Below are 60790 nucleotides of genomic sequence, written 5' to 3' on the forward strand. Positions count from 1 at the left end.
GGGGCCTATGGAGGAGGGTGCAGCGGGATTATCGCCAGGCATGGGAGAGGACCCGCCCCAGGGGGAATCTTCCCTCCCCGCCAGCAGATGATACCATGAAGGGCTGGGTTCTAGTAAGGGGTAAGCAGGGCAAGCGGAAGGCTCAAGCTCTGCTCTTCCCATCTGAAGCATAGGATGCAGAGGCCCCCCCGAAAGACCAGCCTGGTGTAGTTATGTGGCGCTAATGTGACGCCTGCAAGGAAGGTGGATAAGGGAGCACGGGACTTCCCAATCCCCCAAGTTACACTGCATAGGCTCCTCAGTGCTGGGACACTGTGCTGCTATGTGTCCCCACTCGCCACATGCATAACATCTATAATTACTTTTAATCACTCCCCTATCATGGGGGTTAGGGTTTTAGTCCCAGGGTTCCCCACACTTAGGCCAATCCCTTCCTTCTGGGGTCCCCACTGGTTTTTGCCCCCCACCCTTCTTCCACCTCAGACTCCCCAGGGGTTTGGCTGCCCAACCTTCCTTGGGTAGTCGGGTCAATTCCCTGGATGTCATACATCTTTCTACCAGCGTTATCATCTCACCATAGGTGGGTGGATCATTCTGGCCTACCCATTTGCGGAGACCTGGTGGCATCCTCGCATGTAATGGTTCATGACCAGGGTCTCCAAAATCTCCTCCAAGTTGCACGCCTCAGGCTGTAACTACTTCTAAGCGAGGTGTCTGAGGTCAAATAGCTGGGCCCTCAGGGGTTTGTTCTCCTGGTATTTCCACTCATTGAACCTCTGGGCCCGCACTGCTGCTGTCACCCCGATCATGCTAAGATCTCTGGGTGGTGAGGATCTTCAGCTGGTCCATTACCTCTTGCAAGAGGGCACGATCTTGAGTCACCTGGACCCATTAATAATTGATTGGTTTCCTGCTGTAGCCACACAGACTCCTGTTGTGCCATTGCCTGAACCCGGGTGGCCTCCTGCTGGGCTGCCATGGCTTATACCAGAGCTCTTACCACCTCCTCTATTGTGGTACAAAGCAAACAAACAAAACAAAAATCCAAAACCCCAGTTCACTTTTTTTTTTTAACCTCTTTCTTCTGCCACGCTATGAATGATGATCCCATGCCTTACACCAGTTGTGACAAAGCTCTGTCCTTGTCTCCATGGGTCCCATGTTTCCTGGCAGAATTCACTAGTTTCAGAGGCTCACTGTGACCCTCTATGTAACCCTTCTCTCTCTAGATGCAAGGGTCACAGCCTACAGAGCCATATTCATCATAAGCCAACAAGGGAGGTGAGGAGAAGCTACCCCCCCTTACATGGTCTCTTATCTCCCAGTCTCAGTGATTAATTGGGGGGCAAAGGGGGGAGCCCAGGCCCCCGCCCTACTCCGGACTCCAGCCCAGGAACCCTAATAGTATCAGCTATGGTAGCTGACTTTTTAGAAACAGGACATGTACAATTCCCTGGGCCACTTCTCCACAGCAGCCCCCACTTCTCCCTTACCTCAGGGCCTCCTTCCTTGTGCCTGATATGGTTTGTGCTGCTCAGTCTCTCCAACAGAATGGCTTCCTCCTACAGCTCCTGACACACACACCCACCTGACTAACTGGGAGGCTTTTAACTAGTTTCAGCCAGCCCCTGATTGGCTTCAGGTGTCCTAATCAACCTAGTTGTCCTTCCTGCCTTCTGGAAAGATGTTAATTGGCCCCAGGTATCTTAATTGACCTGGAGTAGCTGCCATTTGCTTATCCTGGTAACAGGGATTTGTTTAGCCTGTGGCTAATATGTCTCCCATTACTTTACTATAGCCATCTGGCTTTGCCTCATCACACTATGAATATGTGACATTCCCCTCTGGTCTTATCCAGACCGGTGATCTGCTAGGTCACTCGAATCCTTGACTCTGGGAGCCAGCCTTACCCTGCTCTGCTGTGAGAACCCCCACTCCTGGGCTGTTCTCACACAGCCCCTGGTATGTAAGCTGCTCCTTGGATTGTGCAACCGAATGACACTAGCCGATATCTCCAGTCCCAGACATAACCCTAGGAACCTCAGTCTTGCAGTGTCCAGTTATGCCTGCTGGACACTGCAAGCTTATATGAGTTCATCAATTTAACAAAGAAATTGATATGTATCAGGCTTGTTATCCTAAGGGGAATCTCTGACAGGCTTTAAACCAAACGCACTACTTCAGGTAGAATAAACAGATTTATTAACTACAAAGATAGATATTAAGTGATTATATGTCAAAGCATAACAAGTCGGATTTGGTCAAATGAAATAAAAGCAAAACACGTTCTAAGCTGAGTTTAACACTTCCAATGCCCTTACAACCTTAGATGCTTCTCACCACAGGCTGGCTGGTTGCCCTTCACCCAGGCTTTCCCCTTTGATCAGTGCTTCAGTCGCTTGGTGGTAATGAAGACGTCTATGCAGTGTGCAGCGGCAGTCAAAAAAGCAAACGGGATGTTAGGAGTCATTAAAAAAGGGACAGAGAATAAGATGGAGAATATCTTATTGCCCTTATATAAATCCCTGGTACGCCCACATCTTGAATACTGTGTACAGTTGTGGTCCCCTCATCTCAAAAAAGATATACTGGCATTAGAAAAGGTTCAGAAAAGGGCAACTAAAATAATTAGGGGTTTGGAACAGGTCCCATATGAGGAGAGATTAAACAGGCTAGGACTTTTCAGCTTGGAAAAGAGGAGACTAAGGGGGGATGTGATAGAGGTATATAAAATCACGAGTGGTGTGGAGAAAGTGAATAAGGAAAAGTTATTTACTTGTTCCCATAATATAAGAACTAGGGGCCACCAAATGAAATTAATGGGCAGCAGTTTTAAAACAAATAAAAGGAAGTTCCTCCTCACTCAGCACACAGTCAACCTGTGGAACTCCTCGCCTGAGGAGGTTGTGAAGGCTAGGACTATAACAGGGTTTAAAGGAGAACTGGATAAATTCATGGAGGTTAAGTCCATTAACGATATACATGAAATTGCAACTTATAACATTACTATAACAACACTATAACAACAATGCTCAGTGCATCATGAGCCTTCCAAAGACACCCGACATGACAAACTTTGCATTAGATACCACACAATCATATTATAAGGATGAACATGAGGGTGCTGGATGTTCCCCCAAGGTACAGAACGTCACTGTATACTACCGTGGTAAGTTAACCTAAGTTACACTACTCCAGTTACGTAAGTTGATGTAGCTTAGGTCGACTTACTGCAGCATCTACACTGCACTGTGTTGATGGGAGACGCTCTCCCACTGACTTCCCTTATGCTTCTCGGGGATCTGGAGTACCAAAGTCCACCGGAGAGCATGCTCTCCCATCAATTTAGCAGGTCTTCACTACACCCACTAAATAGACACCTCTTGCATTGATTGCAGAAGCCCCCTGATCTACTGGTAAGTGTTGAAGTGGCCTCAGTCTTGCAAACACTCCTAAATGTGCTTAACTTTAACAGCTGAGTAGCTGCAGTGCCCTCCTGGGGATACTCTTTATTGAAGCAGTTGCAAAATGCAGGCTTAGGGGCTTAATGTTTGCCTGCCCAGCTTCAAATTAGATATTATTGCTTCACTTTCTCATCCCCCCACCATCCCCAATAAAATGTTCTTATTACAGATTTCCCTTTAATAATTGTGCTCACCTGGTCCAGTGCTAATAAAATCAGCTCACCCTTCTGCTCCAGAAGGCTTTTTGCAGAAGGAAGGGAGTAACTACTGCCAGCTGAGGGGAAAATGAGGCTGTGCACTTGGGCTGTGGTGTCCATCAGAGTGCATCTGTGTGCAATAAACTGCTTCTGTGTTTTTTCACTGATCTCTATTACTGGTCTAGTAATAAGGGGAGAGACAGAATCCCTCTTAGGAGTAGTATGTTCTGAGGCAGTCTGCTGCTATACTGTGGATTGGTGCTGTTTGGTCTTTCCCTTGGTTCTTCAGGCATGAAGCACTAGACACAGCTCAGGGTTGGGATTGCTGTATTCTGGGCAGGGGCATCAGTCCTAGAGAACTTCCATTTTTCCCCACCTCCTGCCCCAGTGGGGACAAGGTTCCCTGCCACCAGGACCATGCTGCTGCTGCTGCTATCCTCCAAGGCAAGCAGCCTTGCCCCAGATCTCTCTCTCTCTCCTCAGTGCTTGGGGTACAGAAACTACTGCTCCAGTTTAACACATACACCCAGTACACCAAGAGCAGAGCTAGAAGCAGAGATGCTCACACCTTCCCCCTACATCTAAAATGAGTTCTCCTGGGAACAAGGAGATGCCTCTTTCCTGTGGGGAGCTGCTCAGATACCACAGCCCCTTGAGCCCAGTAACACCCAGGAGGGAGCTGTGGCCTGTTGTGCCCTTACCCAGCTGTAGGGATCGAGTGGAGATACATGCAATTAGGGGTGACAAAGGAGCGCACCTCGGTCAATAGGACCCAGATGCTGAAGCACGTGCAGGTGGGTGGCGGGCAAGCCCCGCCTGGGGCCCCAGCCCCCACCCTGCACAAAACGCTCCTCCTGCTTGACACCGCCCTTTACGCGGGCACTCGCAACGGACGCCCTGCCTGGCTGGCCTCCAGCACAAGCGCTGGCTCGGCCCCATCCACACGCCCCGCGTCTCACCTGCAACTTACGCCAGGTAAGTAACGCCCTAGGAGCCCAAGCTTCCCCAGCGCACCCCAAGCCGCACCTCCAGGCCGCGCCCGGCCCACCCCGGCTCGGGAATCCCCGCAGAGTGCAGCCGGCCGGGCCAGAGCGCAGGGCGGAACCTGCGGGAAAGGAGCGCGGTGGCGGAAGGAGTTCGGGGCCGGACCGCCCCGCCCGAGATCGACAGGTGAGGAGCAGAGCCGGCCTCGGGGTGTCTGTGTGCAGGGCTGGGGGGAGGGACGCCCGTCTCCGTCTGCAGAGCTGAGGGTGCTGTCCCGGTGCCGAGCTCCGTCCCCCCCCCCCCCCCCCGGGGTGTGTGTCTGTCTGTCTGTAGAGCTGAGGGTGCTGTCCCGGTACCGATCTCCCCCCCCCCCCCCCCCGGGTGTGTCTGTCTCTCTGCCTGCCTGCCTGTAGAGCTGAGGGGGCTGTCCCGGTACCGAGCTCCCCCCCCCCCCCCGCGGGTGTCTGTCTGCAGAGCTGAGGGGGATGTCCCGGTGCCGAGCTGCCCCCCCCCTCCCGGTGTGTGTGTGTGTGTGTCTGTCTGTAGAGCTGAGGAGGCTGTCCCGGTGCCGACCTCCGTTCCCCCCAGGGTGTGTGTGTGTGTCTGTCTGCAGAGCTGAAGGGGGCTGTCTCGGTGCTGAGTTCCCCACCCGCCCACCCCCGGCGTGTCTGCCTGCCTGCCTGCCTGCAGAGCTGAGGGGGCTGTCTCGGTGCTGAGACACCCCTCCCCCCCCCGGGGGTGTATGCGGAGCTGGGGAGAGGGGCTGTCCTGGTGCTCATGGGGTTGAGGCTGGCAGGGAGTAGGTTATAGCTTTGACAGCCATCACCAACCTGACAGTGTTACTGGTTCATCTCTTGCATCATTAAACAGACCAAGGGTGTACCCAGTTGGGCCAACTGGGCTGTGGGCTGTTGACCCTTTACTGTGTAGCACTTTGCACACTTGAGCAATACTCAATTGTAGCCCCATTGCAGTGGGGGGTTGTGTGCTTTCAGTAAGGATTCCTTGGCTGTGGAACTCTAGTCTCTTCCCCCTGCTCCACAGAGCCCTGATTTTTTTTATCAGAACAAAATTTATCTACGACCTGGACTTTCCCTGAGTAGGTTGAATGGGGCATGAATATTTGGGGAGGAGAAGTAGGGTACTGAATTTGTGGAGGGCTGGGTGGTTGTTTTGTGGATATGGTTCCAGTGGGATCTGTTAATAAAGAAACATAAAAGCTCTTAGAGTTTGGTAGGAGACATTATTGCACTAGACATAATTCAATCATGATGATGGGTTGGGTCAACAGCCACTGGCAGTATATTTTATTCTGTTGGGCCTTGACCCTCAGTTGTGAGCATAGGGTTGCCAGGTGTCCGGTTTTCGACCGGAACATCCGGTCAAAAAGGGACACTGGCAGCTCCAGCTGCTAAAAGTCTGGTTGGCCATATTAGGCGTGCAGCCGATCATTAAAAGACAAAAACAGTCACTTTGCATTCTGTGCAAACCAGTCAACTGACACTGCCGCCTCCCGTAATGACATAAGTGATTGGTTGCTGAAGAAGCTGGAGTCTGTCAGAGATGGAGCACCAATTGAAAGTAGCCACCTTAGTTTTGATCCCATTCTTTCCTCCCGCCCTTAGAAATTCCCCATAATAGGGCGCTTTCTGAAACGAGCAGCTAGGTAGAATGGTTTTACTCCTTTCCCACTCCTGAAATGTTACTTTTGAAGTATGCCAAGGGCTGCTTCCATCACTGCTTTCTGCTGCCTCTGGATTTCTTCATTCCTCCTTATGATATAAAGGAAGCAAAAGCTCACTTACTGTCTTGTGCTTCTAGGTAACAGGAGCGATGTAGGAGGATTCCAGAGCTGAACATCAGCAAGGCCAACTTTCCTAATGGAAGAGGTAAAAATTCAGTGTGCTCTTCTCTGTCTTCTGCACTCAAGTTAATTGATACAATTAAAACTGCCACCTGCCCTGATCTTTCAAGGCATCTTCCTGCTGCCCTGTGCAGAGGTTGCCATGCGTTGTTTCCCCTCCTTAAAGCTCCCCCCAATTCTCCACATATCAACAGGCTGACCATATGTCCATCTGTTAATACTTGTAAAGGCTTTTTTTAAGCTTTCATATTTTTGTAATGATAAATGCAATGGAACATACTGTTCAGAGTACAGCACTTTGCTAACAGTATTACATTGAGGTAGAAAAGTTTGTATTGATCCCCAACTTCATGCGATTGCAAAATGAAACCCTAATTTAAAACATTTCAGAAAATTAAAAAGGGACCAATATAATTTCTAACTTGTCTTTAAACTTGTCATCTTTAAACATACACAAACTATTTTCATTTTAATTTTACCTATGGTATATTCTTGAGGAATATAAGAAGTCTTGGCAGACAATCAGTCCTAAGGTCTACCACTTTTATAGTAATAATGAAAAAGAATCCAGGCCAAAGTTTTTAAAACTGACTAGTGATTTTGGGAGCCCAACTTGAGACACCTTAAAGAAGCCTGATTTTCTAAAAATGATGAGCACCTGCCCTCTTGAATTCAGGCCCCGTTGAAGTATTAGTATTATTAGTCAGTTTTGAAAATCTTGGCCTTAATCTTTTGGGTTTAGTGAGTCCTCTGTTTATTCAATGTAATTTAATTATGTATGTTCAAATGTATTTAAATTATCTGTTTGATTTTGTTTGACATACTTTGCTCTTTACATTGTAACATAGATACAAGTTATTTAATGCAACCAAGAGAGATTGGGTGGGGATGGGGTATAAGTTATATACAAGGGAAATAGGTTTCAGAGTAGCAGCCATGTTAGTCTGTATCCGCAAAAAGAAAAGGAGGACTTGTGGCACCTTAGAGACTAACAAATTTATTTGAGCATAAGCTTTCGTGAGCTACAGTTCACTTCATCGGAGTGAGCTGTAGCTCGTGAAAGCTTATGCTCAAATAAATTTGTTAGTCTCTAAGGTGCCACAAGTCCTCCTTTTCTTTTTACAAGGGAGATAATTTCTTGACCAAGAGATCTGTTAGACTGGAGACTGTTTTGCAAAGAGGATTGGTGGGAACCCATCACTTAGGACCTTTAAATTAAACAGGGCATCGAACTAGAAAAATCCTATAAGGAAAATCCTGATGGCATAGAAATGGACAGGATGACAGACAGTGAACACATCTTTTCTGTCACTAATTTCTATGATACAGGGGCCTCATTCAATAGGCTTTTAACAATTTAACCATAAAACCACCACCACCCTCACTCTGAGCCTGGATTAATACCGGGCCCATTGTACTTTTATTCTTCATTGCTTTGCAGCATATGCAACATTCATAGAATTTAAGGCCAGAAGGGACCATTGTGATCATCTTATCATAGCTCAAGCCAGGGAATTTTAGAACAACCTTTTTTGGTGTCAGATGCAAGGGTGTGGGGTTGGTTTATGTACACGTCCATACATTGAAAATAAACATTGTCCCATCTGTGCACTTCCCAATATCCCAGGCTCCCCAAGGGACATTCCAAGATGAGCTGGAGTGGTGTATTTTGCAGCTGGAAACAGGCCTCCTTCATCTCAACCCAACCCCAAAACAAGGTATGCTGCCTCCCCCAAGATTTCTGGCTAAAATCAAAACTCTATGCTGGTTCAGTTCACCCAGAAGCCTTTCTAATTTCTCTGTCTGTTGAATTATAATTGGAATTCATTCTAAATGTGAAATGTAATTAAACATTTTGGCCTTATTTTACGTCTGTTCTACTTTGAACTCCATCTGCCTATCCGCCCTTACTCCTGTGACCTGGACTGTCTCCTTCCTTATGTATTGTTTCTTCTCTCCTCATTTTCCTTTTAGCCCCTTTGCCTCATTCCTCCCTTCCCCTTAGTTGTACCCTTCCACTTACATATTCTTCAGCTACTTCAGGCTTCCTACACTGCTTTGCAGCTCAGACAGTGGTTTTATCCCCCTCGGTGCGTTGATCTATCACATTCTGTATCTGTTACTTATCTGTGGTATAATCCCACAATCTCAAGTGATTGCTGCTGCATAGTATCAATAGAGATACCCGTTAAATGCTTGTAACTTTATTTTTTTTAAGCATTGTCCCTGGAAAAAGATGAAATCACGTAAAAGAGAAACATTGAAATACTGGCTTCAGGTGTATTCCGGAACGTTTCAAGATTTCATACCTGTTGATCCACCAGGCCCTGTATCATGCCTCTCTCAGTGACCACTGCTTAGTGGTTCAAAGGAAAGTGAAACTTCCCTTGTAAGGCATTTGGCTGTCTTTGTTGTGGTGTACATGAGGATACAAAATTCTTTCCTGAACACTGCAGCCATTGGTTTATGCAGAAGCATGAGATTTGATCATTTATATATTAAAGCATTGCTTCATATGCTATTGGTCATACAAGTCTAGTATCCTGTAATCCAGCGGTTCTCAAACTGTGGTTTGGGACCGCAAAGTGGGTCACAACCCCCTTTGAACGGGGTTGCCAGGGCTGGCTTAGACTTGCTGGGGCCCGGAGCTTCAGCCCTGGGCAGCAGGACTCAGGTTGCAGGCACCCAGCCTGAGGCTGAAGCCCTTGAGCTTCAGCTTTGGCCCCCCACCCGGGGCAGTGGGGCTTGGGCAGGCTCAGGCTTTGGTTCCTCTCCTGAGATTGTGAAGTAATTTTTGTTGTCAGAAGAGGGGCGCCATGCAGTGAAGTTTGAGAACGCCTGCTGTAGTCGATGCCCACATACTATGGGGACAGGTACAATAGAAAGGTATATGCAATAATAATAAGCACATAAGAGTGCTCGCCGGAAAAGCATTACATGGTATTGCATCCATTTGTAAAAATCCTGAAAATAGCTACCTCTGAACCACTGATAAGGGACTAATTCTGTATGTGGTATAAATACCCAGTGTCCTAACCAGTAGCCATTCCAGTCCTCATGCAGTCAAAGAATAGCGATTAGGACACGTCTGTAAGTACTGCTGCTTTGAGACTTTTCTCCTATCTGAGTACCTGGCCGAGGGAAAAATCACCATCGTTTCCCTCCCTGACTATGATTCGTAGGACTCACTGTGATCCCGTTTCTTGTCTTTGTGTCGGTCGGTTTCTTGAGTGCAGCAGAGGAGACACGGCACATCCTCAAAATCCTGCGCTCCCACAAGGCTGCCTTTGTGAAGAAGCGGCAGGTGATGAACCGCGTGTTTGGGGATTACCGACTGAAGATGGCTGAGGAGCGGAAGAGGACGGAGAAAGCAGGTGAGGCTGGGGCCATCCCTAAAGTCTACAGAACCATTTGGTTCCCTCTGATGTGGTGTCCAGGTGTTAGCAAATGGCCTTTCTTGAGGCTTCTCGTCCAGTCATTCCCATGAGGAATAAACCTCCTTTCCCCCGTCCTGTTCTTTAAGGGGCCAGCCAGATGCCATTAAAGTGGAAGGGCCTTTAAACACATGTAATCCCAGGACTGAAGGGGGTTTTGAGGGTGAAGTAAAGGCTGTATCTGTTTGAACTTCATGGCATCACCATGGTGTGGGGTCCAGTGTTAAGGAGAAGTTCATAGTTTTGGAAGCCCTATTAGTGACAGCTAGAGTAAGGCCTAACATGGCACTGAGCAGGATGAAATAGCAGAAGATGGGACTCCTCCAAGAATCCATTGTGGATCTGTGTGTGAGATTGGTGAGGGTGGTGGTGCACAAGGCCTGAATAAATAGGACCGAGTCCCCCATTCCCGCTGCATGTCAGGCAGTCCCATATGGAAATGGAGAGACAGCTAGTTCTGCTGCACTGGGTATTGTGATACAGCATGGCCAGAGGGCAGCAGGAGAGTGTGTATTTTTTTTTGAAGCAGAAAAGAATTTTATTTGTGTAACACTTACAAGGAATCACCAAAAAGGATAAAGCAAAACTATGCAACAAAACAAAAGCAAACACAAGGTATAACACAGCAGCCTTCAGAAGGGAGAAGTGTTCGGGCTAGCCTGGGCCTAGAGTGGGGGGGCTTCCTCGACACTCATGGTCTTCCACCCCCTCGAGTTACCTAATGCCATGCCCAGTGTCACCAATTATTCCTCTCCTGAGAGTGCCCGACAAGATGGGCACGGCTGCGGGGTGGGCGGTTTGGGGGTGAGGGGGACGTACACCACGTGTGATAGGACCCCTCCTAGGTGACAGTGATGATGGTATCCACAGCGGCAACGGCTGGGGCTGGGGTCTCTCGCTCTTCCCCTCAATCAAAGGGTCAGACGGAGGGAACCAGACGGGGTCACCGAGCAGAGAACCTCGGACAGCGCCCACCGCTCCTCGAAGGCGTCAGGGGAGTCGGTGGACGCCGCCCAAAGGAACTCCGCCCAGATACGTGAATGTACTGAGGATCGGAAAACGGCCCTACAATCGCAGGACGATTCATTAGCCAACCTCCTCTCTCTGGTTTTATAAATGGCTGTTTTAGCTAGGGCTAGGAGGAGGTTAACCAGGAGATCTCGCGATTTTATGGGGCCATGGATGGGGAGGGTGTAGATAAAAAGATGAGGGGAAAAGTGTAGCCAAAAGCATAATAAAATATTCGTGAGGAGCCGAAAAAGGGGCTGCAATCTGGCACACTCTAAATATACGTGCGCCAGGGTTTCCCTCACGTTGCAAAAAGGGCAAGTATCCGGGATGGGGGTGAACCATGTCAAAAACACGCCCATGCTCACAGCTCCGTGAAGGAGCCGCCAACTAATGTCCTCGACAGGCCTCGGGACCAAGGTGGAATACAGGCTGGCCCACCAGGGTTGCTCACCCTCCAAAGGTGGCAGAAGGTCCCACCACTTTGTATCAGGGCAGGACACCAGGGTGTGGGCATGAAGGGTGTGAAGCATGAGTGTGTATAGATATTTCCGTGGCGCGATTTGGAAGCTGACCGGCTGCAGTTCATGCAGCCGGCTCGCAGTGAAAGGGTGAGGGGTTTGTTGGGATCTACGGGGTGGGGGCCCAATTGAAAGGTCTGGCGGGCCTGGGGTAGAGGGTGGGCAGGGTGCGCCCTCGCGCAGGGCTCAGTTAGGATAAGCCCAAGCAGCGGGCATCAAGGTGGCCTTCATCTCCTGAAGTACGCGCTGGGGGGTACGAGGTCTGGAGAGCCCCATGCGCCGAGCGAGCGTCACGGGATCCAGCCAGTCTCCCCGGTCGTAGTCCAGGAGGTCTCCGACTCTCGTGACTTCCGCCAGGACCAAACTCTGGCGCACCGAGCGGGACTCCGCCGCCTGCACACAGAGCTGGGGGTTGTGTAGCAGGGGCTCCGCGAGGAGATCTGCTCCCACAGTGGCCGCCATGGACTTGGTCGTTGAAAACAGTTTCCAGGTCCGGAGGAAGTCCTGGTAGAAGACCGGCAGCCCGGAGAGGTCTCGCGGAAAACCTCTCGGACAAAGATAAAAAAGCTGCTGATCGTATCGGAGCCCTTGGAAGCGGTGCAGGAAGGCGTGCGCCAATATGCTCCACGTCAAACTACCTGCACTATAAAGGAGCCTCTGCAGGGCCTGGAGGTGGAAGACACGGACCTGAGTGTGCAGACACTTCAGGCCCTGCCCTCCTTCCTTCAGGGGTAGATGAAGAACCCCAACAGGGGCCCAGTGCATTCCTGACCAAAAGAACTCTAGAATCGATGTCCGGAGGTTGGTCAGGAAACCCGGGGCCGGGACCAGGGTGTTGAGCCAGTACCAGAGCGTGGACAGGACCAGTTGGTTAAGCACCAGTGCTCTCCCTCGGAGGGAGAGTCATCTGAGTAGTCTCGTCCATTTCCGGAGCCGCTCTATCACCCCGCCTTCTAAATTTTGCCAGTTCTCTGGCGGAGAAGGGTGCATGGCAGAAAGGTAAACGCCTAGGTAGAGCAGTGGACCCACGCTCTATCGGATGGTCTGAAGCGCGGTTGGGAGGGAGCTCACCCGCCGCCAGTCCCCCACCGCCAAGCCAGAGCTCTTGACCCAGTTGACTCGGGTGGAGGAGGCTGCCGAATAGATGGCCTGGCAAGCCTCCACCCGCGCCAAGTCCCCCGGGTCCTGGACCACGAGGAGCACGTCATCGGCGTACGCCAACAGGACCAGCCGCAGCTCTGGCTCCCGCAGCACCAACCCCGTCAACCTCCTGAGGAGGAGACAGAAGAAGGGCTTGGTCGCCAGAGCGTACAGCTGGCCCAAGAGGGGGCACCCCTGCCGTACTCCTCGCCCGAAGCTGATCCGGGGAGAAAAGGCTTGTGTAGAAGTCACGGGCCCTCCCACACATCTCCACCGGATCCGTGAGGGGGGCGCCATCTTCTGCTAGAAGGCAGGTGACGTGTTTCTTGGCCCCCCTCATTTTCTCCAGGGCATAGAAGAAACGGGAGCCACAGTCCATCTCCCGAAGGAGGTGGATGCGGGATCGAACAAAGGCATCGAGGGCCCGGAGCTCCTCCTGCTTCTCCCGGCACGCTCTGCAGAGGAACGGCTCCTCGGGGCTGGCGGCCAGACGCCTCTCCATCTCTAAGACCTCCCGTTCCAACTGCTCTATTGCTGCATTTCTCCGTCGGCTGGTGCCCCAGGTGTAGTCACGGCAGAAGAGCTTGGCGTGCACCTTCCCTAGATCCCACCATCGCCGCGCCGAGGGAAAGGCACACCGCTGCTCTCGCCAGGCCAGCCAAAACTCCCAGAAGGACGTCACGAAGCCCTCATCCTCCAACAGGCTGTTGTTAAAGTGCCAATAGGCCGGCCCCGGCCTCTCTGCACGGAGGGAGGCTGTTATGGTGGCTAGATGATGGTTGGAAAATGGGGCCGGCCGAATGTTGGAGGAGTGGGCCTGTGAAAGATGGAAACGGGATAAATAAATACGGTCCAACCGAGAGTGGTGTGACCAATGGGCCTCCACCCGGACAAAGGTGAACATGGAAGTGTCATCTGGGTGGTGGTCACGCCAGACGTCTGCTAGGGAGTGATGTTCGACTATTTCTCGGAGAATGTTCGCAGCGGCCGGGCTCAGCTCGGCCCCTGAGCGGCCCTGTTCCTCGAGGGTGGTGTTAAAGTCCCCTCACAGGACTAAGCACTCGTGAGAATCTAGGGTGCTGAGGAAGTCGGACACCCGCTGATAGAATTGCGGCCGCTTCGGGCTCGTTGTCGGGGCATAGATGTTAACGAGGTTGACCATGAGTCCCTCCATACGGACTCGGAGATGCAGCAGGTGGCCCGGCACGGCCTCAGTGACCCCTAGCACCTCAGGCCGTAAGTTGGGGGAGAACAGGGTCGCCACTCCAGCTTGTCGAATCGTGAAGTGGCTGAAGTAGACCCCGTCCCCCCACTCCAGCCGCCAGCTGTCCTCGGCGGTCGGATCCGTATGGGTCTCCTGCAGGAAAACCACAGAGTACCCCCCTTCCCGAAGGTAAGAGAGCACCTGGGACCTGCGGAGAGCCATCCTACAGCCCCTGGTGTTCAAGGTTGCAATAATGAGGGGTGTCATGCGGAGGGCTGGGGGGGTGGGCGTTCCCTGTTGGCGGGGGTGTTCGCAGCCCCCAGCGGGTCGCGCAACAATCCGTGACCCATCCCATAAGTGAGTAAATCGTCACGGAAGCTGCGGGCCCGCCCGTAGGCCACGGCACCGTGCCTTCCTTTCCCTTTACCCTTCTTTATAAGGGCCCTTGTGGCCTGGAGGATTTGATCAAAGTCCCCCCGTAGCTGGAGAGCTAGCTGTACCCTGTTGCGGGAGCCACAGATGTCTTCTAAAAACTGTCGCAACGCTTTTCGCAGCTCATGGGGGGGTGGGGTTGCGATTTCCGGGTTATTCCCTGGTGGGGCTCTTGGTGCAGCCTCGTGGTCCGCTGAGGCGGGCAGGCAGGGTGCAGACCACCGACGGGGCGTCTGACAGGCTAAAGTTATTAGGTCCATCTCAAGCCTTGGGGTAGAAGAGGATGGCGGAGGGAAAATTGCAGCTCCTAATGGGTCGCAGCAGGAAAATTCAAAGGCTGCCCCTTGGGGGGGATCCGCAAAAAACGGGAAGGAAATAACCCCAGGGGTGGCAATAGCATTGCAGGAGGAGGTGGATTGGGCAGGGGCAGGGGTGGGGGCGGGGGCAGAGGCGAGGCTCTGAGCTTCGGGAGGCAAGCAGCTGAGAGGTGGTGCCTTCCGAACAGATTCGAGGGTTAAGGGGGTGGGGAGGGGGCTCCCAGTGATGCTGGGCGCAGGCTCTATGGTGGATTTGGCAGCCATGGCCTCAGGTGGTGGACCACCTTCTGCAGGGTGCTCGCCCAGAAAGGCAGTTAGAGGGAGGGAGCATGGGGAAAGGGGGACTGGGGTAAGGTTGCCCAAATCGAGGCCAGCCGGCAGTACGTCATTCTCTCCCTGGGTGACCGGGGTCAAACCTAGGGCCTCGATCTCCTCATGGAGGAGAGGTCGTCTTCTGCCACCCCGGGGGGCTCCCCTCTGGCGCCCGCTACGACAGTCGCTTCAGGGTTCGCGGGGGGTTCAGGTGATATTCGGGCAGAAGGGGCTTCCTCAAGGGTCTCGGAGGGCAGGGTCTCCCGTGGAGGGGAGATTCTACCTTCCAGTGCTATTTTGTCTTCCCCTCCCGACACCAGCGGATGGATCTCGCTCGTGGGCATAGCGGAAGGCTCAGTGTCAGTGCCTCCCTTCCTGGTCTTCCGGGGGGCCTCCGCATCGGATGGGTGCAGCAGAGCTCGAGCCTTCTGCTTGCCTCGCTTTCCCTGGACTAGGGTCCAGCCCTCCATAGCATCGTCTGGGGGCTGGTTAGCAGGGGTCATGTCGGGGGGCAGAGGCGATGGTTCAGGGGCTTGGGGGGGTAACGGTGAGGCAGCATGGGGGGGGGCGTTTCTCCTTGGGGCAGGCCCTCTCCTATGCCCAGTAATATCTTTGCTGCACCCTCCTCCATAGGCTCTGCTGGATTGTTAACAGCAAGGGCAGGGCTTCCTCGCTCGTCTGGGCATTGTAGGGGAGGTGTCTCTTGGGCCCGGGCAGGAGCAGCGGTGGATCGAGCAGGAGGAGAGGTGGTTTCAGATGTCGGGCGGCCAGGGACGTCGGCAACGACGGGGCCGATGTCCTGCCGGGTCTCAGGTGCCCCTCCCCGCCGGGCCAAGGGGAAGTCTCTTCGGACATGCCCCGCTGGTCGGCAGAGGTAGCACCGGGCCTCTCATGTGGAATAGTAGACCCGATAGTGGGCTCCCTGGTAGGGGACTAGGAAGGACCCCTCGAGCACCTCTCCGTCACACGCCGCCAGCGGCAGTAAAAGCTGCACTTGCCGGCGGAACGAAAGGATGTGACGGAGGGTGGGGTCCTTGCAGCCCAACGGGAGAGGGCTGATGATGGAAACAGGTTTCCCCAGGGTGGAGAGAGCGGGTAACAGGGCGGCATTGGGTAGAAAAGGAGGGACGGAGGTCAGGACTAGGCGGACGCCCAGGTCTTCTAGCGGCTCCAGGGGGACAAATACCCCCCCCCACCGCCAGGCCCTTCTCCACCGCCTCCTGGGCAGCAGCCTCCAATGCTAAGAAAAAGACAACCTTCCTGTACATTTTGGAGGCCGCCACAATGGCCGTGGGTCCTACCACCCTCGCCAACGCCTGCACGTATGTCTCCACGTGGGGCGAGGGATGCACCAAGAGGCAACGGACGCCAGGCTTCCTGGTCATGGTGGGAAAGGGGCCTTGGCCGCTATTGATGGTAGCAGAGGTGGTGGGTGGGCAAGATGACGAGGCGGCAGGCGGGGGGGGGGGGGGGCTGCCACCGCCCGGGCATACGCCCTGGGGGCCGGGGGAGGGACGCTCACAGAGCTGGTGGAGGGAACAGCGGGGAGGGACGCCATGGTCGATGACGAGGCCATAGCGGTGGGGGCAGCCTCTGCTATGGCGGGCTTGGTGGTTGTGGTGGGGCCCTTCCCCTTCTTCGCACTCTGGCCTTTCCAGCTAACCGGGGGGGCTTTCCTAGAATCTGGGGGGGCGGTGGGCTTAGCAGCGGCAATAGTCGCCCCGGTGCCTCCGGCTGCCGATGCCCCAGTGGGGGCGATGGCAGGTGTTTTGGCAGCAGTGGTCGGGGGGGAGGCTTGGGGGTTGGGCAGGGGGGTAGGTGGGGGAGGGGCAACTGAGGTTGTTAGAGGGGTCTCACCCCTCTCATTCCCCGCCATCGTGAGTAGGGAGAGATGGGGAGACACCAGAAGGAGGAGGGGGGAGGGGGAAGCAGATTAACCACTTCTCCCTGTTGGGCTGCAGGCAGGGGGTGGCCAAATGGGTCAGACTGGACAGGGGAAGGAAACAGGAGTTGGGGTCAGGTAGTAGGGGCAAACTGTGGGGTGGGCAGTCCGGGGGTGGGAACGCGGACCCACGCGCGTTTATCCAAAGAGTCTCGTTTGGTCGGCTGTTGTGTCTGGTCCGGATGATGGAATTCAAAGCAAGCAGTTGAGGCTAGAGGCAGATGGCAGGGTGCCAGCAGGGACGGACGGCGGGGAGGGCCGTGACAGTTGTAGTAGTGGTGGGGGGGGGGCACCGATGGATCGGGGGGCAGCTCCGTGCCACACCCCCTGTGCCCCTACAAATGCAGTTAAGACACAGTCAAACTCCCCCCACACGAGAGTACAGTTCAAAAGTTACTCAGTCTTACGGCCCCCTCCACAATGACTTGTAGCTTCCCTGGGCGATGTCTCTGTCAGCTGTCTTCTCTCCCGGTCTTTGTGGAGCATTCCAAAAATACCAAGCAAAGATAAGAAGACGAGTAATCGCGGGTCCACAAACGAACAGCAAAACGGTTGGGTCTGGGGGTGTCCATTCCCCTCCTCCGGGGAGCTGGTCGGCAGTCCTCCCCCCCTCCTCCGGGGGTTGCAGCTGAAGCAATAGCAGCGTGGGGGGGCTGGCAGGCAAGCTGGCAGCTGACCAGCACTCGAACGGCAGCAAAAAAAAAAAAAAAAAAAACGAAGAAAAAGCGTCTGGCCCGGTCGCGGGGGGTGGGAACTAAAGCAGGAGCAAAAAGCAAGGAAAGCCCAGGCCAGAGGGCAGCAAGAGAGGGCTAGAAGGGAGCCTTCTTCCCTGGAGAGGGAAGAAAGTTTGCTATAAATTAATTAAAGCACCTGAAGCTAATTAAAGCACCTGAAGCCAGTCACATGATAAAAACTCCCTGCTTCAATCAGACAAGAGGAGGAGTTGAAGCAGAGTGGATTGGCAATGGAGCAGAGAGCAGTTTGGAGGGAAGCAGAGGAGAGTTTGGAGAAGTGTTGCGGTGGGCTAAGAAGACCAAGACGCTAGGTAAAGGGACACCTGGTTTGTGCAGAGGGAGGGCAGGAAGCCCCACAAGCTGAAGGGCAGGAGAGGGAAGTAGCCCAGGGGAACGAACTGCTAGTTCTAGTGGTTTACCGCTATCTCTAGGGCCCCTGGGCTGGGACCTGGAGTAGAGGGCGGGCCCGGGTCCCTCCATCTCCACTCCCCTCCTCTAGGACACTAGTGGGGCAATTAATACCCCGGTTCAGGGGGTAAGAAATGGTGCCCCTATGGCCCACCCCCCCAAGAAGAGAAAGCGCAAGACCCATCATAGTAGTGCCGGCAAAAAACGTGGTGTGAGAAGTAGGATCTATGCGCTGGGGACTTAAACCAGGGTTAGCCATCCCTAAGGTCAAGGCCCTAATACAAGCCACCGCAGCCCAGCAGGAGGCTACCCGGGTCCAAGCAACCGCCCAACAGGAGGCGACTCGGATGCAGCAGGAGACTAATCGTCTGTTGATGAGTCAGGCTGCCCAGGACCGAGCCCTGCTGCAAGAGCTGGTGAACCAGATGAAGGCCCTTATGGAGCTGAACCACAACTGTGACGGGACCCGGATCGTACGGGCCCGCCACTGCCTACAGAAAATGACACGGGAGGATGATGTGGAGACATACCTCCTGGCTTTTGAAAGAGCAGCCCAGTGCCCCAACAGGGAAGAGTCTATGCAATATAATGTTGAGGATCATGGGGAGCAATGTGGCCTAATCGGCCTGGTAGGGGTCGCAATGACCTCGCATGGGTATACAAGATCAGTAAAAATGAACGGTATTGAGACCATAGCATTAATAGATTCCGGGAGTGTTGTCATGCTGGTCTCAGGGAAGTTGGTGGGGCAAGACCAACTAACCTGGGCCAAAAACACAGGGGTAACGTTCGTTCATGGCACCGTAAATTTCTACCCCACAATCCTGGTACGGATTGAGATCCAGGGGAATACTGCAGGGGTGGTCCCCAGGCTCCCCTACCCTGTCTTAATTGGTAGGGACTTCCCTGGGTTTGAGAGCTTACTCCCCCCAATAGAGCCAGGGGAGGGTAGCAATCCCCAGTTTGAGACGGAGGCACCTACAGCTAGCCTCACCCCAATGTTTGCCGAATTTGTCCCAGAGTTATTCTCATCCCCCGGAAAACCCCAAAAGTCTAGGCGGGAAAGGAGGGCAGATAAAAGATTGGGGACCAGGATTCTAGCAGAGAACCAGAAAACCTCCCTTGTTGGTAGGCGAACCTGTTCAGGAGGCCAGGAGATAATTCAGGCCAGTGAGGACTTGGAGGCGGTTCCTAGCCCAAGTAGAGGCAACCCAGGGGGCGAAGTAGAAACAGGCCCCCTGGAATTAGGTCAGATTGGTACCGCACATGAGAATTTTGGGCAGGACCAAGCCAATGACCCGCTATATGCAAATGTGAGGGAGGAGGTAATGGAAGTAAATGGCGTACCTGTGGAAGGAAAGGCCCAAGGCCGTATTATGTGCTCAAACGCGATCTGTTGTACGGGATAGCACAAATACGAGGGGAAGAAGTAGAACAACTTAGTCGCATGGAAACCCACAAGGATAGTACTAGAGTTAGATCACAGTCATCTATTTGGGGGACATCTAGGAGTAGACAAGACACTGGATAGAGTCCTAAGAAGGTTTTATTGGCCAGGATTACATGCAGAGGTCCAGCGCTATTGTACCTCTTACCCTGAATGCCAGTTGCATAGCCCCCAACCTCACTTGCGGGCCCCATTAGTACCTTTGCCTATTATTGAAGTCCCTTTCGAGAGGATAGCCATGGACATAGTGGGCCCACTGGAAAGATCGGCATGGGGCCACCGAAACATACTAGTCATCCTTGACTACGCCACACGGTATCCAGAAGCCATTCCTTTAAGAAACCCCACATCCAACGCAATAGCAAAAGAACTACTCCAGGTTTTTGCCAGAGTGGGCATCCCTAAGGAGATCCTGACAGACCAAGGACATACTACAACTGTCGGGCGAAATTACGGAGATTTCAGTTGGGGGAACGGGTGATGGTGCTAGTGCCGACAGCAGAAAGCAAACTCCTCGCCAGCTGGCATGGACCATATGAGATAGTGGAAGCCATTGGGGAGGTGGACTATAAGGTCAGACAACCAGACTGCCGAAGGCCAGAGCAAATCTACCACATCAACTTACTGAAGCCCTGGCGTGACCGAGAGATGTGCCTGGTCATTTGGGGAGCTCCATCCCAGACAGACGACCCACAGGGGCAGGTGAAGATATCTCCTGAGTTAACCCCAGAACGACGAACAGAGGTCATTGATATGATCCAACAGAACCGGGATGTGTTGTATACACAGCCAGCCCGTACGACATTGGTCCAACATCATATTATCCCCAGGCCCGGAGTGAGGGTGATGATAAGACTGAACTGGATACTGGAACCTAAAAGGGAAGAAATTAGGACAGAAGTGAAGAAGATGCTGGAACTCAGGGTTATTGAAGAATCCCACAGTGAGTTGTCCAGCCCTATCGTCCTAGTTCCCAAGCCTGACGGCACCCTGAGGTTTTGCAATGACTTCCGGAAGTTGAATGAAGTATCCCAATTCGATGCCTATCCGATACCACGCATTGATGAGCTAGTTGATCAGTTAGGCAAGGCCCAGTACCTAACCACTCTGGACCTGACCAAAAGATATTGGCAAATTCCCCTGGCCGAGAATGCCAGGGAAAAGACTGCCTTCTCTACACCCGATGGCCTGTTCCAATACACTGTCCTCCTTTTCGGACTCCATGGGGCCCCTGCAACATTCCAATGACTTATGGACAAATTGCTGCGACCCCATGCCAAGTATGCCTGTCTAGATGACTTAGTCATCCATAGCTCTGACTGGGAAATGCACCTAGGAAAAGTAGAAGCGGTGCTAGACGCCCTGCGGAAGGCCGGCCTCACTGCCAACCCTCTCAAGCGCGTGGTAGGACTAGCTGAGGCCAAATACCTTGGGTATGTAGTAGGGAGAGGTTTGGTGAAACCCCAGTGGAATAAAGTGGAGGCAATACAAGGTTGGCCTCGACCAGTCCGCAAAAAGCAGGTCAGAGCATTTCTAGGGGTAGTAGGATACTATCCGAGATTCATCCCTCATTTTGCCACAAGAGCATTGACGGATTTCATAAAGGCTCGGGGCCCCGAGATAGTAAAGTGGACTGGTGCAGGAGAAGGAGCATTTGCAGATTTTAAGGACAGCCCTTTGCTGCCATGCAGTACTCATAGCCCCAGACTTCGAGAAGGAATTCATCCTACAAACAGGTGCCTCGGAAGTAGGGCTAGGAGTCGTCCTTTCGCAGATGGTAGGGGAAGAGGAACACCCAATCTTGTATCTCAGCCGGAAACTCCTCCCCAGGGAACAAAAGTATGCCGTCGTTGAAAAGGGAATGTCTGGCGGTAAAATGGGCTATGGAGACTCTCCGCTACTACCTACTGGGGCGGTGGTTTACCCTCGTAACAGACCATGCCCCACTCCAGTGGATGCACAGAAACAAGGAGAAGAACGCAAGAGTGACTAGGTTGTTCCTATCCCTGCAGCCCTTCCATTTCCGGGTACAGTATAGGGTCAGAAGCCAATACGGCAATACTGATGGCCTTTCGTGACAGCACTGCCTCTCGTCTGAAGTAGCCCAACCCCATGGTTGAGCAAAGGGGGGGGGGGGGGGGAATATGTGATACAGCATGGCCAGAGGGCAGCAGGAGAGTGTTAGAAGGGAGCCTTATTCCCTGTAGAGGGAAGAAAGTTTGCTATAAATTAATTAAAGCACCTGAAGCCAGTCACATGATAAAAACTCCGTGCTTCAGTCAGACAAGAGGAGGAGTTGAAGCAGAGTGGATTGGTGTTGGAGCAGAGAGCAGTTTGGAGGGAAGCAGAGGAGAGTTTGGAGAAGTGCTGCGGTGGGCTAAGAAGACCAAGACGCTAGGTAAAGGGACACCTGATTTGTGCAGAGGGAGGGCAGGAAGCCCCACGAGCTGAAGGGCGGGAGAGGAAAGTAGCCCAGGGGAAGGAACTGCTAGTTCTAGTGGTTTACCGCTATCCCTAAGGCCCCTGGGCTGGGACCCGGAGTAGGGGGTGGGCCCGGGTCCCTCCCTTTCCACTCCCCTCCTCTAGGACGCTAGTGGGGCAGTTAATACCCCAGTTCAGGGGCAAGAAACAGTGCCCTGAACCCCCCCCCCACACCCCCAAGAAGAGAGAGCGGGAGACCCATCGTAGTAGTGCCAGCAGTTTGCCACAGTATTTTGCCCACAATCCCTTGCTGGTACCAAAATACAATAGCATTCTGCATACACATGGGTTGGGTGTCCCTTATAGAAGTGAATTATTCTAATGTGGCACCAACTTGGTAAGAAATCAGAGAAGTAATAGAAACACAAATCTTCCTCTTCTCTCTAGCCATGAAACCTGGGAAAGCGCAAATACAGCAAGGGAAGGCGCAGGCTTCAGGGAGCATGGTGTATAGGAAGCGATCTGGACAGACCTCCGAGTCAACAACAAACTGGTTCACACCATCTGATAATAGCTTCCAATTCAGCTTTGCACTTCCTGAGATGGATCCACAAGCAACCAATGGAACTTTGGAAGAGGCCCAGGGGGTAGGTGGCTCTGAACAGAGGCCCATCAGTGTAAGTTCACTCAAATCTTCTAGTTCTGGGGGAGTGTTGAACTTTTCCACCACTGGACAAGAGCCCAAGTTTGCTTTCAATTTTGTCATCCCAGATAAAGATGGCCCCATGATGCCGTCTGTTGTTACAGGCCAAAGAGCGGAGAGTGTAGCAGAAAATGTGACATCAGATGGCTTAGCATCTGCAGGCCCAATGAAGCATTCAACCCTGTTGGAGGCTAATATGCCTGAGGTTGTGGGCTGTGTGGGTGGAGGATTAGGGAGAGAGGCTCTCATTTTTGAGACCCCAAAACCAGAGATTGCTTCTGTAGATGAGGTGAAGGCAGGGAAGACAGCAGCAGCTGGAGCACCCAAGAAGAAGAAGAAGAAAAAGAAACCATCAAATAGTAAGAAGGAGATGGCGGAAGCTGAGGTCAGCAAGAAGGTGAAGGTGGGAGCCAGTGGGTGTGAAGACACAGATTTGTCCCTCCAGGACAAGACCATGCAGGTATGTGAATTAATTTCTGGCTAATAAACATAACCTCACTGTTAAGGCTCCATAGTTTCGTTGGAAGGGAAAGTTAATGTATGTGTGGGGTTTCTAAATCTGTGTGGTGGCACAGGCTGGAAACAGATAGCCATTTATTGCTGCTTATCCCATTAGGGTTTCACTGTGACCAGAAACCTAACAAGTGGGGGTGGACTAGGTGGCTCAAGTTGATGTTACTTTGTCCTTCCCTAGAACCGTGTCTGAGAGTCTGCAAGCACTTTGCAGACATGTAATGATTTAGACCTTGTAGCATCTCTGGCTGGTAGGTATTATCCTCATTGTGCAAATGGTGAAATTGAGATACAGAGAGGTTAGCTGACTTGGCCAAGATCAAGACTGTCACAGAGCCAGGAACAGAGCCCAGAAGACCTCCTGTGTCCCAGTCCTTGTCTCTAGATTTATAATGGCACGGAAAGAGGTTGAAGGCACCAACTGCTCTGAGTCCTGTATTAAGAGATCATTAAAGTACACCTTACCATCTGCTAATGCTGCACTGAAGTCTATAGTTTCTGTTATGTTTTTCTTTAAAATGTCAGTGAATTTAGGTCTCATGAATGGTCCCAGATCAGCAAGGCTGGAATGTGAAGGCTGCAACACAGGAAACAGCTGTGAGAGCTTCCTCCACCACCCAACTGCTGTGCCTCAACCCTGACCTTGAGAGCCCCCCTCCAAGAGTGTGTGTGTGAGGTGGGAGGGTTCAGTCTCTGGCCATTCTGTTACTGGCCTCTCTGTTGAGACAGACAACTGCAGTGGTTTGTGCGATGTGGACAGCTGTCCATTAGGAACTGGACTGAGACCCACAGACACACCTCAGAAGATGAATCTCAGCAACTACTGCCCTAGACCAGACCAGCCTGAGGTGAAAAGCCCCACAGCCCTTTACCTGTGTCCTGAGGTATCCATCCCTCAGGTGGGCACTGTATATAAGGCACCAGTGGGTAGCTTTCCTAGGTAACCGTGAATTAAATCCAGTCTGTTGGGTATGCTGGATAACACTTAGGCTATGTCTACAGTACAAAATTAGGTCGAATTTATAGAACTCGGTTTTGTAGAAAGCGTTTTTATACAGTCGAACGTATGTGTCCCCACACAAATGCTCTTAGTGCATTTAGTCAGCGGAGTGCGTCCACAGTACCTAGGCAACCGTCGACTTCTGGAGCATTGTACTGTGGGTAGCTATCCCACAGTTCCCACAGTCTCTGCCGCCCATTTGAATTCTGGGTAGAAATCCCAATGCCTGATGGGGCAAAAACATTGTCGCAGGTGGTTCTGGGTACATATTGTCAAGGCCCCCCTTTCCTCCCTCCTTCCATGAAAGCAAGGGCAGACAATCATTTTGCGCCTTTTTTCCTGGGTTACCCATGCAGACGCCATACCACGGCAAGCATGGAACCCACTCAGCTCACCGTCACTGTATGTCTCCTGGGTGCTGGCAGACACGGTACTGCACTGCTACACAGCAGCAGCTCATTGCCTTTTGGCAGCAGGCAGTGCAGTATGACTGGTAGCCATCGTCACTGTACTCCAGGGTGCTCTTTTAGCCGACCTCGGTGAGGTTGGTCGGGGCACCTGGGCAAACATGGGAGTGACTCAGCCAGGTCATTTCCCTTTTAAGTTTCGTCTCATGGAGATTCAGTCCTGCCGGCAGTCCTACTGCACCGTCTTCTAATGAGCACCCAGGAGATGATGATGGCCAGCAGTCGTACTGCACCGTCTGCTGCCAGCAAGATCTATAAAGATAGATGAAATGGATCAAAACAAGAAATAGACCAGATTTGTTTTGTATTCATTTTCTCCTCTCTTCCTCCCTCCCTCCGTGAAATCAACAGCCTGCTAAACCCAGGGTTTTGAGTTCTATCCTTGAGGGGGCCATTCTGTTTCTCCTTGATGCAAAGCCACTCCCTTTGTTGATTTTAATTCCCTGTAAGCCAACCCTGTAAGCCATGTTGTCAGTCGCCCCTCCGTCTGTCAGAGCAACGGCAGACAATCATTTTGCGCCTTTTTTCAGTGCATACGCCATAGCACTGGGAACATGGAGCCCGCTCAGATCACTGCGGCATTTATGAGCACTATAAACACCGCATGCGTTATCCAGCAGGATATGCAGAACCATAACCTGCAAGAAAAGCGAAACCAGGCGAGGAGGAGGCGACTGCAGCGCGGTGATGAGAGTGATGAGGACATGGACATAGACTTTTCACAAAGTACGGGCCCCTGCAATGTGCACATCATAGTGACAATTGGGCAGGTTCATGGCGTGGAACGCCAATTCTGGGCCCGGGAAACAAGCACAGATAGGTAGGACCGCATAGTGTTGCAGGTCTGGGACGATTCCCAGTGGCTGCGAAACTTTCGCGTGCATAAGGCCACTTTCATGGAACTTTGTGACTTGCTTACCCCTGCCCTGAAGCGCAAGAATACCAAGATGAGAGCAGCCCTCACAGTTCACAAGCAAGTCGCGATAGCCCTGTGGAAGCTTGCAACGCCAGACAGCTACCGGTCAGTCGGGAATCAATTTGGAGTGGGCAAATCTACTGTGGGGGCTGCTGTGGTGCAAGTAGCCAACGCTATCACTGAGCTGCTGCTATCAAGGGTAGTGAGTCTGGGAAATGTGCAGGTCATAGTGGATGGCTTTGCTGCAATGGGATTCCCTAACTGTGGTGGGGCCATAGACGGAACCCATATCCCTATCTTGGCACCGGAGCAGCAAGTACATAAACCGAAAGGGGTACTTTTCAATGGTGCTGCAAGCACTGGTGGATCACAAGGGACGTTTCACCAACATCAGTGTGGGATGGCCAGAAAAGGTACATGACGCTCGCATCTTCAGGAACTCTGGTCTGTTTGAACAGCTGCAGCAAGGGACTTACTTTCCAGACCAGAAAATAACCGTTGGGGATGTTGAAATGCCTATAGTTATCCTTGGGGACCCAGCCTACCCCTTAATGCCATGGCTCATGAAGCCGTACACAGGCACCTTGGACAGTAGTCAGGATCTGTTCAACTATATGCTGAGCAAGTGCAGAATGGTGGTAGAATGTGCATTTGGACATTTAAAAGCACCCTGGCACAGTTTACTGACTCGGTTAGACTTCAGCGAAACCAATATTCCCATTGTTATTACTGCTTGCTGTGTGCGCCACAATATCTGTAAGAATAAGGGGGAGACGTTTATGGCGGTATGGGAGGTTGAGGCAAATCGCCTGGCTGCTGGTTACGCGCAGCCAGACACCAGGGCGGTTAGAAGAGTACAGGAGGGCGCAGTGCACATCAGAGAAGCTTTGAAAACCAGTTTCAGGAATGGCCAGGCTACGGTGTGAAAGTTCTCTTTTTTTCTCCTTGATGGAACCCCCCCCCCCCCCCCCGGATTCACTCTACTTTCCTGTAAGCTAAGCACCCTCTCCTCCCCCCTTCGATCACCGCTTGCAGATGCAATAAAGTCATTGTTGCTTCACATTCATGCATTCTTTATTTATTCATCACACAAATAGGGGGATAACTGCCAAGGTAGCCCGGGGGGGGGGGGGGGTGGAGGAGGGAAGCACCGGGTGGGGTGGTGGAGGAGTGAAGGACAAGGCCACATAGCACTTTAAAGCTTTTATTGAATGCCAGCCTTCTGTTGCTTGGGCAATCCTCTGGGGTGGAGTGGCTGGAGCCCCCCCCCCCGCGTTCTTAGGCGTCTGTGTGAGGAGGCTGTGGAACTTGGGGAGGAGGGCGGTTGGTTACACAGGGGCTGTAGTGGCAGTCTGTGCTCCTGCTGCCTTTCCTGCAGCTCAACCATACACTGGAGCATGAGTTTGATCCTCCAGCAGCCTGAGCATTGACTCCTGCCTTCTTTCAGCAAGCTGACGCCACCTACCATCTTCAGCCCACCACCTCTCCTCGCGGTCATATTGTGTTTTCCTGCACTCTGGGATTGTCTGCCTCCATGTATTTTGCTGTGCTCTGTCAGTGTGGGAGGACAGCATGCGGTCAGAGAACATTTAATCACGAGTGGTTTTTTGTTTTTTGTTTTTTTTGCCTTCTAATCTTCACTAGCCTCTGGGAAGGAGAAACATATGCAGCTGGTGGAGGGGGAAAAAAATGGGGAGAGTGGTAGTTAAAAAGACACATTTTATAGAACACTCTTTCACGGTAAACCTTGCTGTTAACATTACATAGCACATGTGCTTTCATTACAAGGTCGCATTTTGCCTCTTATTGAGGGTATGCTGGTTTGGTGTGAGAGATCACTCACACAGGGCTGGGCAGCAGAATTCGGCTTGCAGGCAACCATAGTAAGCCACAGTCTTTTGGCTTCTTTAACCTTCATAACATGGGAATGGTTTCAAACACCAGCGCCCTCATTTCCCATACGAAGTAGCCTTTGGGTTGCCCATTAAAAATGGGTTGGCAATTTAAAAGGAGGGGCTGTGGTTTTCAAGTTCACGTGCAGCAGAAACCCAACTAAACCCCCCCTTCCCCCCCCCCCCACACACACACCCAATTCTGTGGGATGATGGCTTCACTCCCTCCCCCCACCGCATGGCTAACAGCGGGGAAGATTTCTGTGCAGCCACAGGCAAACAGCCCAGCAGGAATGGGCACCTCTGAATGTCCCCTTACTAAAACCACCCTGTTTCAACCAGGTGACCATGAATGATATCACTCTCCTGAGGGTAACACAGAGAGATAAAGAACGGATGTTGTTTGAAGGCCAGCAAACACCAGGGCCATATGCTGCCATGCTTTGTTCTGCAATGATTCCCGACTACGTGCTACTGGCCTGGTGTGGTAAAGTGTCCTACCATGGAGGACGGAATAAGGCTACCCTCCCCAGAAACCTTTTGCAAAGGCTTTGGGAGTACATCCAGGAAAGCTTTATGGAGATGACCCTGGAGGATTTCCGCTCCATCCCCAGACACCTTAACAGACTTTTCCAGTAGCTGTACTGGCCGTGAATGCCAGGGCAAATTAATCATTAAACACGCTTGCTTTTAAACCATGTATAATATTTACAAAGGTGTACTCACTAGAGGTCCCTTCTCCATCTTCAGGGTCCGGGAGCCCGCCTTGGGTGGGTTTCAGGGGGTACTGGGTCCAGGGTGATAAACAGATCCTGGCTGTTGGGGAAACCAGTTTCTCCGCTTCCTTGCTGTGAGCTATCTACAGCCTCCTCCTCCTCATCATCATCATCTTCCTCACCCCCAAAACCTGCTTCCAGATTGCCTCCCACTCCTTGGGATGGAGTCAAAGCACAGGGTTGGGGTAGTGGTGGCTGCACCCCCTAGAATGGCATGCAGCTCATCATAGAAGCGGCATGTCTGGGGCTCTGAACCGGAGCAGCCGTTTGCCTCTCTGTTTTTTTGGTAGGCTTGCCTGAGCTCCTTAATTTTCACGTGGCACTGCTGCAGGTCCCTGTTATAGCCTCTGTCCTTCATGCCATTGGAGATTTTTTCAAATATTTTGGCATTTCTTCTTTTCGAACGGAGTTCTGCCAGCACGGATTCATCTCCCTGTACAGCAATCAGATCCCGTACCTCCCTTTCGGTCCATGCTGGAGCTCTTCGGCGATTCTGGGACTGCATGGTCTCCTGTGATGATGAGCTCTGCATGGTGACCTATGCAGGTGAGCTCGCCTCGCTGGCCAAACAGGAAATGAAATTCAAAAGTTCGCAGGCCTTTTCCTGTATACCTGGCCAGTGCATCTGAGTTGAGAGCGCTGTCCAGAGCGGTCACAACTGAGCACTCTGGGATAGCTCCCAGAGGCCAATACCGTCGAATTGCATCCACAGTACCCCAAATTTGACCCGGCCAGGCCGATTTCAGCGCTAATCCCCTCATCGGGGGTGGAGTAAAGAAATAGATTTTAAGAGCCCTTTAAGTCGAAAAAAAGGGCTTCGATGTGTGTGACGGGTGCAGGGTTAAATCGATTTAACGCTGCTAAATTCGACCTAAACTTGTAGTGTAGACCAGGCCTTAGTGCTTGGATAGCTCCTTCCGTTTTCACAGACATTAACTAGCTAACACTTGCACATCCCTGGGAGGGCAGGGGAATAGGAGACAGGACACTAGATTCTCTTCTGGGTTTGTAACTCACTCACTGTGCAACTTTGGGAAGGTCACTTCACCTCTCTCTTCCTTAGTTTTCCCCACTGGAAAATGACTTATTTTATGTTTGTATAACTTCTGTCAGACCAAAGGCTCCCATAGTGCTGAACAAACATAGGCAAGCACACCTTCCACATACAGGTGTTGGGAGGCTTCAGTACTGTTTGTGCAAAGGCTTGAGATCATCAGGTGGAAGGTGCTGGACATAAAGTGGCTTCAGGAATATGAAGTGAAGCCAGCTGTGAGGGTGTGAAAACATGAACATTCAACTCCTAAATCTGTAGATCCTTGATTTTCCTTGCTGACTAACAGGTGCAGTTTTAGTTTTGGGGCAATTTCGTTTCCTCCCCTCTCTGTGTTCTGTTTTATGTAGCAGTCAGTTAAACAGCTGTGGAAGGAAGTGGACTGGTGTGTGGAACAGCTGGAACTTGGCCTGAAGACACAAAAATCCACTCCAAAACAGGGTGAGTAAGCCAGAGAGTGTCTTATTGGAAGGGAAGGGAGGCAGAAGCAGTGGGTGCAGGGAAAGAGCAAAGGGAGAGATTTATATTCTGTGTGCGCATGTCTCTCCTTTCCAATGATTCAGCTGAAGAAGCTCTCCATGCCATCAAGACACTCCGCAGTGACAAGGCTGTGCTGGCAAAAAAGTGTCAGGTCATGCGAGCCATGTTTGGAGATTACAAGAAGAAGATGGAGGAGGAGAGACAGAAACAGCTGAAGATCATGCAGGCAGGTATGAGAGGCAGACCTACATAAGGGTCCAGGATGGGAAACCATGCCTGAAAAAAGGGAGCAGGAATACTAATCCCTCCATTGTCCATGTAGCCCTAGAGAATGGAATTCTGGTGCATGAGAAGCTTAATGGTTTTTCTTTCTGTCTTTCTCTTCCACTCTGTAAGCTGCAAAGTCTGCTCAGGTCGTGGAGGTGAGGGAGAATGCCCGCAGAAAGAGCAGCCAGGTCTTCAGGAAGCGTTCAGAGGCGTCCAGGAAAAGCCCAAGTTCTGCAGGATCCCCTTTTCATCCTCCCAGCCATCCTGAGTCACCACAGGTGTCTGGCACAAACTTGTTCATGTTCCCAACTTCCCAAGAGGAATTCCGCTTTAACTTTTTTTAGGAAAGTCCCTTGAACATTTATTGTTTTTGTTTCATGGCTGAAAATGTGGCCAAAACCTGTATAATCTTAGGGGGTGGAAGGATGCTGAGCAGGGAAAAAGGATCATGTTGTGGGAAGCATGCATAGGTTCATAGTGAAAAGAGACTAAGTGCCTTAGATCAAGTGTATGTAACAGCTCTACCTATAATGCATACAACTCCACAGACTCAGTCTGTGGGCTGGCTCCTTTCCTCATACACACCTTTAGGAGGTGCCTTTGCAAATGATCAGTATGGAATGAGTTGGACTTTGCGTTTCTTTTATCTTCATGGCAATTCCATGGGATAATCTTTTTGTAAAGGGGAGATTCCCTCCCCCCCCCCCTTTTTTAAATAGCACAAACCAGTTATGATGGGAAGAAGGAGACACATACAGGCAGTAGCACTGTTAACAAGAGGATCCAAGTTTCTACCGGTAAATGAAGAAGGCATCAGGAAGAAGTACTGATATTTATTTTCTGTTAGGCATGAATGGATCCTGTGGCTTTCAAGTTTCACAGGTCCTGGTCAGTATTGGTATCCCCATCCTTTGCAATGTGCAAAGATTCAGCATCACTCAGGGAGAGAGAGAGAGAGTGTGTGTGAATCATAGGCTACTGGCCATTCAGAGTGTAGTCTGAGAGGAGAATTCTATGATGAAGGTCTACAGATTAACTTAAACCAACAAAGTGGTATAGGGACAGCACCAGCTACCACCAGACAAGAAAGGATTTTAGTTTGAGCCGCAGTCCCTTGCTCTCTGGGCCAGTTGGTGGGAGCTCTGTGAAGGAAGCACAGTCAATCTTGGAAAAAGAAGCTTTGCTCTTGAGCAGCCAACTAATGAACAGTAATGACTGACCATACCTAGCTTTCTTTCACCAGAAGGGTGAGTCAGCTCCATGCCAAGCCTTGGGTGGAGGTGAAATAAAGTGGGAGAGCCCAGCAGAGGACTTACTGAAATAAAAATATTTATATGATCAATATCCAATCAGTGAATATTTTTATTTTTTGGACAATTAAATGAGTCTGTTTCCAAAGTCTTGATGATACTTCAGTTAATGTGCCTATGTGTATGCTGTGTGCATGCAGAGCATCCTCCCTAGTGAGGGAGTTTGAAAATCTGAAGGAACAGGCCATGTTTTATATGGAGACCTGACATCACTTGTCCCTGAAGAGCTCCGCTTGAATCTTCTTTTCCTCCCTTTTTGTGGACCAGTAAATCGTCAGAACAAACGGCTGTACAAGCAGATTCTTGAATGTACTGAGAGCAAGAATATTTCCTGGAGAGGACTTCAAAAAACTGTTGCTGAACATAACAAGGAACTTATTTCATTCCTTGACTCAGGTATAATAAATTGCCTCCTGGAGTGTGCATATATTTTTAAAAATCTTTAAAATATATATATATTTATGGCTGCACTCCTGAGGAACATCTAGAGCTTGGAAACAAATTTGATAAGGAGAAGATATATGGTCAGAAAAGGGATAAGTAAAGATGAAGAGAAGAGTGATAGCTTAGCACTTTGAAGGCAATTCTTCTGTTGTATGCGAAGTGCAGCTCTCATGCTGGCTGTATGGAACAGAGCAACAAAGTAGGATTGAAACTCCTTGTGGGTATAAAAAGTTTTTGTATTAAACATGAAAAAGCTGCGTCACTCCCAAAGTTCTAGCATTTGATGCAGTTTACAAAGACACTGCAATAATTTTTTTCCATTGCTGTAGAATTATGGCAGTCTTTTATCCTCACTAGTTTTGTGGTCTCCATTAGGCAAATTTTGTCTTTTTTGTCTTGCTTCCAAAGAAGCTGGAATTAATATAGCAGTTTACCATAAAATCCTGCTATCTCCAAAGATGGCAGGGGACATGAAAACTTCTTCCAAAACTTGGGAGAGCTATTCTGTGGGCTTTTACAGGTCTGTGCTTTGGACCTGTATAAAGCTGGTCTATAAAGCCATATTCCCATATTCATTTCCTTGTGCTTCAGCATGGGAGGATCTAGAATGCAGCTGTTCAGTAAAGGGGTACATTACAGTCCCAGGCAATGATACCTTACCTTTGTAAGTTGGAAAGTTGACTGATCACAAGAATGGGAGTAGGCTGTGTTCAGTTGATGGCTCTTCCACAGACGCACTGTGTCCCTGAGCAAGTCATTCCAACTGTAAAATAGGTATACTGCTTGCCTATTTCAAAGACTTGTTGAAAGTTAGTTAATAAATAATTGCTGTATAAGAAGCGAGCTTACAGCAGTTTTTCACTCCACCCTTGTTGCTTTATCATGCTTGAAGCATCTCTGGACCATTATCAGTTGTTAATGTATCTCTTGACTGTTTTTGGTTGAAACCGCACAAACCAGATGCTGTGGATTCCACAAAAATGTTGTTTCATAGCAAAGACACAGAGGCTTTTAATTTAAATTTTTGTTATCTATTTGGAATCTGGGGGACTTTCCTTGTCACCTTTTGTAAAAATATGGGGCCTAGATTATGTGACTATCCCTGTAAATTATGAGCATCTCTTCGATACCTTCCACCCTTTGCATTTATATATGATTCTTTGTAGCCTTGCATTGCTGGGCCTTTTGTGGCCACATCTCTAGGCTTGCTTGTGCAGTTGGCTTGGCGTGGTAGGGATCATGGACATCTCACAAAGGAGTTGCTTTTGTACTTGGCTGAGTGTTAATGAAAGTCTTGTAGCACAGGCTGACTAGATAGCCTGGTTTTATAGTGCTGGCCGAGTTACACTGAAAGTAGGCGTTTGTTCTGGTTTTCTTATAATGATCTAACCAGCCTTCTGCTGTAACACCCCACCCATTTCCTTACTGGGGAACTTTCAGCTCATACTGCCTGTGTTGCTTCCTGGTGTGTAGGCTGCCTCTACAAGTGAATTGTGCAAAATTGAGGTGCTCCAACTCCTAAAGCATTGTTCCAGTGAAATTTAGTCTGAGGATGGGCAGTCACATACTGCAGCATAGCACTGAAGTGTCTGGGCCCTAAGAATTATCTTTCAGGTGAGGAAGAGAGTGGGTTGTGGAAGCAAGAAGGCTGGAAGGTCGAGGGAGCGGGGGGTTGGTTGCTTGTCAGCCCCCTTTCCTGTGGGAATCGAATATGGCAATCAGAGTGCGGGGGTCCCTCCTTATGATATGGCAGTCAGATGGAGGAAAGTTGCATTGTGAAGTCTTTGTGCACCTCTGATTTGGTGTTAGCAATTTCTAAAAGAAAATTCTATGGATTATTTTATGATAATTTAATTTTTACTTTTCAAAACTCTTACCAGGCAATAATGATCCAACTGCTCACCAAGCTGGATTGTTTGAAAGAAATGCCATTAATTAATGGAATGGATTCATTTATACTGCTAATTGCTGTTGAACTGCCTAGAGAGTGGATTAACCCGAGCTGTATATTTTTACTTGAGGCAATTGTTTTGAATGAGTGCTGCTAACTCCTCTTATAATGATGCATCTTATAGTTGTGGGAAAGTGAGGGTGTTGAAGAGGGTGGAGAATTAAAATTCAGTAGTACCCACTGACGAATATGCACTGTGATCCACTGGAGAGAGAGGGTTTCCTGTTGGAGCCCAAAGTGGCATTGTGCAAATTTAAGGCCCTGATTCACCAAAGTGCTTTCAGCATGTGAGTGGTCCCCATTCACATAGCTGTCAAGCACATGCTAAAGTGATTTGCTGAATTGGGGACTTTATTTTGTTTCAGTAGATCAAAGGGGCAAATGATAGACTAGAAAAAGTTGAGGCTGATCTTCATTATAGGCAGAGCTGATAGCACTGCCTGCAGTTAAGATTGTCTGCCACTTTCCATTATAAGATGTGTTTTTGGTTGCTTATAACAAAGGCTACAATTTTGAGCCAGAGGTCACAGAAGTCAGGGAATCTGACTTCCAAAGACCTCCGTAACTTCAGCCCCGGGGACTGGGAGCTGCAGGGTCCTGTCAGCTCCTCAGCTGCAGGGAGCTCCCGGCCACTGTGGGCAGGGGAGGTACCCTGAAGTTCCCAGCTGCTACAGGTGACATGGGGACCCCTGCAGCTCCTCGGCCACCATGGCAGCAGGGGGATTCCTGCAGCTCCCCGCCAGCTGCAGCAGGACAGGGGGATCGGCAGGGCAGGTGGACCCCCAGAGCTCCCTGGCCACCCCAGCGGGGCAGAGGGACCCCCAGAGCTCCCTGGCCCCCATCATGGGGGGGGAAGGCAGGGGGATCCCTGCAGCTCCCCGCCACTGCGGAGACAGGGAAACCCTGGAGCTCTGAGCCCCCACAGGTGGTGGGGGCCCCGCAGCTGCCCAGCCCCTTCCCATTTTATCATGGATATTTTTAGTAAAAGTCAGGGACAGGTCACGGGCTTCTGTGAATTTTTCTTTATTGCCCGTGACCTGTCCTTGACTTTTACTAAAAATACCCCGACAAAAACTTAGCCTTACTCATAACATTGCCAAATTTCCAGCTATTTGGGCAGAAATTTTCCATGCCAGCTGTTTGCCTCAGGCTGCAATTTTTTTTTTTATTTTAATTTAATTTTTTTTAAATTTTAGTTAAAAGCGAGTGGCCATTTCTAAGAATGAGGTTGGGGAAAAGACGCCATTTGCTTGTGCTGGAAAAAAGAAAATCTTACATCCATTTCATTGAGACGCTCTAGTGTCCCCATGTTGTGGAGGGGGGACTTGAAATTTCACTGGGAATGGGGCAGGAGCTTGGCCCTCATATCAGGAACGTGTGTTTTGACATCCCTGTGAATATCTGACTAAATTTGGCCAAGTTATAAACCTTTGATAAATCTCAGTTTGCTCAGACTCAGTGGACACTTGTTAGAGTTTGATAGCTAAATCTGAGGTTTTTCTTTGAGTGCTTGCTCATGTCGATTCCAATATAGGGGTGCAGGTGTTGTGTGCACCGTCCCTGGAAATTTTTCCAGCTGGTGGTATCTGTCGGGTCAATTCTGGTACATAGGCACCTGCCAACCTGCTGCCTCCTCAGTTCCTTCTTTCTGACTGTGATGGTTGCTGGAACGCTCTTGTTCTCTTGCGCTGCAAGCAAATACTCATCGCCAGTGCCGAACAAAAGGACAAAGAAGTTGGACTGGGGACGATCCTCTTTGGGAAAAGTGACAGACAAAGTGAGACCTGTGCCAGGCTACTCTCACACTGACGACGGCCAGCCTGCACCATTGATTCTGACCCCGGGAAGGGACCCATCGAGTCCAGTGCGCATGGACTCACCACCTAGAGTGAGCCAGAAAGATGACTCAGCCCTGGCCATGCCAACTACGCCAGAGGCATATGAGCCAGCAAAAGGCTTTCAGTCCCTTCCAGCACCTTCTCTGAGACAAGGCCCATCGGAGGTAGGCCTGATACCGCAGGAATTGTCCCATGTATGCAAGTACCTCTCTTGGGCAAGCCTTCAATGATGGTGAAACACTGCCTGGTATCTCATTCATCCTCTAGAGACTCCACTCCTCGCTGATCACAGTCCTGGCACTGCTCGCAATCACAGCACCGATTGGAATCCCGACACCAGTCATGACCCCGGCACCATCCCACATTGAAGCACCAGTCACATTCCTGGACCAAATCATCATCAAGGCACCGCTCCTCAGTCGTGATACCACCACACGGCATGGGTGGGTAAGGCACCTCCGTGGTCACCCAGAAGTGGGTCCTCAAGCTCAAAGTCGATGGCGAGGTCATATACCTTGCAACGGAGCAGACATCTAGCAAGACCTTGGGCATCCTGTGCCAGTGACCCAGGGGTTGACCCAGCCAACATGGCCACCTGTGCAGTGGCAGAGGCCACTACAGTGGCCAATGTGGACTCCGTGGGCAGCACGATCCTACCGAGCCTTCCACATGGGTCGGTCCCACTCGGCACCCTGGAAGGCAAGGGCACCTCCACCTTCCCCTTTGGAGAAGGGTTCAGTTCGGAGCGCAGAAGTGGATGAGACCCAGGATACCCCTGCGGGGGAGTGACCAGCAACGAAAGACATGAAGGCCCAGATGACAGTACAAGCCTCCTCATCATCTTCCCCTGATGAGGCAGTCCATAGCACCCACACAAGATGATTACAAGGCCCATCAGGAGCTCTTGTGTCGGGTGGCTCAAATCCTGAATGTGCCAGGGCTGACTCCTCTATCTCTTCTGCTTGTAGACATACTGGCACACTCAGGTCCAGCCAGAGTGGCCCTACCTTTAAACGAGGTCATTCTCTAGCCCATCAAGGCTTTGCAGGTGGAACGGAAGTAAGGGAAAGCTCAGTGGTTTGGGCATTGGCCTGCGAAACCCAGGGTTGTGAGTTAAATCCTTGAGGGGGCTGTTTAGGGATCTGGGGCAAAAATTGGGGCTTGGCCCTGCTTTGAGCCGGGGGTTGGACTAGATGACCTCCTGAGGTCCCTTCCAACCCTGATATTCTATGATTCTATTAGTACCTTTATACCCATCCCCCATCGGGTTCCCTAGTTGTGGCTGCTGCCAATGAGTGGGGGAGAGAGGGACAACAAGGACCCTCACCTAAGGCAAAGGAGGCCAGGAAACTGGACCTGTTGGGGAGAAAAGTCTGCTCTATGCAGAGCCTCCAACTGAGGAGGCCCGCCTAAGTTGCTTACCATTTTAATTCATGGTCTGCCATGTTAAAGTTCAAGGAACTCTCATCAACAGAGTCCAGATCAGAGTTTGCAGCTTCGATGGAGGACGGTAAGGCTGTATCCAAGGCATCCCTCCAGGCGGCTTTTGGGCCATGGCCACAGCCGTCATGATGAGGTGGAGCTCTTGGCTCCAATCCTCTGGACTCCCCCATGAGGTCCAGGAAACAATTTAGGACCTGCTGTTTGAGGGAACTTCCCTCTTTTCAGACTAGACAGACACCCGCCTAAATAGTCTGAAGGATTCCAGGGCCACTCTGAAGTCGTTAGGACTTCACATGCTGGCCCCAGTTCGTAAACATTATGGGCCGATTCCACCAGCCTCAACAGCAGAGGCAGGACTTCAGTCAGCAGAGAAACAAGGGCTTTAGGAGGAGACATACACCTCACGCCCCTTCAACATCCATGTCTGCACCTGCAAAACAACCTGCGGGGTCTAAGCAGTCCTTATGAGGGCGTGCCTGAGGACAATGCAGAGACGTGGTGGAAGGGCACGTGAACCTCATACAATCCACTTTCAGGAACCTGGGGCTCCTGATAAACAAACACAAGTCGACTTTCTCTCCTATACAAAGGAGTTCATAGAAGCAGTTCTCGACTCGAACCAGGCCAGAGCCTCCTTGCCAAAGAACCACTTCCGGGCCTTCAAAGAGATCATAAACGACCCGAGGTCCTTTTCCCATCACCATGGCACGAAGATGCTTGAGGTTCCTGGGATATATGGCCTCCTATACCTACGCGGTGCAACATGTGCAGCTCAGACTGTGGCCTCTTCAAGCATGGCTGGCATTGATATATATAACAGGCTGTCACCTGCCGGACAAGGTGGTCACTCTTCCCCCAGCAGTAACGCTCACTCTTCAGTGGTGGCTGGACCAGGACACAGTGTGTGCCAGAGTCCCCTTCACAGTGCCCGTCCCTTCAATGATGCTGGTAACTGATGCCTTGGACATGGGATGGGGAGCTCACTCCTCAGGACACCAGAGGAATTAGCCCTACAAATCAATGTCTGGGAGCTAAGTGGTGAGCCTAGCCTGTCAGGTGTTCTGTCACAACCTACATGGCAAATGCGTGTCAGTCCTCAGATAATCGACCATGATGTTTTATATAAACAAACAAAGGGGGGCTCGCTCCTCTCCCCTGTGCCAGGAAGTGCTGGTTCTATGGGGATACTGCATAGCTCACCCCATTCACCTGGAAGCCTCCTATCTACCAGGTGCTCAGAACGGGGTGGCGGACCACCTGAGCAGATTCGTCACCAATCATCACGAGTGGTCCATCCAACCAGACATCTTGAATGCAGTTTTCCAGAAATGGGGTTCTCCCTAGGTGGAGCTGTTTGCGACCAGGTTCAATAGGAAATGTCCCCAGTTTTGCCTGTACCTAGGAAACAGCCCGAGCTCACTCTCAGGTGCCTTTCTCCTTCCCTGGGGAGGGAAGTTTCTCTACACCTTTCCCCCCCCTCCCCCCTTCCACAGGGTCTTGCTTAAGGTAAGGAGGGACGAGGTGCACATAATCCTTATAGCACCAGCATGGCTGCGCCTGCATTGTTTCACAACCTTGCTGGTCCACTCAATAGACACGCCAGTCAGCCTTCTGGTGCTGCCAGACTTGAACTCCCAGGAGCACGGACATATGCTCCACCCCAATCTCAAGTCCCTACACTTGACAGCCCGGAAGCTCCATGGCTGAATGAGGCAGAACGGAGTTTCTCGGCATTGGTGCGTGCTTTTCTTATGGATAGCAGAAAGCTGTCAATTAGAATGGCCTATTTGGCTAAGTGGAAGCGGTTTACGCTGTGGTCACTGTGGAGAAAGATCCTACCTTTGGAGGCCCCACTGCCCGTTGTCCTGGACTACTTGCACTACTTGAAAAAGGAAGGTCTTGCGGTATCATCCATCAGGATTCACTTTGCTGCAATCTCAGCATTCCACCCAGTGGCAAATGGCCAGTCGGTATTTTCAAATCCGATCTGCGCCCGATTCTTGAAGGGATTAGAGTGTTTGTATCTACAGGTGCACCAATGTTTGCCTCCTTGGGACCTCAACCGGGTAGTGTCAAGACTGATGGGACCACCGTTCGAGCCAGTGGCAACATGCCCCTTGCTCTACTTATCCAGGAAGACTTCCTAGTAGCCATTACTTAGGCCAGAAGAGTCTCAGAAATCCAGGCCCTCCCCTCTGAACCCACTGTATATGTTTAAGGTCTGACTTTGACCACATCCATCCTTTCTCCTGAAAGTGGTCTCACATTTTCACAGTAGCCAGGACATTTTTCTTCCGGTCTTCTATCCCAAGCCTCATGCTAATAGGCAAGAGCAGAAACTGCTACACTTTCTGGACGTTAGAGGTGCATTGGCCTTTTACATAGAAAGGACCAAGCCATTCTGAAAGACAACTCCAGCTTTTCATCGCTATCGCAGACAGGATGAAGGGGAACCCTGTCTCAGTACAGAGAATCTCCTCTTGGATCACATCTGCATCCGCATGTGCTATGACCTAGCTAAAGTGTCACCTCCACACTTGACAGCCTTTAATAAAATTTACTTTTTTTAAGGCCAGGATTGGATTTTTGATGTCCTCCACACTCCACAAGATCTCAAGCCTCTTCAGCAGCATTCGTGGCTCAAATCCCAATCCTGGTTATCTGCCGGGTTGCAACCTGGTCTTCCATACACCGATTCACCTCACGCTATGCCATGACTCAACAGTCCAGAAATTATGCAGCTTTTGGCACAGCAGTCTTCCGGTCTGTGTCGCAGCGAAACTCTGATCCTATCTCCTAACTGATTGCTTGGGAATCAACTACATTGGAATGGACATGAGTAAGCACTCAAAGGAAAAAAGACGGTTACTAACCTTTCCTAACTGTTGTTCTTCGAGATGTGTTGCTCATGTCCATTCCACAACCAACCCATCTGCACCTTTGTTGGAGTTGCTGGCAAGAAGAAACTGAGGAGGCGGCGGGTCGGCAGGTGCCTATATACTGCGCCATGAAGGTGCCACTCCAGGAGGCACCAGAGTCGATCCAACAGATACCAATAGGGGAAAAACTTCCGGCAATGGTGCATGCGGCACGCACACACCTATATTGGAATGGACATGACCAACACATCTCAAAGAACAACAGCTTTATGGAAAGGTTAGAAACCATCAATAACAGACCTAAAAGTGTCAATTCTTCAACAACAAAAACTTCAAAAACAGACTCCAACGTGAAACCGCAGAACTGGAATTAATTTGCAGATTGGACACCATCACGTTAGGCCTGAATAAAGACTGGGAGTGGTTGGGTCATTACAAAACCTAAACCTAATTTCCCCCTACTGTTACTCAACCTTCTTGTCAACTGTTTGAAATGGGCCACTCTCATTACCACTACAAAAGTTATTTTTCCTCCCTTGGTATCCTACTGTTAATTGAATTGTCTCGTTAGACTGACCTCACACTTGGTAAGGCAACTCCCATCTTTTCATGTATTTATATCTGCTCCTGTCTTTTCCACTCCATGTATCTGATGAAGTGGGTTCTAGCCCATGAAAGCTTATGCCCAAATAAATTTGTTAGTCTCTAAGGTGCCATGACTCCTCATCTTTTTCTGTTTGCACTAAGTATGCTCCATCCCCACAGGGCGATTGAGCATGTTCCATCCTAGGGCTGCAGGGGCTGAGCAGCACTTCCCTTGCAATTGCTCCTCCTGGTTGCCAAGAGGCTACTGAGGTGCTGGAGGCCAGAACTGAGCAGGGAGATTGTCTGTCTCTCCTGGGCTCTCAGGGTCCACCCTTGCAGGCGCCCTGGCAGTGAGGAGGAGGAGGATACTTTATTGGAATACAGAGGGGTGAGGAATGGCATCTGGGAATGAGGAGGTTGTGGGTAGAGGGGGGAAAGGAGCTGGAGGTGGGTAGAGACTGGCCAGGGACACATAAACTGAAGGGTCTATAACCATTAGAGTGCACTCTCCTCCAGAACTTGGAGCTGAATCCAGAAGTCCTCAGTCTCTACATTCCTCTGTTGTCAGCAAATAACTGTGAAATCCATTGGCAAAGTGTGTGTCTAGTGCAGGGGTCTCAAACTCAAATGACCACAAGGGCCACATGAGGACTAGTACATTGGCCCGAGGGCCGCACCACTGACCACCCCCCCCCCCCGCTGCCCTGGCCCTGCCCCCACTCCACCCCTTCCGTGAGGCCCCGCCCCTGCCCCACCTCTTCCCACCCCTTCCCTGCCCCCATTCCAACCCCTTCCCTGAAATCCCCACCCTAACTCTGCCCCCTCCCTGCCCCCAGTGGGTGCAGGAGGGGTGCGGGGTGCGGCAGGGGGCTCAGGGCAGGGGGTTGGGGTGCAGGAGGGGTGTGGCAGGGGGCTTAGGGCAGGGGGTCGGCTGCAGGAGCGGTTCAGGGGGCGGGTCCGGCCCGGCACGCACTGGGCGCAGGGCAGGCTCCCTGCCCCGCCCTGCCCTGCCCTCCCCTGCCCTGCCCCCGTGCCACTCCGGGAAGCGGCCAGAACCTGGGGGGGCACAGGGGTCTGTGTGTTGCTCTGGCCGCGCCTCCAGTTACCTCCCCTGAAGCTCCCATTGGCCGCGGTTTCCCGTTCCCGGCCAATGGGAGCTTTGGGGGAGGTACCTGGAGGAGTGGCCAGGGCAACACACAGACTCCTGTACCCCCCCAGGTACCGGCCGCTTCCTGGAGCAGCGCAGGGGCAGGGCAGGCAGGCAGGCAGGGAGCCTGCCCTGCCTCCAGTGCACGCCGGGCTGGAGCCACTCTAGGTAAAAGCTGGGGAAGCGGGGGTGCCGTGGGGAGCTGGTGGGCCGCAGAAAATAACCCCGCAGGCTGCATGTGGCCCACAGGCCACGTGTTTGAAACCCCTGGTCTAGTGACTGGTCTACATACGGTAACAGCCTACTACAGCTACCATTCACTCCATTAATTCAGGTGGTAGAGATCTGTGCTGAAGATATAAAGAGTCAACCCGGGGGATTGGGTTTGGAGGGGGAATCAATATAGTTTCATAGAATCATAGAATCATAGAATATCAGGGTTGGAAGGGACCCCAGAAGGTCATCTAGTCCAACCCCCTGCTCAAAGCAGGACCAAGTCCCAGTTAAATCATCCCAGCCAGGGCTTTGTCAAGCCTGACCTTAAAAACCTCTAAGGAAGGAGATTCTACCACCTCCCTAGGTAACGCATTCCAGTGTTTCACCACCCTCTTAGTGAAAAAGTTTTTCCTAATATCCAATCTAAACCTCCCCCATTGCAACTTGAGACCATTACTCCTCGTTCTGTCATCTGCTACCATTGAGAACAATCTAGAGCCATCCTCTTTGGAACCCCCTTTCAGGTAGTTGAAAGCAGCTATCAAATCCCCCCTCATTCTTCTCTTCTGCAGACTAAACAATCCCAGCTCCCTCAGCCTCTCCTCATAAGTCATGTGCTCTAGACCCCTAATCATTTTTGTTGCCCTTCGCTGGACTCTTTCCAATTTATCCACATCCTTCTTGTAGTGTGGGGCCCAAAACTGGACACAGTACTCCAGATGAGGCCTCACCAGTGTCGAATAGAGGGGAACGATCACGTCCCTCGATCTGCTCGCTATGCCCCTACTTATACATCCCAAAATGCCATTGGCCTTCTTGGCAACAAGGGCACACTGCTGACTCATATCCAGCTTCTCGTCCACTGTCACCCCTAGGTCCTTTTCTGCAGAACTGCTGCCTAGCCATTCGGTCCCTAGTCTGTAGCGGTGCATTGGATTCTTCCATCCTAAGTGCAGGACCCTGCACTTATCCTTATTGAACCTCATCAGATTTCTTTTGGCCCAATCCTCCAATTTGTCTAGGTCCTTCTGTATCCTATCCCTCCCCTCCAGCGTATCTACCACTCCTCCCAGTTTAGTATCATCCGCAAATTTGCTGAGAGTGCAATCCACACCATCCTCCAGATCATTTATGAAGATATTGAACAAAACGGGCCCCAGGACCGACCCCTGGGGCACTCCACTTGACACCGGCTGCCAACTAGACATGGAGCCATTGATCACTACCCGTTGAGCCCGACAATCTAGCCAGCTTTCTACCCACCTTATAGTGCATTCATCCAGCCCATACTTCCTTAACTTGCTGACAAGAATGCTGTGGGAGACCGTGTCAAAAGCTTTGCTAAAGTCAAGAAACAATACATCCACTGCTTTCCCTTCATCCACAGAACCAGTAATCTCATCATAAAAGGCGATTAGATTAGTCAGGCATGACCTTCCCTTGGTGAATCCATGCTGACTGTTCCTGATCCCTTTCCTCTCCTCTAAGTGCTTCAGGATTGATTCTTTGAGGACCTGCTCCATGATTTTTCCAGGGACTGAGGTGAGGCTGACTGGCCTGTAGTTCCCAGGATCCTCCTTCTTCCCTTTTTTAAAGATGGGCACTACATTAGCCTTTTTCCAGTCATCCGGGACTTCCCCCGTTCGCCATGAGTTTTCAAAGATAATGGCCAAGGGCTCTGCAATCACAGCCGCCAATTCCCTCAGCACTCTCGGATGCAATTCGTCCGGCCCCATGGACTTGTGCACGTCCAGCTTTTCTAAATAGTCCCTAACCACCTCTATCTCTACAGAGGGCTGGCCATCTCTTCCCCATTTTGTGATGCCCAGCACAGCAGTCTGGGAGCTGACCTTGTTAGTGAAAACAGAGGCAAAAAAAGCATTGAGTACATTAGCTTTTTCCACATCCTCTGTCACTAGGTTGCCTCCCTCATTCAGTAAGGGGCCCACACTTTCCTTGGCTTTCTTCTTGTTGCCAACATACCTGAAGAAACCCTTCTTGTTACTCTTGACATCTCTTGCTAGCTGCAGCTCCAGGTGCGATTTGGCCCTCCTGATATCTTTCCTACATGCCCGAGCAATATTTTTATACTCTTCCCTGGTCATATGTCCAACCTTCCACTCCTTGTAAGCTTGTAAGAGTTTCATGTGATGGCATTTGTTTTTTCAGGGTTTTTTTTATACTAGTAAATTACATCCAAAACAATTATGTTAAAAGAATATTAAGGTTGGAGTCAAAAGGTTGGAAATGGCAGAACTGAGGTTGCTGGTGCCCTGGGGTGAGCCTCTGTCATCGTGCAGAGTGAGTAATGGATGGGAGAAGGCCAAAATTCTCTTCCAGCTCAGGGTTATTTCACAAAGAAGCAGGGAGTGGGTTGGAAACAAAGAAATTTGAGTTGTTTTTGCTGGTCATTGAGCTGAGGAGTGTTATATGGCGGAGGCAGCCAACACCTGGGCACAGTCTCTGTCCCTTTTTGGCTTGGCACCCTCATCTGTAATAATATCCCACAGCAAGGGCTCTGAAACACAATCCCATTCCAGTCAGGCCCTGGAAAGAGCAGCACCACCAGTCAAACTTTCCCTACTCACTGATTGGCCCAGTACTGACAGCTCCTTTTATCAGTTTCCATTTTGGCTGTGATACCCAATGCTAAGAGCTGATTGGCCAACCGCCTCCTCCTTCCCCCTGGGATTGGTTGAAGGAGTGAACTGATTGGTCCCTGGGCTGCCCATGTTGTGCATGAAGTAATCAGGTGTGACAGCAGAGCATTCGAGTGCCTAGACATAGAAGAACAGCCAACGGGAGATCTTGGGCTCCCTGCAAAGGTGCAGCTGGAGTTATCTGTGGAGTCCCAGCAACCACTTCCATCATCTGCTTGACTGCCTCTCCCCAAGGCCAGCAGAGAGAGAAGCCACCTGAAGTCACTCCCACTGAACCTTTATCTAAAGTAACAGTTTGTTTATCATTCACCTTGGTCATTTAATCTTTTTTTTTAATAGTGTTAAAGAGGGTGGGGAAAACTGCATTTAACAATCATTGGGGGAGAAAATATTTTATATCTTCAACTAAAAATGAATCCTGAATTACAATTTTTTTTTAAATCAAACAAAAGAAAACCTTGATATTTAATTAAAACAGCAGCCAAGGAAATAATCAATACTCGATTTAAACATAATAAAAGAAAAGACTTAATATTCAGGCTCCAAGGAGGAATTGGACTTGGAGCTAACTAATTTCACATAGAAACTCTAGCTGTGAAGTTCCTGACCTAGGATTCTTTGGTACTCTCTTCCCCTGAAGATATTCTCTCCCCCCCTCTCCGCCCCCCCCCACCCCCCAAGAGACTGCAACTAAAAGTTTCAAGCCAGTAAAAAAAGAAATATTGGTGTTTTGGGACTATAAAGAGCTGGCAGGCATAAGCTTGTAACTTTCCACTGAAGCTGTTTTCTTCAAAAGGTAGAAGAAATCATTTTATTTTCCTCTCTTGAAGAAAATATCTGTTTTATTGGCTGTTTACTGCTTATGCTATTTTCTTTCTTTGGTATTTTCATCTGAAGAATGCTTTTTAAGCTAAGTTTGCTTAATTTTTTTTTTGAACATTTTTCTAAGTAAATTAGAGTGTGGTTTAATTACTGGTCCTCTTCATAGTAGTAGACCTTTTCCCCCTTGACAGTGAAAACAGTGAGGCTTGTGAATTGAACCTTTGTGTTGGTTGGCAGATCTCTCTCTCTCTCTCTCTCTCTCTCAGGTCTATCTAAGGCACCTATCTTCCTAGTGTCTAAGTGTCGAGATGGAAGAAGTGTGGGTTGTCTACTTGTGCCTGTTCTTGCTTGTCTTGGTGCTTATTTTAAGGAAGCATGACCCAGATTTGGAGGCCGCAAAGAAAGTTACAGAAACACGAAGCACCCCAGTGCCAACCACCTATTATTCCAGTGATGCTGGCAAACATCTGGAATACACCGAAGAAGAGATGGAGAAATCCCTGGAGAGGCTAACCAGCATCTTGTTTGAGGTAGATGCTAGAAAAAGGGAAACCCACCATGAGCAGAAAACAGCAAAGGCAGAAGCCTATCACCATCACAAAGCACCTGATGCAGAGTCTGAAACTAAAGAGCTAATGGGAAAGGGGCCAGGACATTCCCAGCATCTATCTAGCCAGCACAGGGTTCAGGTAATGGAGCAAGGCCACCCAAGAATTTCAGAGTCAGCACTACATTGAGCTCTTGGTTGATATATTGAGTCTTGTTGAAATATATATGGTGGGTCGGTGGGTGGGGATGTGTATGTATGTAATACACATACACACACACACACACACACACACACACACACACAGAGGCTTATGCTGTATTTCAACATGATCCAACAGTTCAACCCTAAGCTCCATGTAGTGTGTATGGGCTATAGATATTTCCCACTTGTGTGTATATGAACCTGGTAAATCCACCTTATTTTTGACTGTACTAAGCATATAAGTAACTAGGATTTTTTTTATTTTAAGAAATAATGGGCCAGATCCTCAGCTAGTACAAATCTGCAAAACTCCTTAGATTTTAATGCATCTGCATCCATTTAAACCAGCTGAGGATCTGGTCCAATATGTATAGATGCTCTTCTGACACCCACCCTTGCCTGTTGCAGGCATAATGCTGAATGATGGACAGTGTTTATATATATATATATATATATATTTGCCCTAATGTGGGGTGATAATTCATATTATTTTGGTATTGTTCCTAACTCCTAAGAATATGAAAGATGCTGTTGTAGACTTGTAAAATTCAACTTGCCCTGGGCAAGTAATTTTTTTAAGGGTGTAACCCCTTGGGGTTTAGAGAGCATGGCCCTTTTAAATCTTTTCCCTATTGGGGCGGGGGAGCAGTGAGAGAAAGGAGGGAAACTTGAGGGTGTGGCTGTGGAGCCCAGGGAGAGAAGGGCTGCAGCAGGGAGGCCCTGGACAAAGTGAAGGAGAGAGAACCTGCCTGAAGCCTGGGAAGGACAGGGCGGCCGATCGGGGACACCCCAGGACAGGAGCCAGGAGGAGCACTGTGCCAGGGAGGAATTGCCCAAGAAGGACAGGCCGGAGCTGGACCCATTATCACAGCTGCCCAGAGATGCATGGGGCTGTGAGTACTGGGGCTTGTGACTCTACATTGGGAATAAGGAGGGAGGCTGCTAGTTAGTTAAGTGAGGAGGTTGTCGCCCTGTATGGCTTTGCAGAGAGCAGCAGAAGAGGGCACCGGAGGGGTTTGTTGGGGAAAGTTGACTGGCGCCAAAGACGACCAGGAGCACCCAAGACTCAGCACTGGACTGGAACTTTGCTCAGGACTCCTGAACTCTGTGTTCAGACACATTGCTCAGCGTCTGCCCTTTCAGACTGTGCTACCACTGGGTTGTGGGGCCTTGGTTTGGATGCAACCCTGTTCTACTTCTCCCCCTACATTTTCCCCTTGTTGTTTTTTTTCCTCTCATCCCTCTGTAAATAAATATCTCCCTTTGTTATATCCATTGTACTTTTCCTGTGGGTGTGTGTGTTCACTCTGGGGGGGTTGGAACAGGTGTCCCTGGGGTGGAAGGAATTTTTCCTGCTGCATTCCTGCGCGCGCCGTCTCTTGGCCAGAGCTGCCTGCAGAGCAGACTCCATCTTGGCCATGAGGGCGCTAAAGTTACAAGGGGTTGGAGACAAGTTAAATACCTTTATTTTTTTAAATCATTGCTGTCATCACAATAAATCAGATTTTTGTGCTTGGGCTGACAGTTTTGTGGCAGTTTTGCAAAACTCTATTACTCTCTGCTAGCAGCTGTCTTCCATTGCCAGTACCCCACTAGTGAGATAAGAAATTCTTTGCTCAAGGGGAGATATTCTAAAGGCTGAGTCCCTGATGCCCAGAGGGGCAGACAGGCACTTGATGTCAATATCCCATTTCTTGTCAAAGCAGCAAGAGATGCTCCCAACTTCCCCTGGTATGAGTTACCACTGCATACTGCCTTTTCAGTTAACTAGACTCTGAGCAGCTGACTAAGAAATCCCATTTTAAATTCCCAGTCATCAGCAGCTGACAGAGTGGCTATTTATGGATTAAAATAGTCTAACTAAAGGGAGGTAGAGGTGGAGGATATCCATATGTGAGATTATTTCATGCAGCATATATTGAGAGACCCAATAACTCAGTTAACGACAAACTCCCTGGCATGTATTTTTTTGAAGTGTAGGTGCTGTTAGTTTTATTCTCTCTTCAGTAGGCTGAAAATGGCAAAGATCTGTATTTGAAGTACTGTGGCTCATCCAGTGGAATAATGGCATTCGTTTTTGTTTATAGACCCTGTCATAACCATAAGGTAGCCTAAAATTCCTTCTTACCTGTAAGGGGTTAAGAAGCTCAAATAACCTGGTTGGCACCTCACCAAAGGAACCAATGAGGACAAAAGATACTTTCAAATCTGGGGAGGGGCGGGGGAGGCTTTGTTTTGGGTTCTTTGTTTCTATGTTCGTTTGCTCTTGGGACTAAGAGGGACCGGACATCAATCCATGTCCTCCAAACCATCCTGAACCAGTCTCTCATATTACAGAAATTGTAAGTACAGCCAGGCAAGGCATATTAGTTTATCTTGGTTTTCTCAACTTGCGAATTTTTCCCTTTGCTGGAGGGAGGTTTATCCCTGTTTTGTTGTAACTTTGAAACTAAGGGGGTTCCTCTGTGTTTTGTGCATCTTTTGTTACCCTGTAAAGTTATCTTCCAACCTGATCTTACAGAGAGGATTTTTACCTTTTCTTTCTTTTTTTTTTTTTTTTTTTTTTTTAATTCTTCTTTTAAGAACTGATTGATTTATTTTTATTTTTTTTCAGTGTCCAAAGATCCAGGGATTTGGGTCTGTGTTCACTTTGTAACCAATTGGTTAGGATATTATTCTCAAGCCTCCCCAGGAAAGGGGGTGTAAGGGCTTTGATTAATGGGCCATTTAGATGCACCAGAAAGTGCAGCTGTAGATGAAGACTTTTGGGTCTTGATCCAGGAGGCTATGAGACACTTTGATCCTTCCACTGTACTAGCAGTCTGAGGGTGTTTTCACCTTTTAATGTCTTATAATAATTCAAAGTGAATTTAGTGTTGGTGGAAGGAGGTGGTTTGGGACCTCTCAGGATTGGAGTCTTCCATTTATTCATTGAGCAGAGACCGTTTGGAAGGTAGCATGCACGCTTACCCCACTACGTGCCTGAACCTTCTGCTGAGCTGGCCTCCTCTGGGGCTCAGTCTCCATGGTTCACTCAGCCCTGAAAGTGCCAGCAGTAGCGCCAGTTGTGCTGGTGATTTTTGAGATGTGGATCATTATCCATTAGGAACTGGACCAAGACCAATTCATTTCACATAGGTTGCCCAATAGCCATTATGTGGTAATGTTAAGACACCGCTGATTTGAACCAGCACCTTTGAGTGAAAGGTGCTGTATTACATTGCCAGGTACCTATGCCATCTAGTCAGAGGGGAAGCCCACTAGGGAAGGGGCGGCCAACCTGTGGCTCCGGAGCCACATGTGGCTCTTCAGAAGTTAATATGCGGGTCCTTGTGTAGGCACCGACTCCAGGGCTGGAGCTACAGGTGCCAACTTTCCAGTGTGCCAGGGGGTGCTCACTGCTCAACCCCTGGCTCTGCCACAGGCCCAGCCCCCACTCCACCCCTTCCCGCCCCCTCCCCTGAGCCTGCAGTGCCATCGCTGCCCCCGCCCCCAGCCTCTGGCATGCCACGAAACAGCTGATTGGGAGGTGTGGGGAGGGCTGCTGGTGGGTGGGAGGCGCTGGGAGCGGGGGGGAGGGAGCTGATGAGGCGGGCTGCTGATGTATTACTGTGGCTCTTTGGCAATGTACATTGGTAAATTCTCAGGCTCAGGTTGGCCACCCCTGCACTAGGGGCTTTGCTATTGCTGTTGATTTTATATGGAAGACTCTCAGATGCTATAGTGATGGCAGCAGTATAAAACCTATAGATATTCACCTGAAGTGAAACGTTACATCCATGTTTACTCAGTTTGAAACATACTTAGCTCTAGTTCTGAGCTAGAAACAGCTGAGAGTCTTGAGCTGCCATTTCATCAGAGACAAGGAGCCTCAAGCTGAACTGGGATGCATCTCTTCCCAGCTAGATTTCCATGCTTCCAATGTGACTGATCATAGAAGTTCCAATGGGAAATCTTGGACCCTCCAGTGGAAGTATTCAGCTAATATATCTGCAGCTGTCCCTTCTCCCATATCATGCTATGCTGGGTGCCAAGAAATCTAGTAGTTTTCAAGAACAGCTGCTGTTCACTTCTGGTACCTGATAATGAATGATTTTTAAATATGGTCAGTTGCCACAATCATAAAATTGAAGTCTTGTAAAAGTATATGATTGTGTTATTGCAACATCCAGTTAAGCTAATTTAACAAATCTAACAAAATTAAGGGGAGCATTTCATTACTAAAGCGTGAGTTTTGTAAGAAGTTTGAAGTGACTGACTATCCCATTTGTAAAATAGTTACTATGGATGCTCTGAAGCCGCTTTTGATGAGTTGGATACAAAATCTAATTCCTGATTATGGATTATCTTTCCTTGGTATTTATGAAACTTGATTGTTAGGGTTTCTTATTTCTGCTATTGTACTATGGGTCAACTGACATTTGGTAACCCAAGTATGTATGTATTTTCCAAATACACTCGTTTTGCTCTATAAAACTAGACTGATACATTCATAGATACATAGATTTTCAAAGTCTGATGGGAACATTAGACCAAGTCTGACCTCTTGTATAACACAGGCCATAGAATTTCATCCAGTTACCCCTGTATGGAGCCCAGTAACTTATGTTTGACTAAAGTATATCTTCTACTACTGATCTTGAAAAAGGGGTAATAGTGAGATGGCAAAATTTGCAGATGATACAAAACTACTCAAGATATTTTAAGTCCAAAGCAGACTGTGAAGAGTTGCAAAGGGATCTCACAAAACTGGGTGAGGGGCAACAAAATGGCAGATGAAATTCAGTGTTGATAAATGCAAAGTAATGCACATTGGAAAACATAATCCCAACTATACATATAAAACAATAGGGTCTAAATTAGCTGTTACCACTCTAGGAAGAGATCTGGGAGTTATTGTGGAGATTTCTGTGAAAACATCCACTCAGTGTGCAGCGGCAGTCAAAAAAGCAAATGGGATGTTAGGAGTCATTAAAAAAGGGATAGAGAATGAGACAGAAAATATCATATTGCCTCTATATAAATCCATGGTACGCCCACATCTTGAATACCGCAGGCAGACTTGGTTGCCCCATCTCAAAAAAGATATATTGGAATTGGAAAAGGGCAACAAAAATTATTAGGGGTATGGAACAGCTTCCGTATGAGGAAAGATTAATAAAACTGGGACTTTTCAGCTTGGAAAAAAGAGAACTAATGGGGGGGTAATACAACAGAGGTCTATAAAATCATGACAGGTGTGGAAAAAGTAAATAAAGAAGTGTTATTTACTCCTTCTCATAACACAAGAACTAGGGGTCACCAAATTAAATAGGCAGCAGGTATAAAACAAACAAAAGGAAGTATTTCTTCATACAGTGCACAGTCAACCTATGGAACTCTTTGCCAGAGGATGTTGTGAAGGCGAAGACTATAACAGGTATCAAGGGGTAGCCGTGTTAGTCTGTATCCACAAAAACAACAAGGAGTCTGGTGGCACCTTAAAGACTAACAGATTTATTTGGGCATAAGCTTTCATGGGTAAAAAACCCACTTCTTCAGATGCATGGAGTGAAAATTACAGATGCAGGCATTATTATATTGACACATGAAGAGAAGGGAGTTACCTCACAAGTGGAGAACCAGTGTTGAAAGGACCAATTCAATCAGGGTGGATGTAGTCCATTCCCAATAATTGATGAGGAGGTGTCAATTCCAGGAGAGGCAAAGTTGCTTTTGTAGTGAGCCAGCCACTCCCAGTCCCTATTCAAGCCCAAATTAATGGTGTTAAATTTGCACCTTCTCTTACTCCATCTTCCACCAGGGCTAGTCATCCCGTTATACAGACAAACTCTCAAAGAACTAAGAGTTGTTTTTGTAATTCATGGCAGTTACCCAGATCATTGGATAGGTGCCCCTTAAAAAAAATCAATTTTTCCTTGGGATCTCCAATTGTCTTTACATTGAACTTTACACTTGATTTTTAGATAATTTAATGATTTATTTTGCAAACCACCTCTCTCCTCCCCAAACTTGTGGAAGCTGAACAGTCTAGTAACATGAACCACTTGTTACAATTCAAACACACAAAACCACGTGAAGGGATTCAATACTCAAATATAAGGGGCAGGAGGCTTAGGTGGGCGTAGGTCGTAAATGTGGGACCAACAGCAGTCATATTATGAAAATGCAACGCAAATAAGGGTAATCCCGCTCCACTGAAGTCTCTTGGAGCAGGGTCAGACTCTCAAGTTGTTTTTTTAAAGGTGGAGAGAAATGAACTGAGACAGATGGCACAGAGGATGCCTCTCCCTCCCCCCAGGAAGAGTGGGATCCCCTGCTAATCCCCTCCTTGTTGTTTTTGCTAATCTTAAGGTACCCTGAAGAGGGGTGTCAGGGTGCACATACCCATTAGGGCTAGGCAGAAATAGGAAGTCTTCAGTATAGCCAAGGGCTTTAAAAACCAAGCATGCCAACTTAGTCATTCAGGGGTGACAGGCTAGTGTAGTAACCCAGCTAATGACAACATGGGGGTTGTGTCCAAATCTGCTTGGCTGTAAACTGGGGTAAGGCTGCATGATAGGGCAAATTAAAATTTGGCATAAGCATGTCTTAGCCTGTCTCCTTAGAGTATTTACAGCTAGAGCCTGTGCTGTCGATCATTGACTGTAAAATTAAATTATCAGTGGTGTAAATCCATAGTAACTTCCTGGCTGTGTAACTGAGACCAGAATATGGACCTGTATATATATTTATTCTCTTATTCAGACTGGATTCACCTTTGGTCAGATTGTCAGGTAAAGTCATTTCTTTCAGTGGACGTGCCTACAGCCAGTGCTTCTGAACTAAGTAGCTTTTTTCCAGTATTAGGGCTAGGGCTATCCTAAACGTGGGTCTCCTTTAGCAGGCCTCAGAAAGCTGTACCCAGGAAACTGCTTTTGGTGACGGTGCTAATATAAGTCTAAGTCATATGTGTTTGGCATTTATTACAGCAAGTGGACAACTGAAAGGAAGTATTTATTATACATACTTGATAGTGTTGCCTCTTATGATACAAGAATGGGCCCCTCTCCTTCACTCACCCCAAATTTAAAGAGACTAGTAGGCTTTCTATTAACTGACTTCTGATGACTTCCAATTGCTTTGAATTTTGCAGCGAGGGACTCTAGTGCTTCTATTTTAAGTTGAGGAATCCATCCTGACACACACACCCCACCCCTTTTGCTTGCTGTAAGGCAAGGCCTAGGAGTGGAAGATCCACTAGGATGATAACATCTTTTGCAGGTTCAGAGCTCATCATAAGTAGAAATCATTTATTACAGGTCCAAAATTTCTCACTCCTGGGACCAGGCCTATAGCTCAGCTGTTGGTGACATTTAAAATACAGCTATATTTGTAATATAGCAATTAGTCTTTATAAATTTGCAGGATTTAACTTCCATTTGGCTATGAAATCAATATGTAATCTATCAGGCCCTGTAAGAATCCAGTATATCCCAGAAGTTTATAACATCATCCAACAATCAGCAATGCTGATGTGAGCATATCAGCTCTGCAAGCAAGGAGAAGATGGCAACATCAACCACTCTTTTTTAGTTAGGTCTTTCAGTAGTTTGTCCTTTGGGTAAGGCAGGAGGCAGGACTTCTTGCAGTTTTGCCCACTACAGTTCACTATTTAGGAGATGGAGGAGTAATAAAGAACCCAATCTTAGATTGTAAACTCTCTGGGGCAGGGGCCACCTTTCTGTTCTGTGTTTTTGTACAATGCCAAGCACACTGAGGTCCTGTGCCATGACTGGGGCTGCTAGGCAATACAAATAAATAAGGTCTAAAAAGACACCCCATTTTTGTCACTGTTTTTAGTCATGTTGAACCAACCCGATGATAGTAGATCTAGAATTTTCAGTGGAGGTATAGGGATTGGGCGTGGGTGTGGCTTATTATGTAAATTCGTAAGGATATTTGAATTCTGAAGAAAAGAATTATGTTTTGTCCCAAACAAGTTAGTTGTGCTTTTTTAAACTAGATCTGAGCCTGAATCAGAACCACAGATCTGATCATTCCTAAAACTTAGGGAGTGGTTGAAATCAGATCACAGATCTGAAGTTTTGCAAATGGCCCCACCTTTGTTTGTATTGCGTAATTGTGTGACTGTTTTATGCGAACAGATTTCAGCTTTGGGTCATTTGCTTCATGTCTTATCACTGCTGTGTGGTTAAAGAAGCATCTTAGCTGTATGGTGTTTCTTCTGCTCCTAGCTGGATGAGTATAGCTGCGGTAAAAGGAGGCGAGTGTGATACAACATGATTCTCTCAGGAAGAGAATGGGAGCAGTTGTGGGAGTTAGGAGCTAATCATAACTAGGGAAATTTTAGGATAGTTTCAACTTTTTCCTTTACTTGCCACTTAAGTCACGCATTGACTGAGACATCACTGCTAACAAAAGCAGTTTATGGTAATATAAGTATGTAATGTGTGCATCCATGGTCCCAGACATGAAGGTAATGACCAGATGCTTACATGACTTATTTAATGCTCTTTGGTCCAGGGATTTTGAAAAGTACAGGGAACGAAGAGTGCAGTCATATGCCCTTGGCCAGCTCCCTTAATTGAGTTTGTACCAGAGCTCTGGCCAGGAGTTTTGGAAAAACAGTCCTACCACATGGAACATGTTGTTAAGCAATGTGTCATATAAATTCTCAGTGCATTAATTGAATTTATATTTTTTGCCATCCAAGCAGTATGAAAGGAAGGCAGAAAAGTGGGTGGGTTTTTTTCCCCTCTGTGACTGAACTGCTATAGAGGCTGATCCAAAGCCTGCTGAATTTAAGTTTCTAATTTTTTTGCCACTCATTACCAGTAACTGCTAATGGGATTTTTGCTGTTTAGTTGTATACACACACACCTCTCTATCAATGCTGATTGGACACTACTGTAGGTGAGTGAATGGGAGAAAGTTGAAGACTGGCTTTGTCTATCAAAAGAATCATAATGAATGCTCTCCATGAAGTACATTTTAACACTACCACAGCAGATCTACTTCACTTTTGTCTCGGCTGTAACAGTGCTTTAGAAATTCTCCTTCATCAGCTCATGTACTGGCCTATCAACATGGAGTGAATTTGTCTTTATTAATATTATGTGTATTTTGTTGGAGACCAAAATTCACTTAAAACAGGTTTGTACAAGACCTTCAAATTATCTCCATCTTTGTTTCTTCTAAAGGATTGTTCTTCTCTTGTTAAAAAACTGGGTGACATTTTCTTTTCATTGTTCTGTCATTGGAGCTCACAGGATGGGAAGCATTTCTTGGGCAAAATCTGTTACATTCAAATTGGCATTGTTATGAGCAGTCATCATAATGTGCAGGATACTCCTCAAGGAGAATCTCAAGACATTCTGCTGCCCATCCCACAGGATCCATTGGTTTACCCATGGGAGGGGGCAATCTGACCCATAGCATGAAATATCAGCACTATTGGCCCGATCCACAGCTCTATGGGAGTCTTTCCAGTAAATTCAGCGGGCTTTGGATCAGGTTCTAGAGCAGTCCAGGTCTGGAGGAAATAGCACCCCCACCCCAATTTTCTGCCTTTTGTTTCATACTGCTTTAATGTTGGAGGAAGAATTTTAACAAAATGTCTAACTTGTGCCTAGTAAAGTTCTTGTGATTGTTACATTGGTATTAAGGCAGGATAGAAATTGGTCGTTATTGTCTCCTAGTGGATCCATATCCCAAAGTACTTATGCTACAAATACAACCAGAGGTGCCTTTTGGGCACTGTAATAGTTCTCAAGAGTTGATATCCTTGCCATCTGTGTCAGAGGGGAACTCTTTTCTTCAGCTCTTAGTTTTGAGAGAACCTTTCCCAATGATGTAAATAACAATAACAAAAATATAGTAAAGCAGGTGGGTGTATATCACAAAGGTTAGAGTAGAGGCAATAGGGATCCTTTTACCTCTAGGTTGCTGCTTCAGAAGCTACTAGGTTGATAGTGACTGAAGATTCTTGCTGTCCAACTATTCAGTGCTTGTGTGACTGTTTGTGATCTCAGTCCAGGTCTTCGCAAACACACATCAACAAAGGTACTAGCGAAGATGAGTAAAATCTTTGCAGAACCCAAAAAGTAAGATAGCAAACAGACTGTTACTGTCCATGTCAGACCTTTTTGTGGATACCCAGAGGATTTCAGCCTCCAGGGCTTTCGAACTTCACACTTTTAAACAAGCACCAAATTTGCTTTATTTTTAAAAGGCATAATTTTTAATTTTGAACTTAATTATCGAATGCAGGTCACAGTTTTTCCAGTGGTGAGAAATGCTGCTTATTTTGTTTCTCTTCTGGTTACTGCACTCTGCTAACTTTATTTTGTTTGTTATAAAATTGGCCTATTGCACCCTCTTTAGATGCATGGACAGAAAGTCAAAACAATACATATATATTCTCACTGATTGACATGTCAGACAACATAGACTTCATCTACAGAATAAAGCTCAACACACTCCCCACAATCTCCCCATTAGGCAAAATTGTGAGTGAACAGATCAGATTTGCCTGAGAGGTGAATACATTCAAACTATGATGGTCCAATACATGGAAACAAATTCCAAAGATGAGATCTTAGAAGAGCTAGTCACCAGATCCATCAACTGATAGCCTGTTTGTAAATCTGGATAGCAGTTATCCCAGTTGTGCACAAGGAAAGAAACTGTGTGGCTCAAGCTTTCTTATCAGATTTTGCTCCCAAGCTATTTATTCTACCTGCTCTTGTCGAAAAGAGACATTGCCTTGTTTATGCTATTCTTTTGTCTCATAATTGGAATCAAACTGGAACTTGGATCCACCCCCAAGGAGCTGCAGCAGTCAGAAATAGACTGTTTGATAGGCTGAACTGTTGAGGGACTGGGCAGGTGTATTGGACATTTAGACCTTGGCATTTCTGCCAGATGGGAAGAGAGTCTCCAGTCTGAAAGAACATGTAAGGTGAATTCTAGGTCAAACCAAGATAGCAGGTTGTTTCAGCCAGCCAATGAAAATTAACCAAGTTTTGACAAACCAGGCTTCAAGTTCTTTTCTAACCTTGGGCACCGGAATGGAATCTAGCACAGCAGCCATCTAGCTAAAACGTAATAATGAAGTGTTTGTGTCAGTGCTCATAGTGACAGATTTACAGCTAATCGTATATCTTTCTTCAGGTTCTAGGCAGCTGAAGTGCCAGTGAAAACTGATGATGGAGTAGAGAGGGCCCTGAAATAGCACGTTGTCACAGAGGGAGATGGGGAAAATAATCTGTTGGGGCAGAGCAATTACAGAACACGAGTAAGATTCATTAGGCAGCAGACATGTGAGAAGGCTCTTTTCAAGCAGGTGGTAAGCCTGTACCTTTCAGCTGGCATCACTCTCCTTCCAAGCATTTGCATCTGGAGTTAGTGTTCTGGGATTAATGCTGTCCATGTTTCTGGCCCTTTGTCCCGTACTTCAGCCACTTGAATGCTCCTGTTAAAACTTTGCTCTTTGAAAGACTGCTGACTTCCCACCCCCAGGCTGCTCCTTCTGCTTGTTTCTACAATGTCTAAATCCACTCTAAATTCGTAACACATCAGCGAAGTCACTGGTGAAAACCCTGGGTGCATCTGCTGCTGATCTGAAAGCCAGGTCTTGCTTTACACTTGTTCCAAACAACATGCCATCCCTGCATGCCGTAATAACACGCTGTCTGAGGGCCATTGGCTGAGCAGTAGCACACATTCTGTGAGCAGTGGAGAAGGAATCTTAGACTCCTGCTCTTGCAGGGAAGGCTGATGTCACATGCCACTGCTCAACATGGGCAATATTTAGTTACACTCAGGCCCCCACAGGAATGTAAGGCTATACCAATATGATCTAATATGATATTCCACATGACTGCTACATAAATGCAGGAGCCCTTGGAAGCCTTGAACCCAAAAGGTCAAATTAATGTCATGCCGTGTCTCTGCCAGTGACAGGGCTTCTGGAGTGCAACTAGGGAGAGATAATCAGCTATAATTTTACCACCCATGCTATATTTTTCCTTTCTTTGTTCAGTATCTCCCACCGCTTGATAACTTGTTATAAAAACTTCCATCTCTGTATCCTAGAGGGCAGCACACTGGGTCCAGGGTGAGCCAACCGTCTGCATCAGACTTTCAGCTTATTGTCTGATCCACGTAGGTTCTTACCTAACTGCCACTGCCATTACCGCAGTATAAGCGATGGGGAGAGATCAAGAGACCCATCTAGCAGGAGGAGATAGTCAGTGGGTACCTGGCAGGAGAGGCCGATGCCAACAGCAACACCTACTTTAGGAGACCCTTCAAGACATTTAGAAGGGATGGGAAATTGAACTGTTTTCCCCACCCCAAAGATCAGTTCCAGATTGGCAGTGCATGTTTTCTGGGCTAGCAATAAATACAGACTCCAGCGCCAAGGCATATTCAAGGAGACCCAGTTAGTCACAGCAGCCCTTCGAAACAAATGAAACTAATGGGGTTCATGTGAGATTCCTGTTACAGCCAGAGAGTGACATTAATGAGTTCCTGCTGTCCAGGAGTCCTCCCTCCCCAGGAGCTCTTACCAAAAGAGCAACAAGCTGTTAAAGGCTTCAGAAAGTAGGTGGCAGGACGGGTGGCAAATCCATGGATATTAGCATGGAGTTGGTCCATAAGAGCAAAAATATATCTAATTTCAACATATTATTATCAAGGGGCTCAGCATCATACAGAACGTCCAGTAAAGATAGTCCTTGCTCCAGATAAACACCTACCACTTTTTATCAGTAGATCTGAAAGCACTTAACAAAGGATGTCAGTATCATTATTCCCGTTATACAATGGGGACGTAAAAGAGGTGAAGTGACTCAATCAGGTTAACCCAGCAGGCCAGTGGTAGACCTGCAAATAGAATCCAGGACTCCTGAGTCCTAGTCCAGTTCTCAAAGGCCACACTACCAGTGTTATTACAGTCTAAGCAAGAGTGATACAGAAGAAGCAGAACACAGTGGGAAACCCAGAGAGGATTTTATGTTTAAAATCCAACTTATATGATTGTATTATGGACTCTTTTTATGGGCAATACAGATTTAGATTCCAATGCACAGTCAACCTGTGGAACTTGTTGGCAGGGAATGTGGTGAAGGCCAAAACTATATTTTAAAAAAAAAAAAAACTAGATAAATTCATGGAGGACAGGTCCATCAATGGCTATTAGCCAAGATGGTCAGGGTTGCAACCCGATGCTCTGAGTGTCCATAGTCTCTGTTTGCCAGAAGCTGGGAATGGGCGACAGGATGGATCACTTGATGATTGCCTGTTCTGTTCATTCCCTCTGAAGCACCTGGCATTGGCCACTGTACTGAGCTAGATGGACCATTGCACTGACCCAGTATGGCCAGTCTTATGTTCTTAATAATTATTGTAATGGTTTATATTACTTTAGTGTCTACTGTTGACTGGGGCTGTACTGTGCTAGACTGTGCAGGCATATAGAAAGGCACAATCCCTGTTCTGAAGTGCTTACACTGTAAGTTAAAATAAGATGCATCAAGTAAGGGAAAATAGGGAAAATTATGTTAACAGTACTAAGACCATGTCTACACTTACAGGTAGATCTGAGATCAATGCAGCAGGTGTTGATTTAGTGGGTCTGGTGAAGACCCACTAAACCTATGGCAGATTGCTCTCTGGTTGATTCCAGCTCCCTGAGAAGCATAAGGTAAGTTGGCCGGAGAGCATCTCCTGTCGACACAGTGGGGTGTAGACACTGTGGTAAGTCCACCTAAGCTATGTTGACTTCAGTTACTTACCGCAGTATTGTAGAAAGTCATATGATCCAGCCATGTGTATGTGTGTGAAATTGATTCAATTACATCATGTTGTTGTTAGCTTTTTCTTTTGGGGGAGAGAGGAAGTAGAGTTTTTGTTTTGTTTTTTAATTTAAACTTCTTTTATCTTAATTTTTATTTTTTAAACCTCAGCCTAGTTCTTATATTTTTTAAATTATTTTTATCACTACTGTGTCTTTTTTTTGTTAATTTTTAAATTTACATTCAACTTCACAGACTCTCGAATATCACACCTATTATTATCCCAAATACCAAACCCACAAATCCTCCAGCACCAGTGTGTTGGGGGTCACAGCATCAATGAGTTTCCACTTCTTCTTCTTTCATGTGACAATCAAAAAGAAGTGGGCTGGGATTATAATTGAATCCTAAGATTCAAAAGCCATTCTGATGCTTCTAGAGGAGCTTGGTGGATCCCACTTTTACCACCACGGTAAGCGTGAGAGGGGCAGTTATCTGTGATGTTACATGGCTTGTACCTCACCACAGTCACAATTTGGTGATTCTTTAACTTTTCCATTCATGAAGGAGATAGCCATACCTTCCATACATTGTCTGAATGAAGATCAGTGCAGTCCACCGCCTACAGGGAAGACAGAACCCTGGAATTATTCTATGTAAAGTCCCTGACACATGATTCTGTCAATCCAGGATGTGAGAGTGCCTTCCCCATATGGTACGTGTGTGCTTTACATGATTCATGTAATTCATTTTATCAAATTTCATCAAATTACCCTCTCCCCTTACAAATCAGCTCTCATTTCAGATGCAGAATTCCACTACACCCCAGCCTGTTAGTGTTCGCAAAGCTGGGAAACAGTTTTGCATGATCTAGCTGAATTCTGGAGCTGGTCAAAAAATGCCAGTAACTTTTTTACTTGAAATTTTGAGGGTTTTTTGTTTTCATCAAATGTCTCTTGAGAATTTTTCAACCAAAATGATACACCAAAAACCATTTTCAGATAAAATGTACAGTTTCCAAAATCTGAAAATCATTCAGTAAAAATGT

The 60790-nt window shown here is 48.7% G+C and overlaps 1 protein-coding gene across 10 annotated transcripts; it reads left to right on the forward strand.

The window, feature by feature from the left end:
- The first annotated feature begins 4527 nt into the window (after window positions 1-4527).
- LOC114022600 lies at window positions 4528-45900 on the forward strand. Of its 10 annotated transcripts, none has more exons than XM_037910132.2 (9): window positions 4696-4831; window positions 6467-6534; window positions 8137-8227; window positions 9692-9883; window positions 22277-22992; window positions 29498-29588; window positions 29711-29857; window positions 30024-30172; window positions 45456-45900. In XM_037910132.2, the coding sequence occupies exons 2-9, from the start codon at window positions 6526-6528 to the stop codon at window positions 45480-45482; spliced, it is 1422 nt and encodes a 473-aa protein (XP_037766060.1). In that variant the 5' UTR covers window positions 4696-4831; window positions 6467-6525; the 3' UTR covers window positions 45483-45900. The 10 variants fall into 10 exon arrangements, with proteins under 10 accessions (XP_037766062.1, XP_037766060.1, XP_043380302.1 ...); XM_043524367.1 differs by having other exon boundaries at window positions 9746-9883; XM_043524368.1 differs by having other exon boundaries at window positions 9746-9883; window positions 29501-29588.
- The last annotated feature ends 14890 nt before the right edge of the window (window positions 45901-60790 follow it).

The sequence above is a fragment of the Chelonia mydas genome, chromosome 10 (assembly GCF_015237465.2).
Source record: "Chelonia mydas isolate rCheMyd1 chromosome 10, rCheMyd1.pri.v2, whole genome shotgun sequence".
NCBI classification, from domain to species: domain Eukaryota; kingdom Metazoa; phylum Chordata; order Testudines; family Cheloniidae; genus Chelonia; species Chelonia mydas.

Bases quoted from the DNA above. Each gene is read 5' to 3' on its own strand.
- LOC114022600 (XM_043524364.1), top strand. The intron at 9,884-22,276 runs GTGAGGCTGGGG...TCTTCTCTCTAG, and splicing joins GAAGAGGACGGAGAAAGCAG to CCATGAAACCTGGGAAAGCG. The intron at 29,858-30,023 runs GTATGAGAGGCA...CCACTCTGTAAG, and splicing joins GCTGAAGATCATGCAGGCAG to CTGCAAAGTCTGCTCAGGTC.